The sequence below is a fragment of the Hypanus sabinus genome, unplaced genomic scaffold (assembly GCF_030144855.1).
Source record: "Hypanus sabinus isolate sHypSab1 unplaced genomic scaffold, sHypSab1.hap1 scaffold_883, whole genome shotgun sequence".
In the NCBI taxonomy this organism is placed as follows: Eukaryota; Metazoa; Chordata; class Chondrichthyes; order Myliobatiformes; family Dasyatidae; genus Hypanus; species Hypanus sabinus.
In genome coordinates, this window is record NW_026781736.1 from 36,915 (window position 1) to 108,776 (window position 71,862).

At 46.4% G+C, this 71,862-nt stretch overlaps 2 protein-coding genes and 2 long non-coding RNA genes across 4 annotated transcripts; 1 reads left to right on the forward strand and 3 right to left on the reverse strand.

Moving 5' to 3' along the window:
• Positions 1 to 9,169: 9,169 nt before the first annotated feature.
• On the reverse strand, positions 9,170 to 31,779 carry LOC132390396 (NACHT, LRR and PYD domains-containing protein 3-like). The gene is made up of 4 exons (XM_059963004.1): positions 30,676 to 31,779; positions 25,303 to 25,474; positions 25,130 to 25,195; positions 9,170 to 11,137 (listed from the first exon to the last, which is right to left on the reverse strand). The coding sequence occupies exons 1-4, from the start codon at positions 30,715 to 30,717 to the stop codon at positions 9,396 to 9,398; spliced, it is 2,022 nt and encodes a 673-aa protein (XP_059818987.1). The 5' UTR covers positions 30,718 to 31,779; the 3' UTR covers positions 9,170 to 9,395.
• LOC132390397 (uncharacterized) lies at positions 24,046 to 29,531 on the forward strand. The gene is made up of 3 exons (XR_009510896.1): positions 24,046 to 24,776; positions 25,735 to 25,891; positions 27,263 to 29,531. It is a non-coding gene; the product is annotated as an uncharacterized LOC132390397 (long non-coding RNA).
• Positions 31,780 to 60,959: 29,180 nt separating the features above from the next.
• Positions 60,960 to 62,349, reverse strand: LOC132390400 (uncharacterized). Its single transcript, XR_009510898.1, has 2 exons — positions 62,311 to 62,349; positions 60,960 to 61,541 (listed from the first exon to the last, which is right to left on the reverse strand). It is a non-coding gene; the product is annotated as an uncharacterized LOC132390400 (long non-coding RNA).
• Positions 62,350 to 64,236: 1,887 nt separating this feature from the next.
• On the reverse strand, positions 64,237 to 66,484 carry LOC132390399 (stefin-3-like). Its single transcript, XM_059963007.1, has 3 exons — positions 66,372 to 66,484; positions 65,282 to 65,383; positions 64,237 to 64,511 (listed from the first exon to the last, which is right to left on the reverse strand). The coding sequence occupies exons 1-3, from the start codon at positions 66,423 to 66,425 to the stop codon at positions 64,377 to 64,379; spliced, it is 291 nt and encodes a 96-aa protein (XP_059818990.1). The 5' UTR covers positions 66,426 to 66,484; the 3' UTR covers positions 64,237 to 64,376.
• Positions 66,485 to 71,862: the final 5,378 nt, after the last annotated feature.

Consider the following 71,862-nt stretch of genomic DNA (forward strand, 5'->3'; position numbering starts at 1 on the left):
ATCCCACAGGAGGAAGGGGGACGGGGGAGAGATCCCACAGGAGGAAGGGGGATGGGGGAGGGGAGATCCCACAGGAGGAAGGGGGACGGGGGAGGGAGATACCACAGGAGGAAGGGGGACGGGGGAGGGATATCCCACAGGAGGAAGGGGGACGGGGGAGTGGAGATACCACAACAGGAAGGGGGACGGGGGAGGGAGATCCCACAGGAGGAAGGGGGATGGGCAGAGAGATTCCACAGGAAGAAGGGGGATTGGGAACAGAGGCCCAAAGCAGGAAGCGGGATGCGGAAGAGAGATACCTCAGGATGAATGTGTATGGAAAAGACAGATCCCACTGGAGGAAGGGGGATGCGGCAGAGAGATCCCACAGGAGGAAGGGGGATGGGGGAGAGAGATCCCACAGGAGGAAGGGGATGGGAAGGGAGATTCCACAAGAGGAAAGGGAGAGAGATCCCACAGGATGAATGTGTATGGAAAAGACAGATCCCACTGGAGGAAGGGGGATGCGGCAGAGAGATCCCACAGGAGGAAGGGGGATGGGGGAGAGAGATTCCACAGGAGGAAGGAGCATGGGGAAGTGAGATCCGACAGGAAGAGGGGGCAAGGAGCTGAGGACTCACAGGAGGAAGGGGTTAGGAAAGAGAGATCTCTCGGAAGGAAGGGGGATCGGGAAGAGAGATCCCACTAGAGGAAGGGGGATTGGGAACAGAGGCCCAACAGCAGGAAGCAGGATGCAGAAGAGAGATACCTCAGGATACCTCAGGAAAAGACAGATCCCAAAGGAGGAAGGGGGATGTGGAAGAGAGATCCCACAAGAGGAAGGGGGATTGGGGAGAGAGATCCCACAGGAGGAAGGGGGATGCTGAGGAGAGATCCAACAGCAGAAAGGGGGAGTGGAAACAGAGAGCCCAGAGAATGAATGGGGGATGGGAACGTGAGATCCCACAGGTGGTTTGCTACCCGTGCCACGTGATGGTGAGGCTAGAAATAATGCAGCTAAATACGTGGCTGAGGGGATGGTACATGATGGAGGGGTTCATGTTTCTGGACAATTGGGCTTTTTCCAGGGGAGGTGAGACCAGTTCGAATTGGGCAGTTTGCACCTGAACTGGAGGGGAACTAACATCCTTATCGGTAGGCTAGCAAGTTCTGCTCTGGGGGTTTTAAACAAGGTTGCAGGGGGACGGGGCAGAGTTTTAGAGCAGATAGTGATGTGGAGGAGGATAATGGTCTTGCGAGGACTGCCTGTTTCGATGGTTGGTACGTGATAGAAATGTTCTCAGGTGCATCTATTTCAATGCAAGGAGTATTGTGTGTAAGGCAGATGAGTTTAGGGCGTGGATTGACACATGATGATCTCGACATTATTGCTATTAGTAAGACTTGGTTTGCAGGAGGGGCAGGACTGGCAGCTTCATGTTCCGAGGTTATGTTGTTTCAGACGTGATAGAGGGGGAGGGATGAAAGGGGGAGGAGTGGCATTACTCGTCAGGGGAATCTCACAGCTGTGTGCAGACGGGACAGCCCGGAGGGCTCGTCTACAGAGGCCGTATGGGTGGAGCTGAGGAACGGGAAAGCTGTGACCACACTAATAGGGTATTATTATATAAGGCCCAATCGGAGGAGCAAGTCAGTTGAGAGTTAGCACACCAATGTAAGAAACAGAAATTTGTAATCGTAGGGGATTTTAACTTCCCACATATTGACCTGGACTCCCACTCTGTGAAAGGGTTAGATGGCGTGGAGTTTGTCAAATGTGTTCAGGAAAGTTTTCTAAATCAATATATTGAGTTACCAACAAGAGAGGGTGCAGTACCTGATCTATTAGGGAATCAGACAGGTCAGGTGACAGAAGTATGTGTCAGCGAACATTTTGGGTCCAGTGACCATAATGTCATTAGTTTCAAGATAATTATGGATAAGGATAGGACTGGTCTGCCAGTTAAGGTTTTGAATTGGAGAAGGGTCAATTTGGTGGAAATGAGAGAGGATCTGTGAAGAGTGGATTGGGATAAGTTGTTTTCTGGCAGTGATGTATTCAGTAAGTGGAGTTACTGAACTGCGCTTACATCCTGAGTTTGCATGTTACTGCCAGGATTAAAGGCAAAGTTAACAGGGATAGGGAACCTTGTTTTTCAAGGGATATTGGCGATCTGGTTAAGTAGGTGTTTAGCAGGTACAGGCAACAAGGAACAAATGAGATACTTGAAGAGTATAGTGAATGTAAGGGAATACTAAAGAAGGAAATCAGGAAGGCAAAAAGAAGACATGAGGTTGTGTTGGCAGATAATGTGAAGGTAAACCCGAAGGGTTTCTACAAGTATATTAAGAGTAAAAGGATAGTAAAGGACAAAATTGGTCACCTAGAAGATCAGAGTGGTTGTCTATGTGTGGAGCAACACGAGATGGGGAAGATCTTAAACAGTTTTTTGCATCAGTGTCTACTTAGAAAACTGGCATAGTGGATATGGAATTAAAGGAAACAAACAGTAGTGTCATGGAACGCGGCCAGTGAGTGAGTGGGCCAGTGAAGGAGTGGAAATATGAGGCTTTGACTTGAGAGATTCTGGCAGTTTTGGCAATTGGACTGTGCAAATCAAGACTACCAAGATTTGAAGAGCTCAGACTCAGCAGAAAACAGCTGATTATCCAAGCAGTTTGAAAAGCTCGAACAAATAAATAGAGGGGTAGCTCAAGCTGAGCGGCCCGTAGAAAGTGGCCAGTGAGTGAGTGGAGATTTGAGGCTTTGACAGGTCTTTACAATGCCTCCTGAGACGGTGATGTGCCTCTCCTGTGAGATGAGGCAGTCTTGGGGGAACTCCCCTCTCCCGCAGAGTCACATCTGCCAGAAGTGCTTGCGGCTGGGCGATCTGGAAGACCGTGTGAGGAATCCGGAGCCGCAGCTGGATGACCTTCGACTCATAAGGGAGAATGAGGCTGCCATAGATGAGAGCTACAGGGGGGTAGTCACACCTAGGCTGCCGGAAGCAGGTCGTTGGGTGACAGTCCGAGGCGGGAAAGCGAAGGAGAGTAGACAGGTTGTGCAGAGCACCCATGTAGCCATTCCCCTGAATAATAAGTTTACCGTCCTGGATACTGTTGGTGAGGACGACCGACCAGGTGTGAGCCACGGTGGCAGGGCCTCTGGCACTGAGTCTGACCCTGTGGTGTAGAAGGGTGGGACAGAGTGGAGGAGAGCTGTCGTCATTGGAGACTCTATAGTCAGGGGAGCAGAGAGGAGATTTTGTGGACGTGAGATGGAAACCCGCATGGTTTGTTGCCTCCCGGGTGCCAGGGTCCGGGTTGTCTCTGACCGGGTGCATGACATCCTGGTACGAGAGGGAAAGCAACCAGAAGTCGTGATACATGTTGGGACCAACGACATAGGCAGGAAGAGGGATGAGGTCCTGAAGTGTGAGTTTCGGGAACTCGGCAGAAGGTTGAAGAACAGGACCTCAAGGGTGGTGTTCTCAGGATTGCTGCCGGTAATGCGTGATAGTGATGGTAAGAATTGGAGGAGATGGCAGTTGAGGAGTTGGTGCAGGGGGCAGGGTTTTAGATTTTTGGACAACTGGGATCTCTTCTGGGGAAGGTGGGACCTGTACAGATTGGATGGGTTGCACCGCAACTCAAGGGGGAGCAATATCCTTGCTGGTAGGTTTGCTAGCATGGTTCGGGAGGGTTTAAACTAATTTGCAAGGGGGATGGGACCCAGAGCGATAGAGCAGTGAAGAAACTGCATGGAGTAAAGCCAGATCTGACACATAGAGAGGCTTTGAGGAAAGGGCAGCAGAATAAAGGGTATAAAGGCAGTAAGGTTGAAGGGCTAAAGTGCGTGTACTTCAATGCAAGAAGAATCTGGAACAAAAGTGATGAACTGAGAGCTTGGATACTTATATGGAATTATGATGTAGTGGCCATTACGGAGACTAGGCTGGCACCAGGACAGGAATGGATTCTCAATATTCCTGGATTTCAGTGCTTTCAAAAGGATAGAGAGGGGGGAAAAGGGCAGGACGGGTGGCATTACTGGTCAGGAATACTATTGCAGCTACAGAAAGGGTGGGTAATATAGCAGGATCCTCTTTTGATTCAGTATGGGTGGAAGTCAGGTACAGGAAGCAAGCAGTTACTCTACCGGGGTATTCTACAGGCCCCCAGGTTGCAGCAGAGATACCGAGGAGCAGATTGGGAGGCAGATTTTGGAAAGGTGCAAAAATAACAGGGTTGTTATCATGGGTGACTTTAACTTCCCTAATATTGATTGGCACTTGATTAGTTCCAAGGGTTTAGATGGGGCAGAGTTTGTTAAGTGTGTCCTAGATGGATTCCTGTCTCAGTATGTTGACAAGCCGACGAGGGGGAATGCCATACCAGATCTAGTATTAGGTAACGAACCGGGTCAGGTCAGAGATCTGTCAGTGGGTGAGCATCTGGGGGACAGTGACCACCGCTCCCTGGCCTTTAGCATTATCATGAAAAAGGATAGAATCAGAGAGGACAGGACAATTTTTAATTGGGGAAGGGCAAATTATGAGGCTATAAGACTAGAACTTGCGGGTGTGAATTGGGATGATGGTTTTGCAGGGAAATGTACTCTGAACATGTGGTCGATGTTTAAGGATCTCTTGCAGGATGTTAGGGATTAATTTGTCCAGCTGAGGAAGATAACGAATGGTAGGGTGAAGAAACCATGGGTTACAAGTGAAGTGGAAAATCTAGTCAGGTGGAAGAAGGCAGCGTACTCGAGGTTTAGGATGCAAGGATCAGATGGGTCTATTGAGGAATATAGGGTAGCAAGAAAGGAGTTTAAGAAGGGGCTGATCAGAGCAAGAAGGGGGCATGAGAAGGCCTTGGCGAGTAGGGTAAAGGAAAACCCCGAGGCATTCTTCAATTATGTGAGGAACAATAGGATGACAGGAATGATGGTAGGACCGATTAGAGATAAAAGTGGGAAGATGTGCCTGGAGGCTGTGGAAGTGAGCGAGGCCCTCAATGAATACTTCGCTTCGGTATTCACCAATGAAAGGGAACTTGATGACGGTGAGGACAATATGAGTGAGGTTGATGTTCTGGAGCATGTTGATATTAAAGGAGAGGAGGTGTTGGAGTTGTTAAAATACATTAGGACGGATAAGTCCCCGGGGCCTGCCGGAATATTCCCCAGGCTGCTCCACGAGGCAAGGGAAGAGATTGCTGAACCTCTGGCTAGGATCTTTATGTTCTCGTTGTCCAGGGGAATGGTACGGGAGGATTGGAGGGAGGCGAATGCTGTCCCCTTGTTCAAAAAAGGTAGTATGGATAGTCCAGGTAATTATAGATCAGTGAGCCTTACATCTGTGGTGGGAAAGCTGTTGAAAAAGATTCTTAGAGATAGGATCTATGGGCATTCAGAGAATCATGGTCTGATCAGGGACAGTCAGCATGGCTTTGTGAAGGGCAGATCGTGCCTAACAAGCCTGATAGAGTTTTTTGAGGAGGTGACCAGGCTTATAGATGAGGGTAGTGCAGTGGATGTGATCTATAAGGATTTTAGTAAGCATTTGACAAGGTTCCACACGGTAGGCTTATTCAGAAAGTCAGAAGGCATTGGATCCAAGGAAGTTTGGCCAGGTTGATTCAGAATTGGCTTGCCTGCAGAAGGCAGATGGTCATGGTGGAGGTAGAACAATCAGATTGGAGGGTTGTGGCTAGTGGAGTCCTGCAAGGATCTGTTCTGGGACCTCTTCTTTTTGTGATTTTTATTAACGACATGGATGTGGGGGTAGAAGGGTGGGTTGGCAAGTTTGCAGACAACACAAAGGTTGGTGGTGTTGTAGACAGTGTAGACGATTGTCGAAGATTGCAGAGAGCCATTGATAGGATGCAGAAGTGGGCTGAGAAGTGGCAGATGGAGTTCAACCCAGAGAAGTGTGAGGTGGTACACTTCCGAAGGACAAACTCCAAGGCAAAGTACAAAGTAAATGGCAGGATAGTTGGTAGTGTGGAGGAGCAGAGAGATCAGGGGATACATGTCCACAGATCCCTGAAAGTTGCCTCACAGGTAGATCGGGTAGTTAAAAAAGTTTATGGGGTGTTAGCTTTCATAAGTCAAGGGATAGAGTTTTAGAGACGCAATGTAATGATGCAGCTCTATAAAACTCTAGTTAGGCCACACTTGGAGTACTGTGTCCAGTTCTGGTCACCTCGCTATAGGAAGGATGTGGAAGCATTGGAAAGGGTACAGAGGACATTTATCAGGATGCTGCCTGGTTTAGAGAGTATGGATGATGATCAGAGATTAAGGGAGCCAGGGTTTACTCTTTGTAGAGAAGGAGGATGAGAAGAGACATGATTGAGGTGTGCAAGATATTAAGAGGAATAGACAGAGTGGACAGCCAGCGCTTCTTCTCCAGGGCACCACTGCTCAGTACAAGAGGACATGGCTTTAAGATAAGGGGAGGGAAGTTCAAGGGGGATATTAGAGGAAGGTTTTTCACTCAGAGAGTGGTTGGTGCATGGAATGCACTGCCTGAGTCAGTTGTGGAGGCAGATACACTAGTGAAGATTAAGAGACAACTAGACAGGCATATCGAGGAATTTGAGGTGGGCGGTTATATGGCAGGCAGGTTTTGAGGGTCTGCACAACATTGTGGGCCGAAGGGCCTGTAATGTGCAGTACTATTCTATGTTTTATGGAGCATATAGAGATTAAAGAGGAGGAGGTGCTTACTGCCTTACAGCAAATAAAGGTAAATAAATCCCCCAGGCCTGACATGATATTTTCTCGGACCTTGAGACAGACTCGTGTAGAAATTGCAGGGGTCCTGGCAGAAATAATTAAAATGTCCTTCGCCACAAGAGCGGTGCTGGAGGATTGGAGGGTAGCTCATGTTGTTCCGTTGTTTGAAAAAGTCTCCAAAAGTGCACCAGGTAATTACAGGCCAGTGAGCCTAACATCGGTGTTAGGTAAATTATTGGAAGGTGTTCTGAGAGATCGGATATACAAGGAGTTGGACAACCAAGGGCTGATTAAAGATAGTCAGCATGGCTTTGTTCATGGCAGATCGTGTTTAATGAATCCTGTAGAGTTTTTCGAGGAGGTTACCAAGAATGCACATGAAGGAAAGGCTGTGGATGTTGTCTACATGAACTTTAATAAGGCTTTTGACAAGGTCCCACATGGGAGGTTAGTTCAGAAGGTTCAGACAGTAGGTATCCATGGAAAGGTTGTAGATTGGATTCAAAATTGGCTGTGTGGGAGAAGACAGAGAGTCTTAGTGGATCATTGCTGCTGAGACTGGAGGCCTGTGACTAGTGGTGTGTCTCAGGGATCTGTGCTGGGACCATTGTTGTTTGTTGTCTATATCAATGATCTAGATAATAGTGTGATAAATTGGATCAGCAAGTTTGCTGATGACACTAAGATTGGAGGCGTTGCGGACAGCGAGGAAGGCTTTCAAAGCTTGCAGAGGGATCTGCACCAACTGGCAACATGGGCCAGAAAATGGCAGATGGAAATTAATGCAGACAAGTGTGAGGTGTTCCATTTTGTAAGGACAAATCAAGGTAGGACATAGACAGTAAAGGGTAGGGCACTGAGGAATGCGCAGGAAGAAAGGGATCTGGGAGTTCAGATACATAATTCCCTGAAAGTGGCGTCACTGGGAGACAGGGTTGTAAAGAAGGCTTTTGGCATCCGGGCATTCATAAATCAAAGTTGAGTATAGGAGTTGGAAAGTTATGGTGAGGTTGTACAAGACATTGGTGAGGCCAAATTTGGAGTATTGTGTGCAGTTCTGGTCACTGAACTATAGGACGGATATCAGTAAGACTGAAAGTGTGCAGAAAAGATCTGCGAGGATGTTGCCGGCTCTTCAGGAGTTGAGTTACAAGGAAGGATTGAACAGGTTGAGACTTTATTCCTTGGAGCGCAGAAGAATGAGGGGAGATTTGTTAGAAGTTTAGACAATTACGAGCGGAATAGACAGGGTAGATGCGAATGGGCTCTTTCCACACGGATTAGGAGAGATAAATTACAAAAGGACTTTGCTTCAGGGTGAAAGGGGAAAGGTTTAGGGGGAACGTCCTCACTCAGAGAGTTGTGAGAGTGTGGAACGAGCTGCCATCTGATGTGGAAAATGTGGACACACTGTTAGGTTTTAAGAATAAATCTGATAGATGCATGGATGGGAGAGGTCTGGAGGGCGATGGACTGGGTGCAGGTCAATGGGACTAGCGGAATAAAGTTTTGGCACAGAGCAGAAGGGCCGAATGGCTTGTTTTCTATGCTGTAGTGTTCTATGATTTTACGATTCTATGAAGGAATATGGGGAGGTCAGTTGCCACAGGAAGAAGGGGGATGGGGAAGAGAGATCCCACAGGTGGAAGGGGGATGGAGAAGTGAGATCCCACAAGTGGAAGGCGGATGTGGAAGTGAGATCCCACAGGAGGAAGGGGGATGGGGTAGAGAGATCCGACAGGAGGTCAGGGGATGGGAAAGATAGATCCCACAGGAGGAAAGCGGAATGGGAAGGGATACCACTGGAGGGAAGGGAATGGGGAAGAGAGAACCTTCAGGAGGAAGGGGGATGGGGAAGAGAGATCTGACAGGAGGAAGGGGGATGTGGAAGATAGATCCCACAGGATGAAATAGGAATGGGAAGGGATACCACTGGAGGGAAGGGGATGGGGAAGAGAGAACCTAGAGGTGGAAGGGGGATGGGGAAGAGAGAACCTAGAGGTGGAAAGGGGATGGGGAAGAGAGAACCCATAGGAGGATGGGGGATGGGGAAAAGAGATCTGAGAGGAGGAAGGGGGATGAGGCTGAGAGATCCCACAGGAGGAAGGGGGATTGGAAGAGAGATCCGAAAGGAGGAAGGGGAATTTTTGTACGCGTGTGTTGGGTCTGAACAGAGACCCAGAGGAGATGCGGCCTCGCTCTCTGTGTATCTGGTAGTGAGCAAAGTCACAAACAGGAAAGGGCAGGGGAGGGCAATCTCACAATGGTATTTCTTTCCTTCTCACTGGGACAGTCTGCAGACGGCCTCTTGTCCCTCACCGGGAAGGGGGTGTGAATCTCTGACCCACCTCCTGCAGTCAGTGTCGGTCTGGGTGTCAGTAACAGTGAGAAGGAACATTGTCAATGGTCGTGTCACAGGCAGCAGGAAACACGGCCATTCCTGTGATTTACTACCATTAAACCAATGGCCGTTGTTCACTGATCTGATGAAGTCTCCAACATCCCTTCACAAGGAACCACAGAACCCTCCTGTCCTTGGGGAATTGCTGACCGATCCCCTGGGCATTTGTCACAATTCTTCACAATCTGATTTATCACAGTTTAACCCAAATCTCTTTACATTGAAATGACACAATAGAACAGTTTCACAGTTCCGAGTGAGAGATAAATCAAGTTACCTCAACTCCTGGCACTTGTGCAGCCCGGGTCCCAGCCGCTGGATTCCCTCACACTCAATGCGGCAGTTCCCCAGGTCGAGGTGTTTTATTGTATCACAGAGTCCGATGGCATGAGACAGGACCGCACAGTCAATCGGGGTCAGTGTCATTCCACTGAATGAAAGTGTTTCCACAGATCCCAGTGTTTCCTGAGCCAGTCCACGATTCTGAGACTCAAACAGGTAGTGCAATGTGTTCAGGAGGCTCCTTTTACCAGCTGTTATCCCTGTGTTTCCAATCTGACGTTTAACCTCCTCCTTCACCCAGTCAATCACCCGGCAGGTTGTTTCATGAGGAAATGGACCCAGAAACTCCACCAGGCCCCGAGCTGTCATTGGAGAGGAGAGACCAGCAACAAAACGGAGAAATATCTCAAATCGCCCATCTGTCGTGTTGTGGGCTTCAGTGAGGAATTTCAGGATATCCCCGGGATGTGGATTCAGGAATTGTGCGACTGCAGCTACAAACTCTTGGATGGTGAGGTGTGGGAATGTGTACACCACGCTCTGGGCAGAATCCTCTCTCTCCAAAAGCTCCATCAGGAACCCGGACAGGAACTGGGAAGGCTGAAGATTGTACTTGATCAAATCTCCATCTGTAAACACAATCTTCTTCCCGGACACTCCTCTGAAGGCCATCTGACCAACCCTGAGTAACACATCACGGGGTCCCTCAATCTCACGGCCGTGGTTTTTCAGGATGTTATAAATATAGTAGGAGTACAGTTGGGTGATGGTCTTGGGAACTCGCTGTGGGTCCCTGACTCTTTGTGTGAAGAAGGGGCCCAGTGCCAGAGCGAGGATCCAGCAGTAGGAGGGGTTGTAGCTCATGGTGTACAGGATCTCGTTCTCCTTCACATAATTGAAAACAGCTTCCGCCACCGTCTGATCTTCAAAATGTCTGATGAAATATTCCTTCCGTTCCTCACCAACAAATCCCAGGATTTCAGCCCGGACACTGATATCCGCCTTTTCCAATAAATGTAACGCAGTGGGGCGAGTGGTCACCAGCACTGAACACCCTGGGAGCAGCTTGCCCTGGATTAAACTGTACACAATGTCCGACACTTCACACCACCACTCGGGATCTGGGCACTGGTGCTTTGGTTCTGTATCTCTCCGACTGTCCGCAAAATCGATTTTGTGTTTGAATTCATCTAAACCATCGAATATAAACAGTAATCCCTCTGGGTTCTTCCAGACTTCTCTCAGGATATTCCCAAAGTAAGGATACTGATCCAGAATCAGTTCCTTCAGGTTTATTCGACAGTCAATACTGTTTAAATCTCGGAATTTGAAACTGAAGACAAACTGGAACTGTTGGTATATTTTCCCCATGGCCCAGTCATAAACAATCTTTTGTACCATCGTTGTTTTCCCGATCCCCGGGACTCCGGCCACTGCTGCTGAACTCCCAGATTTGGATTTACTCCGGGAAAAGCTGCTCTGGAATAACTGATCAGTACGGATTTTTTCCAGCTGTCTGCAGAGTTGTTTCTCTCTATATTCCTCATGGTCTCTGCCTCTTACCAGCAGCTCATGTTCCACCAGTGTCCGATCTCGAACAGTAGAAATGACCGTGAGCTCAGCGTATCGATCAGCCAGCTGGAAAACCTTCACCTTCTCCGTCATCAGGATCGTGTTCACTCTCAGTGTTTCAGTTCGAGTCCGCAGAGTCTCCTTGTGTTTCTGTTGGACATCTTCCATGGGAACAGAGAACATATTCAAAACGTTAAACGGCTCATGTGACAAAGAACTTTATAACGGTATTTCAGCATTCAGTGTTTGAGATTACATGAATAAATTCAATGCTTCCTTGGATATTAGAACAGAAAGTAAAATTCTGTTTGCAGGCACAGAATTGACAGCAGTGGATGTCCCTGAAATTGTCCAGTCCTCATGTTCTGGTTCTAGTTATTTGTGAAGGTGAACATTCCCCTGATTGCACTTTCTGAGGAAGCTTAAACAAGCATCACTCCCCACTAACATCTTAACTACATTCTACAGAGGCGTGGTTGAGAGTGTGCTGACCTTTTGCATCACAACCTGGTACTCCAGCTGCAGTGCTGCCGACAAAAAAGCCTTGCAGGGGGTGGTTAGGGGAGCAGAGAAGGTTGTTGGGGTCTCCCTACCTTCTTCCAAGACCTCTTTCAACGTCGATGCCTCCAGAAGACGCGGAGCATCATTAACAACCCCTCACACCCTCTCCATGAACTGTTTGTTCTTCTGCCATCAGGTAAGCGTTACAGGAGCATCAAAACTAAAACCACAAGGCTACTAAACAGCTTCCTCCCACAGGCAGTCAGACTGCTAAATAGCTGCTCTATCTGACTCTGCTTTGGACACTTTTAACTTGCACCGGACACTTATAACTTGATTTAAAGCAACATGTGGCTGTTGTGTTTTATTTTTTATTGTTGTGTTTATTATTTAGTGTTGCGTTTGTTATGTTATGATTGCACTGCTCCTGGGAACCGCTGTCTCATTCTACCCTGTAGAGCTGATGTACGGTTGGAATGACAATAAAGTTTTTGAATCTTGAATATCCTATTGCAATCCTGACTGCACCTCCCATTACAACAACATTTCACTATATTTAAAGCATTGTTTGACTCATTAACAGACGATGTTAATGTTGATCTGGTGTGGAACTATGGAGAGCAGGACACTGTGCATTTTGGCAAGGCTGCACACTGGGGAGTCACAGGTGTCCACTGCTCTTGCATCAAAACAGGAGCAGAATACGCGGGAAATACTCAAGTCGGGCAGCGTCTGTGGGAGAATCACAGTGAAGTTGTGGATCGATAACCCATCGGAATGACAGAGATGAAAATGGGTAGTTTTCAATCGCAGTGATGGAGGATTGGTGGAAAGATGGAATCTCTGTTAATGGAAGAAGCCACAAGGGTCTGTCTCAGTGATGTACATCGTGTCTGTGGGAGAGGGTGGTGAAGTGTTGGCAACTGCTACTCATCAGTCTTGCTGTGGGGGTGTGGGGCGCTGTCTTAGGAGGCCTCTGCCTGTCAGAGTCGACCATGGATGTCCTGCCCCTGCAAGCCGGGACACTCCGATATGGAGAGGAAGCTTCTGCCGATGTAGCAAGCTCCCTCTATCCATGCATCTGATGTACACAAAGGAACGGCAGAGACTGACACAGCTTGGCACCAGAGGTGTCGCAGGAGATGCCAGTCTGCGTTGAACACCATTTAACACTGACTCAGGGACTCCAGCTCCAGGCTTTCCCACTGGGTTTACTCCCAAACTCTTCCCCATGAGGGGTTACAGTTACAAGGCAGTGGAGTTTTGAGATCAGAGTTTTCTTGTTCCTGGGTGAGCTGTCAATCACAGCCAACAAGCCCCATCTGCCCAAAGTGACTGGTTGTAAGGCACCAGTAACCCACCTCTGCCTCTTCGCCTGTCAGAAGAAACTCTTCCACCGGGATTAGTGGCTAAACCGCACGTGAAGGCCAGGAGCTGGACAGAGGCTACTCGCCACTGGGAGCATTTAATAGTTCGTGGCAGCTCATCCGCACTGTCACCCCCCTCCCCCCCGGTTATAACAATCTTAAGCAACCGAGGGGCGATGTATTATTTACAATGAATCGGTAAATTGGTTTATTATTGTGACATGCACCACTGTAAAATGGAAAACTTTTCTGCATGCGATCCAAATAGATCATTACATCACATCGGTGCAATGAGGTTGTACAAGGCAAATTGGAACAGAATAGTTCAGGGAAACAGTGTTTCAGTTGCCGAGAAAATGCAGTGCAGGCAGACGATAAGGTAGAAGGCCAAAGGATCATTGGGAGGTCAGCGTTGAGTTTATTTGGGACTATGTTCCTAAACTGTAGAATTCAACAGCTTAAACTACAGTACTGTGCAGAAGTCTGAGGTGTATATTAGGACTGACACATTCTGTCTTTTGTTTTCTAGTTTGCACTTTATCCCGTTGTGATGCAGTTTGAACGGCATCGTCTGGATGAAAGGTGCTTTATAAATAAGTCATTATTATTATTATTATTATTATTATTATTATTATTATTATTATTATTATTATTATTATTATTATCTTAGCCTAAACTGGTAAAACTTGAGGTACAGGCATAGCCAAGCACACACATGTCTCAATTGATAGGAGATTTCAGACTATTCTCGTGGTGTATAGTGTTATGGGTTTTCGAAGATTTACACAAGTATCGCCGTGTGGGCCTAATTTATTAATACTATTCTGTAAAGCCTTTAGGATGATACCAGTTATCGATATTACCATTGGGATAAATAATACCCTGTTCGTGTTCCATAGTCTTTCATTTTGCCCTTTCAATTCAATATATTTCTGGTATTTTTTTTTACTAATTCATTTCTGTAAGTTATGTGTGTTTGGAATGGCTATATATATTTAAAAGGTTGCTTTTGCTTGTTTATCCTGTAAAATTACATCCGAACACAGATCATATATTATCCTATCTGAAATAATGTTCGGATGCAGTATGATATGAAGGACTCTAACTCCAAAAGTGGAAGAGGCTTGTATATTTAGTAAATTATGGGGTTTTTCATCAGTTGTAGTTTAAGCAATGTTTTTGTGAATGTTGTTCGCCATTTTATTTGCTTGTGCAAGTAATGAGATTCAGTTGAACTTAAAGTCGGATTGTTTGTAGTTTCTCTTATAATTTTCAGCATATATCGTCTTGGACCTATTAGTCGTTTATTCTGTATTATTGATAACTACATGTGTCAACAACCTTGTCCTGTATTGCTACAATGATCCCTTCTGTTTCTGGGAAGAAGTCTCCAACTCTGAGACAGGAGCTCGACACTTCCTTGTCGACATCTATGTCAATGGAGCTATTTGTGGATTTCAGAAAAGGCAAGATGAGGGAGCACGACACACCAGTCCTCACAGAGGGATCTGATGTGGAAAGAGTGAGCAATTCCAAATTCCTGGCTGTCAATATCTCCGAGTATCTAACCTGGACCCAATATATCGATACAGCTACAGAGAAGGCACAACAGTGGCAATATTTCATCAGGAGTTTTCAACATCACTTGAATATTTCTACAGGTGTAACTTGCAGAGCATTGTAACTGTCTGCATCACCGTCTGGTTCACGAGGAACGGAGTAAGGTGCACACTCAACGATTCAGGAGCAACTTCTCCTCTACCATGCAGCTTCCGAATGGACATTGAACCCATCGATACTGCCTCACTAATCTCTTTTTAAATTTCTATTTCTGCACTACTTATTTAGTTTAATATTTCATATAATCACACAGACATGCACAGCTATATATGTTCAACTTCCAGGCCCTGAAGCCACTTCGCTGCTCAGCCAGATCCACCGTCTGACAGGCCACATGTCTCGCATGGACAACTCCAGGTTACCGAAAGCAGTACACTACGGAGAACTCTCTCAGGGCAAGAGAGATCGTGGTGCCCCGCGCAGGAGGTACAAGGGCCAAATTAAGCAGAGGCTCCCTCAGGTAAATATGGAGGTCAACGAGTGACAGCCGCTGATCCACGGAAAAGCCAAGAATTTTGAGGAACCCAGAAGGGCGACTGCTGAAAAGAAGAGGGGATACAAGAAGATTCCAACTACCCAAGCGCCTGCATCCCAGCTGTCCCTCTGGCCCAACTGCTCCCGAGTCCACAGATTCGGAATTGGCCCCTACCGTCACCAACAATCGTGTCGTCATCCAGTACCACCACCACCCCCCGCCCCCTCACACACACAGACACACACACACACACACACACACACACACACACACACACAGACACACACACACACACACACACACACACCCTATTTGGGAAGAGAACAGGATTTAAGGTATGCTTCATGATCAGTAATGCTTGGTGGAACCCCGGAATGTCCATGCCCTCAAACCCTTTTGTTCCCCAGATCTGGAGTACCTGGTGCTGTTGTGTAAACCTTTCTGGCTGCCAAGGGAGTTCCCGGCTGTTATTATCACAGCTGTGTAATAACAACATCCCCCGGTTGTGTGTTATTGTCACAGAGGGGAGATGATTTCCTTCAGAAATCGGTCAGGACTTCCCAAACCACAAAATTTGTATCAACAGTTCCGTGTGAACAGCACTTGCCGTGTGACCGACTGCTTACATTGCCGGTGATCAGCAGGAGCTCACGAAATTCAGCTCCGATCTGTGTAAAGTCATCCAGGCAGCGAAACGACAATACAGAGATCGTATTCAGGCACAGCTCTCCACCAACAACACACACAGCTTATGGCAAGCTCTGCACCCCAATGCAGACTTCAGAGCTAAGTGCAGTGGAGCTGCCAACATCGCTGCCTGTCTCCCAGAGGATCTAAGTCTCTTTACGCTCGGTTCGATATCGCCAACACTGAGACCCCGGGGAGAGCCGACAAAGCGACCTGCACATTGGTCATCTCTGAGGCTGAAGTTCGCAGGTGTTTCCAACGAGTGGGCAGTCGCAAGCCTGCGGGACCGGACGGCGTCCCAGGGCGGGTACTCAGGATGCGCGCGGCACAACTGGCAGGTGTATTTACGGATATTTTTAATCTCACCCTCTCCTAGTGTAGAGTTCCCTCCTGCTTCAAATCATCCACCATTGTTCCTGTACCTAAAACAACTAAGGCAACATGTCTGAACGTCTGGCGTCCTGTCGCACTCACCTCAATAATAAGCAAATGCTTTGAGAGACTGGTCAACGACTGCATCTGCAGCTTGTTACCACCCACACTGGACCCCCTACAATTCACCTACCGACACAACCGATCAACAGATGACACAACAGCCACTGCTCTGCACACCTCCTTAAACATCTGGAGAAGAGGGATGCTTGTGTGAGAATGATGTTATTAGACTACAGTTCAGCATTCAATACCATCATTCCCTCCAGGCTTGACAAGAAGCTCAGAGACCTCGGCCTTCACCCTGCCTTGTGCAGCTGGGTCCTGGACTTCCTGTCAGATCACCGGCAAGTGGTAAGAGTGGGCTCCCTCACCTCTGCCCCTCTGACCCTCAACACAGGAGCCCCTCAGGGCTGTGTCCTAAGCTCCCTCCTTTACTCTCTGTATGCGCATGACTGTGTCGCTACCCACAGCTCCAATCTGCTATTTAAATTTGCTGAGGATACTATATTTATTGGCCAAATCTCAAATAATAACGAGGCAGCCTACACAGAAGAAGTCATCACCCCGACACAGTGTTGACAAGAAAACAACTTCTCCCTCAATGTCGCAAAAACAAAGGAGCTGGATGCAATGTTTCAAAGACAAGAGGAATGAAGACGGGCCAACCCCTATTGACATCAATGGATCTGGGTTTGAGAGAGTGAACAGCTTCAAGTTCCTCGGCATTCACATCACTGAGGACCTCACGTGGTCTGTACACATCAACTGTGTGGTGAAAAAGGGCACAACAGCACCTCTTTCACCTCAGATAGAACCATAGAACATTACAGCACAGAAACAGGCATTTTGGTCCTTCTTGGCTGTGCCGAACCATTTTTCTGCCTAGTCCCACTGACCTGCACCTGGACGATATCTCTCCAGACCCCTCTCATCCATATACCTGTCCAGGTTTTCCTTAAATGTCAAAGTGATCCCGTATTCACCACTCCATCTGACAGCTCATTCCACACTCCCACCACTCTCTGTGTGAAGCAGCTCCCCCCTTAATGTTCCCTTTAAATGTTTCCCCTTTCACCCTTAACCCATGACCTCTGATTTCTTTTCTCCCCTAGCCTCAGTGGAAAAAGTCAGCTTGTATTCTCTCTATCTGTACCCATCATAATTTTATACACCTCTATCAAATCACCTCCCATTCTCCTACATGCCAGGGAATAAAGTCCTAACCTATTCAAACTTTCCCTGTAACTCTGTTTCTCAAGTCCCGGCAACATCTTTGTAAACCTTCTCCGCACTCTTTCAACATTATTAATATCTTTCCTGTAATTAGGTGACCAAAACTGCATACATTACTCCACATTCGGTCTCACCAATGTCTTATACAACCTCACCATTACATTCCAACTCTTATACTCAGTACTTTGATTTATGTTTTATGATTTATAAAGCTCTCTTTATGACCCTATCTACTTGTGACGCCACTTTTAGGGAATTATGTATCTATACTCCCAGATCCCTCTGTTCTACTGCCCTCCTCAGTGTCCTACCATTTATCTTGTATGTTCTAACTTGGTTTGAGCTTCCGAAGTGCAATACCTCACACTTGTCCGCATTAAACTCCATCTGCGGTTTTCCAGTCAATTCCTCCAACTGGTCCAAATCCCTCTGCAAGCTTTGAAAACCTTCCTCATCGTCCACTACACCTCCAATCTTTGTATCATCAGCAAATTTGCTGATCCAATTTGCCACATTCTCATCCAGATCATTGAGATAGATGACAAATAACTGGACCAAGCACTGATCCCCATGGCACATCACTAGTCTCAGGCCTCCACTCAGAGTAGCAATCCACCACTACCACTCTCTGGCTTCTTCCATTGAGCCAATGTTTAATCCAATTTACTACCTCTCCATGTATATCTAGCGACTGAATCTTCCTAACTAACCTCCCATGCGGGACCTTATCAAAGGCTTTACTGAAGTCCATGTATACAACATCCACTGCCTTCCCTTCATCCACTTTCCTGGTAACTTCCTCGAAAAACTCTAATAGATTGGTTAACCATGATCTACCACGCACAAGGCCATACTGACTTTTTCTAATAAGTCCCTGTCTATCCAAATACCTGGAGACCCTATCTCTTAGTATTCCTTCCATTAATTTACCTACTACCGATGTCAAACTTAGCAGCCTATAATTTCACGGCTTACTTTTTGAGCCTTTTTTAAACAACGGAACTACATGAGCTATCCTCCAATCCTCTGGCACTCGATCCGTGGATATCGACATCAGGTCATGCGGATTTATCTACTCTGATTTGCCGCAAGCACCTCCTCTTATTTAATCTGTATAAGTTCCATAACCTCCCTACTTGTTTGCCTTGTTTCCATAGACTCCATTCCATTTTCCTTAGTAAATACAGATGCAAAAAACCCATTTAACATCTCTCCCATTTCTTTTGGTTCCATACATAGCCGACCACTCTGATCTTCAAGAGGATCAATTTTATGTCTTATTATCCTTTTGCTCTTAACATACCTGTAGTTCTTAAAATTATCGTTCACCCTGACTGCCAAAGAAACCTCATGTCCTCTTTTAGCCCTCCTGATTTCTTTTTTAAGTATTTTCTTACTCTTTTTATACTCCTCAAGCATCTTATTTCCTCCTTGTTGCCTATACATGTTATACATCTCTCTTCTTCTTTATCACAGTTCCAATATCCCTCGATAGCCAAGGCTCCTTATTCTTATTCATTTTGTCTTCAACCCTGACAGGAACATACAAACTCTGCACTCTCAAAATTTCTCCTTTGAAGGTCTCCCACTTACCAATCACAATCACAACCTGTCCCAATCTACGATTTTTAGATCCCTTCTCATTTCTTCAAATTTGGCCCTTTTCAGGTTTAGAACGTCAAGCCGAGGACCAGATCTATCTTTATCCATGATCAAGTTGAAACTAATGACGTTATGATCACTGGAACGAATGTGCTCCCCTACGCACACTTCCGTCACCTGCCCTAACCCATTTCCTAATAGGAGATCTAATATTGCATCTTCCCTCGTTGGTACATCTATATATTGTTTTAGAAAACGTTCCTGAACACATTTTACAAACTCTAACCCATCTAGACGTTTAACAGTATGGGAGTCCCAATACTTGTGTGGAAAATTAAAATTTCTGTCTCCTGCAGTTGTCTGTTATCTCTCTGCAGATTTGCTCCTCCAATTCTCTCTGACTATTGGGTAGTCCATAATACAACCCTATTAATGTGGTCATACCTTCCTGTTTCTCAACTCCACCCATATGGCCTCAGTAGACAAGCCATCTAATCTGTCCTGCCGAAGCACTGCTGTAATATTTTCCCACCACCCACCCTTCACCCCTCTGTCTCTATCACGTCTGAAACATCAGAACCCTGGAACACTGAGCTGCCAGTCCTGCCCCTCCTGTAGCCAAGGTTCAGTAATGGCTATGATGTCATAACTCCATGTGTCAATCCAGGCCCTCAGCTCATCTGCCTTTTCCACAACACTCCACGCTTTAAAATATACACACCTCAGAAGATTATTACCAACACACACAACCTTGCTATTTGTGACCTTGCATGAACTACCAACATCATTTATTTTTACCCCCGTTCCACTATCGACTCTGGCACTCTGGTTCCCATCTAGTTTAAACCCTCCCCAATAAAACTAGCAAACCTCCCTGCAAGTATATTGGTGTCCTTGTAGTTCATGTGTAACCCGTCTCTCTTGTACAGGTCCCACCTGCCCCTGAAGAGGTCCCGATGATCTAGAAATCTGAAACCCTGCCCCCTACACCAGTTTCTCAGCCACGTGTTCATCTGCCAGAGCATCGCACTCTTACCCTCACTGGCACGTGGCACAGGCAGCAATCCGAAGATTACTACCCTCTATCTCCTGTTTTTCAATTTCCTACCAAGCTCTCTGTCCTCACTCTTCAGGACATCCTGACTCTTTCTACCTATGTCATTGGTACCGATGTGTACCACGACATCTGGCTGATCACCCTCCCACCTCAGAATGCTATGCACGCGATCAGAGATATCCCTGACCATGGCACCCTGGAGGCAACAAACCATCCGGGAGTCTCTGTCACAACCACAGTATCTCCAGTCTGTACCCCTGACTCTGGAGTCCCCTATCACTACCGCTCTCCTCTTCCTCCTCCCTCCGTTCTGCACTGCAGAACCAGACTCAGTGCCAGAGATCCGGCTGCCGCAGCTTGTCCCAGGTAAGCCATCCTCCCTCCGCCCCCCAACGGTATCCAAATTGGTATACATATTTTGGAGTGGAATGGCCACAAAAGAACCCTGCATTAACTGCCCTTCCCCCTTCACTCAACTGACGGTAATCCAATTACCTGTGCCCTGTTCCTTAGGTGTAACTACCTCCTGGAAGCTACTATCTATAACCTGCTCAGTCTCCCGAATGATCCGGAGGTCATCCAGCTCCTGCTCCAGTTCCCTAAAGCGCTATGTTAGGAGCTGCAGCTGGATGCACTTCTTGCAGGGATCATTGTCAGGAACACTGGAGGTCTCCCTGACTTCCCACATCCTGCAAGAGGAGCATTCCGACATCCTGCCTGGCATATTCTTTCGTATGAACAAAAAAAAAACAGAAAAACAGTTCGGTGAGATGGTTGAGGACGTTGGGATGGGCCCCTAAATGCAAACGATTTTCTATAGGGGCACCATTTTGTGTATCCTGACTGGCTGCATCACTGCCTGATATGGGAACTGTACTTCTCTCAATTGCAGTACTCTGCAGAGAGTGGTGCGGACAGCCCAGTGCATCTGTAGATGTGAACCTCCTACTACTAAGGTCATTTCGGACGGGGTAAAAAGGGCCCGAAGGATCATTCTGGACCCAAGTCTCACCAGGCACAAACTGTTCCAGCTGCTACCATTCGGGAAATGGTACCACAGCTTAATAGCCAGGACCAACAGGCTCCGGGACAGCTTCTTCCACCAGAGCATCAGACTGATTAATTCACGCTGATACAATTCTATTTCCACAATTGTGTACATAAATACAGACTCACTGCACACACTTTACTGTAATCGTGCTGATGGCGCAGAAAAACAACTTTCACGACATGTGTCCATGATATTAACCCTGATCCTGAAAATTTTTATCTGGCTGCTGTCTCATTTTTTTAGATCTGTTATTCATCATCCTCATACTGTCCTCCTTCATATCAATCTGAGTGCGCTCCAGTGCACATGGTGTTTTCCAGAAATTGCTACTTAAGTTCTTATTTTTTTGTATATTTTCCAGATTTGTTTCAGAGCAGGATAATTTACCAAAATTACACATCAATATGGGCACAGTGAGTGTTTACTACCTTCATTATATTTTTACTGTTCAGCTCTGTTTGGCAGATTTTCTTGATCCTTGATGTAAATTCAAAGTTTGTTCAGCCAAGCAGTAAATTCAGATTTTCTTCAGCCTTGAAGTAAATTTTGTTAGAAGGTTTTCCTTTATCACACGATGATCTATTTTCTTTGCTTATTGATATCCTAAATATCCGTTTCATATTCTGTTGCATTGCATCCTGATGCTCTGTTTGATATTCTACCGGCTCTATTGCACCTTTCTTTATGTTTAATCATGTTCTGTACTTTCCTAGTCTAAAGTTCATGCTTATATATTTGGAAATTAGTTCCAGTATTTGAAATGTTTGTTTCAGCTTTACTGATGCAAGAGCAAATAATTTCAAATCCTCAATGTATAGCTGTGTCAAGGTAAAATTTGTATTTTTTTCTGATTAGATACCTGATTTTTGTCTGTTTCAGTAAATTATGAGTGGGCTTAAAACCAGACAAAACCACAGTGGGCTTAGTGAGTCGCTCTGGAAAACCCCTCCATTTATTTTGTTAGTTGTCGTTGTTCCTCTGTGGTTGTTAATAGGACGATTATTTTACGCGAATGCTTCATCAGTTCTAGAAATTTCACAAGCATTGTATGAATTTTATATATATTTGGAACTTCTCTTAAACACACGAGGAACAGAATCAGATGTGTTTTTTTTATTGACAATATAACACTGTAAGTTTTCTGCTTTCCACAGTGTTTGAAATAGAATTACATAATCTGTTCTGTTGTTCAAACCCAAACGGTATTCTGTCTGCTCTCCTGTGAGTATATTGTGATTATCGAAGTTGTTATCTGAGTTGTTATTAGTTATGAGATGTACGATGCTATCATTTTAGATATAAAATTGTCTTATTATTGTTGAGAGCCAATAATAACATAGTAGGTGACCATTTAGCAGTCTTATAAATGCAGAAAAAAGCTGTCTTTGAGGCTGGTGGTATATACCTTCAGCCTTTTATATGTTCTCCCCCATGGGAGTATGACAGAGAGGATGTATGAGGTGGTTTGGGGTTCAGCAGCAAGGCTTTGGTTCGGGTTTGTGTCTTGCCAGCTTGATTGAGTTCCTCCAGGAGGTGACAAAGGTGATGGATGCAGTTACACATAGATTTTGTCTACTTGTATATTGGTAGAGTGTTTGACAAAGTTCCACATGGGAGGCTCATACAGAATATTAACATGCTTGAGAACTGTGGGGAATTGTCCTGGCTGCCGGGGACACAAACTGGGAGAAATTTCTTGGCAGCCGGGTGGTGAATCTGTGAAGTTATTGTCATAGACGGCTGAGTGAGACACTTGATTGAATATATTTAACATGCAGCTCGATATGTTCCTGATTATGAAGAATGTCAACGTTTACTGGGAAAATGGGGTAGAGAGGAATTGAAGAGTAAATTCACTGAGCCGAATGGCTTAGTTCTGCTACTAGGTCTTATGGTTTTAGTGAACATCTGGAGTCTTGTGTTCACTTCTGATTGTCCAGCTCTTGGAAGGATTGGAGAGGGTGAAGAACAGGTTCATCAGGATCTTGCCTGGAGTCGGTGACATGTGCTACAAGAAGAAGTTCGATAAACTTGGTTTGTTTATTCTGGAGTTAAAATAGAGATCTGACAGAGGTGTACAAGTTTGAGAGATGAGAGTTTGGTCGACAGCCTATATTTTGTTGTTTTATTTTTACATATGACTGGTGTCTGGTACCAGAGGGCATTTGGTTAAGGTGAGATGGGGTAAATTTACAGCAATTGTGGGTAGTTTTTTAACATAGTTGTGGTGCCTGGAATTTACTGTCTGAGTCAACATGGCTTTGTGAAGGGAAGGTCGTGCCTCACGAGGCTAATTGAGTTTTTTGAAGAGGTAACAAAAAGCAATTGATGAAGGTACGGTAGTAAATGTGGTCGACATGGAGACACTCACGAGAGACTCATCCAGAAAGTCATGAGGCACGGGATAGGTGGAACCTTGGCTGTTTGGATAAATAATTGGCTTACAGGAAAAAAGCAGAGGGTAGTAGTGGAAGGAAAGTATTCTGCCTGGAGGTCTGTGACTAGTGGAGTGCCGCAGGGATCTGTCCTGGAGCCCCTGCTATTTGTGATTTTTATAAATGACCTGGATGTAGAGGAGGAAGAATGGGTGAGTAAATTTGTGGATGACATGAAGATTGGAGGAGTTGTGGATGGAGCTATAGGTTGTCGAAGGTTACAAGAGGATACAGACGGTGCAGATTTGGGCAGAAAAGTGGCAGATGGGGTTCAATCCGGATAAGTGTGAGGTGATGCATTTTGGAAGGACAAACCAGAATGCTGAGTACAAGTTTAATCGTTGGTTACTTAAGAGTGTGGATGAACAGAGGGAGCTTGGTGTTCAAATCCATACATCCCTTAAGGTCGCTGCACGGATTGATAGGATAGTTAAGAAGGGCGATGGGATGCTAAGCTTCATTAATAGGCAGATTGAGTTCAAGTGTGGAGAGGCAAAGTTGCAGATCTACAACTCTCTGGTGAGACCGCACTTAGAGTATTGTGTTCAATTCCAGTCACCTCATTATAGGAAGGATGTGGAAGCTATGGAGAGGGTGCAGAGGAGATTTACCAGGATGTTGCCTGGTTTGGAGAACAAGTCATGTGAAGCAAGGTTAGCAGAGCTGGGACTTTTCTCTTTGGAGCGCAGAAGGATGAGAGAGCACTTGATAGAGGTCTAAAAAACTAATAAGAGGCATAGATAGGGTGGATTGCTAGTACCTGTTTCCCAGGTCACCAACAGCAAACACTAGAGGGCGTATGTACAAAGTTAATGGAGGGAAGTTTAGGGGAGACATCAGGGGTAAGTTTTTTACAAAGGTTTGTGGGTGCCTGGAACAACTTGCCAGGGATGGTGGTGGAAGCTAAAACATTAAGGGTATTTAAGAACCTCTTGGACAGGCACATGAATGAAAGAAAAATAGAGGGTCACGGGGTAGTGTGGGTTTAGTACTCTTTTTAAAGGAATACGTGGGTCGGCACAACATCCAGGGCGGAAGAGCCTGTACCGTGCTGTAGTATTCTAGTGTCTAGAGTGTAGTGACTAGGGTCATGTCGGAGGTAACTGTGTGATAGATGCTCCTAGTTATACATGAATGTGCAGGAAATGCAAGGAAATGGTCAATAATATAAGAAAGGATACCAATGTATATACTTTTTTCTTTCCCAGATATATAAATAGTGAAAAAAGGGAGAGGGTCGATATCGGACCACTAGAAACTGCTGTTGTAGTTGCAGTAACGGGTGAAAAGGAAATGCCAGACAAACTCTGTGCAAGTCACTGGCAGAATTCCAAAAGGTAAAGAACATCAGCGAACAGAATTGCATGTAGTGCTATTACAGAGGAAAAGGGGCTTGGAAGATGAAAGGTCTGAAGATAGAAAAGTCACCTTGACTGGGTCAAGGAGTCTCCCAAGGGTGTGCGGGGATTCCCAGAGCGTTAGGACTTGGAGTGAAGGCTTCATCAGAACCAACAGCTGGATTAATAGAAAAATACAATGTAGAATATTCAAGTTGCAAGAGAGATTCTTTGAATTGTTACTTGAATCCAGATAGCGCAGAATGATTAATGGCGAATTTTGATTCCCAGGTTTTACCAAGTCACAGACTAACACTTGAGATGTGGTTTAAACTGTGCATTTGATCACTCACCTATCAGCTGAGTGGGTAATTCAGATAAACCTTGGGCGATGTTCATGTATTCCTGTGGATCAGGACCTGTTTAAATATAAAAATGAATCCATTGAAACAGAGCTGAAATAATTAAAATAACTAAATTGTTTATCTCATTGTGCCTTTGTGTTCAGTGCGTGGTTTTAACATACCGAGTTCCTGTATTTCCCTCAGTATTCTGTCCAACTTCGGTAACTCAGTCCTCCACATCAGAAAGGATTCCCACATCGCCCTCCGGGCCCGGGAGCCTTTGCCATTCACCAGACTGAGGAAGAGTCTGGAACTCTCTGCCCGGTTTCCCTTCTCTATCAGCTCAGTGACTTTCTACAAAAGGAAACAATGGACTTACTGTGGAGCAGACAGACAGACATGGAGAATGTGCAGGAAAGTATCTGTTCATGGCCCCAGTAGCTTCAGAACAGATGCAGTCACTGGGCTGCTGCCTCATCCTCTCTGGGTTCAGTCATTAACAGAGAAACAGTAACTGAAGGAAATTCTAAATCAATAGTGTGTAAGAATAAGGATTTACTGACACTCTGCAGTAGATGCGATGTGATTAATTTCCTTGATCTGTCAATGTGCAGCATTACATCAACAAGATGTGACAACAAGAACGGAAGAGAGGGGAGAGAGAGAGAGCAAAATCAAATGGATGGCGGGCATCACTGAATCATGGCTGACAAAAGTTTATAGTTGGATGGTTAAATCCAAGGATAAATATTGAATCGAAAGGATACGCAGGTAGGTGAAAGTGTTGGGTCGAAACTGCTGTCATTAAAAATGAGAAGTCCTGAGAAAGAGGTGAGGTCGGATTAGATGATTTGGATGTTAAGAAACTGCGTGAGTAAAGTGACCCTGAAGGAAATTATATACAGGCATGTTAACAGTAGCCAGGATGTGGGCTACAAATTACAACGGGGGAGAGGAGTGGCATGGAAAAAGGTCAATGCTAAAATTGTCACGGGGAGTTTCAATATCCAGGTAGCTTTGGAAAATCAGGTCGGTACTGAATCCCAAGTGAAGGAATGTATAGAATGCCTATGAGATGGCTTCTGAGAGAAGCTTATGGTTGAGCCCACTACAGGAAAGGCAGATCTGGATTCTGTGTTGTGTATTGAACCAGATTTGATTAGGAAGCTTCAACTGAATAAACCCTTAAGAGGCAGTGATCATAAAATAGAAAAACTCAGCCAGCAGGTTGAAAGGGAGAAGGTAAAGTTAGAGGTATCAGTGCTACAGTAGAATAAATGAATTACCTAGGCATGAGAGCGGAGCTGGGCATTAATAAATTCGAAAATGACACTAACAGGGACAATGGCAGAGCAGGAATGGCTGAAGTTTCTCGGAGGACAAACAATCACAATGATGAAGAATTATTCTAAAGGGAGGATGATCAACCGTGGCTGACGAGGTAGTCAAAGCAGCACAAAAGCAAAGGTGAGGGCACAGAGTATTACAAAATATAGCAGAAAGCTGGAGGACTGGGATGTTTTTACAAATCAACAGAAGGTAATTCAAAAACCGTAAATAGAGAAAATATGAAATAGGAAGGCAGGCGAGAGAATAATGTAAGATAGCTTACCAAAATGTACGTCTGATATATGAAGATTGAAAGAGAGGAGAGTGGATATTGGACCACAGAAAATGACAGTGGAGAGGTACTGTCAGGGGACAAGGAAATGCCGGAAGATATTGGTCAGCATTTTGCGTCAGTCCTCATTGTAAAAACACTAGAACGTGCCAGATATTTGAGAATGTCCGGTGGCAGAAGTGAGTGTATTTGCAATTATTGCGGAGAAGTCGATCGGAAAGCTGAAAGTTCTGAAGATAGATGAGTCCAGATGAACTCACCCGATTGCTTCTGAAAGAGGAGGCTGAAGAGATTGTGGAGACATTAGTAATGATCGCTCAAGAATCACTAGATTTTGGAATGGTTCCGGAGGACAGATCATTTTTAAACTATAGGCCAGTTAGTCTGATCAGCGTTTGGGAAGATGTCAGCAGCTGATAATTGAGGATAAGGTTTTGGGGTATTCGGACGCACATGATAAGAAAAAGGCCAACATCCATGGAAGGGAATCATGCCTGACAGAACTGTTGGAATTTTTTCAGAGAACAGCATGCTGGGTCGACAACAGAGAGTCAGTGCAAGTTGTTTACTTGGACTTCCCGAGGACCTTTGACCAGGTGTCCCACATAGACCGATGAAAAAATGGACATATCAGTGGCAATTGGAATGTGGTATTGTGAGGTACGTGGCCATATACTTTAGCAGAAATAATGAAGAAGTAGACTATTTTTGAATCTGGGAGAAAATTCAGAAATCGGAGTTGTAAAGGGTCTCTGGAGACCTGGTGCAGGATTCCGTGCAGGTTGAGTCTGTGTTAGGAAAGACAAATACAATGCCAGTATTCATTTCGAGAGGATCAGAATATAAGCACAAGCACTGGCCAGACCGCACCTGCATATTTTGATCCCCTGATCAGAGAAAATATGTGATGGCGTTGTGAAAAATCCAGAGAGGAATCTAACCGAACAGAACCTGTGATATTAAACTAGATTTTGATGGGAATGGATCCTGGATGCACCTGTAGTGGCTGGAGTGTGGGAGTATGAGGGGGAATCTAGTTGCAACCTGTGGAATATCAAAAGGCATTGAGAGGACGTGGAGATGATGCTTCTAAGTGGGGGAGTCTAGAACCGGACGGAACAGCCTCAGATTAGAGGGACGTCCATTTAGAGCAGAGATGAGGAGATTATTTAGCTGAGGAGTAGTGAATCTGTAGAATTCATTGGCAGTGACAGCTGCGGAGAATAGGTCATTGAGTATATTTAAAACAGAGGTTGATATCTTCTTGACTAGTGATCAGAAAAGTTCACTGGGCGAAGGCAGGAGAATGGGGTTGAGGGGGATAGTAAATCCCCATGATGTAATGGCGGAGCAGAATCGATGGGCCTAATGGACAATTGTGCTCTTATGGTCTCATGATGTGTAAAGACAAAATAAGATTAAGAAATGTCAGTGCGGCTATCTTATAATGGAGATGGTTACTGCCTGGCACTCATACTGTAAAATGGTAATGACTTCCTGAACGCAGGCATGGGCTTCCTGATTAACTGAAAAATTATGAATTAAACTTTGAATAGTCTTCAAGCAACATACACCTATGCTGGAATTAAGGTAACTGAATATGGATGGGCTTAGGACATTGCTCTGAGAAATAAGAGAGGCAGCGTTTAAGGGTAAGCACAACGTTGTGGGCCGAAGGGCCTGTACCGTGCTGTACTGTTCTATGTTCTATGTTCTCTGTCCCGGATTTGAATGGATGATCTCCTAGAACAGTTACCAGTAGGGAATTGGAAAGGTTTTCCATAACACGATGAATGGACAACAATTATGTAACAAATCTGCATAATTCCCTGATGGTCCACTGCACTGTAAAATAATCCCTCAGTTTCACTACTACCAGGTCTGAGGAGTTACCGTTGTGAAAGAAATTTAACCAGTAAAGCAGACGTCTCCAGATGACGAATTTATAGATCGGCATCATATTTACAGATTACCCATCTTGCCTTTGGATAATGCCTGTGTGATTCATTACAAACAGCGCCAATGAATCCCAACGGGAACAGAGTTCCTCACGGGTGCAACACACTTGATTTTCTAATACCACTCATGGCTGAATAGGTCAGATCTAGGACAAGACAATCACTGTTTGTGAGCTCCAAGGAGCTGAAATGGTGTGTCCCTGTCTCTCATTAGTCAGATATTCAGCAAGTTAGCAGATTTATTTTTTGTTTGCCCCTTCCCTTTCAGGACAACCTGTTGATTTTTTGGGATCATGAGATATCAGCCAGTCAGCAGATTTATGTTTTGTGCTTTCTTCTGCACTTTTAGATCAAACTGTTGATGTTTGTGGTCGTACGATATCAGCTTTGTGCGTGATCTTTCACATCCAATCAATCTCAGAGTTTTTCGTGGAAGTTAACAAGAAAGTTGATGCAGGCAAGCTTGTGGATATTGTCTACATGGACGTCAGCACGGTATTTGTCAAGGTCCCGTATAGGAGGTCGGTCTAGAAGATTCAGTTGCTTAGCATTCAAGATAAAGTAGTAAACTGGATTAGACACTATAGATTGTTGCATTTCTGATTGGTGCCTGTATCTCGTGCAGTGACACGGGGATCGGTGCTGTGCCTGTTGTTGTTTGTCATCTATATCAATGATCTGGTTGAAATTACGGTTAACAGCATCAGCAAATTTGCTGTTGACTCCAACATTTGGAAGGTGCAGTGGACAAAGAGGAAGACTACACGACCTTGCAGTGAGGTCTGGACCAACTGAAGAATGCGCTTAAAAGGGGAAGATGCAACTTAATGCAGGCTGATGGACCAATCAGTGTAGATCTTACTGAGAGACCGGTAGAACAAAGTGATCTGGGAATACAGGAACATAAGTCATTAAAAGTGGCAGCAAATGTTGCTAGGCTCTGAAAGAAAGTTTCTTAGCGCATTAACCTTGGTAAATGAAAATATCGTGTACGATATGATGTTGTATAAGACGTTGGAGAGGCCTATGGAGAGACAGATGGAAATAAGTTTGAAAGAGTTCAGAAAAAAACATTACAAGGATCTTACCTGGACTGGAAAACCTAAGTTATAAGAAAAGAGTGAACTGATTAGGACTTTATTCGTTGGAACATGCAAGATTGAGCGGAGATTTGATAGAAGTGTACACAATTACATTGGGATATAGATCGGATAAATGCAAGCAGGCATTTTGTACTGAGGTAAAGAGGTACTACAACAAGAGGTGATCGCTAAAGGGTGAAAGGTGAAAAGTTCAAAGGGTACAAAGGTGAAACCGGTTTACTCAGAGGGTGGTGAGAGTGCAAAACTGGCTAGCAGGGCAAGTAGTGCAAGTGGTGAAGAGAATTCTGAATAGATACTTGCATAATGAGCGTATAGAGCGCCATGGCCCGGTACAGGTCAATGGGAATAAGTAGATTCTGTAGTCTGCCATGCAATAGATGGGCCAAAGGCCTGTTTCTGCACTGTAATTTGCTGTGACTATGACAAGTCAGCCACACATTGTTTGGGAACTCACGGAACCAAGACAAGCTGTGGTTAGCTGGTTTCCCTCCCTCAGGTACCGCAGTGAAGCCGGTTGGCCCAATTGACAGATTAATACTCATCCTGGATTAATGAGATGAGGTGAAGCTACCCGACGGTTCAGCCAAGTTTTGAAATTAGTTTCAGACTGAATGACTTTTGGAAGTCCAGATATGCAGCCACTGCTCTTACTTCACACTGATAAATACAGCAGGTGATACAGGAAAAGGTGATGCTAAACCTGCAGTTCCCAGTGCTCCCCACCTTAAAAACTGAAACCAGATCTGCGAGAGACAAGACAGAGCTCAATGTCTCCATTCCCAGGTCGATCTCCTAAAACGTGCAGGAGATTAATGTTGATCACAATTCCCCCTGATACCAGCAGATCAGTGACAATACACGAACTGCACTCACCTCATTTTCTTCTCTACTGAAATGTCCCTCCTTTGTCAACATCAAACCGAGTCTCTCAACCTTTTCTTCAATTGCTTGTTTGAGTCTGTCCCTGTAGAACTTTGTCAGTTGGTACAGTCGATATTCCTCCCCCTCTGCCAGGAGGTCGGAGATTGTAAACTCTGGCTCTGTGAATATAAAAAGGTAAATGTAGGCGTGAACTCAGATATCCCTCGTCTCCACCGTTCTCACCCAACTCAACAAAAAACCATGTCTTGAACCTGCCTACAGATACAAAATTGGATTAATTCTCCATCTCCAACACCATCACACTGAGCACGGAGTCTCCCTCTGGCTGTGTGCACAGACCACTGCTGTTCACTCTGCTGACCCACGACTGTGCTGCAACACACAGCAAGAACGACAAGTCAGCTTACAGAGAGGAGGTGCAGCAGCTAACGGACTGGTGCAGAGCCAGCAGCCTGTCTCTGACTGTGAACAAAACTAATTTCTTGGTGTACATCTAGCTGAGAATCTCAACTGGTCCCACAACACCAGCTCCACAGAAAAGAAAGCCCAGCAGCGTCTCCACTTTCTGCGAATGCTGAGGAAAGTCCATCTCCCACCCCCCATCCTCATCACATTCTACAGGGGTTGTATTGAGAGCATCCTGAGCAGCTGCACCACTGCCTGGTTCGGAAATTGCACCATCTCAGACCGCAAGACCCTGTAGCATATAGTGAAGCCAGCTGAGAAGACCATCGAGGTCTCTCTTCCCGCCATCACGGACACTTACGCCACACGCTGCATCCGTAAAGCCAGCAGCATTATAAAGGATCCATGCACCCCTCATACAATCTCTTCTCCCTCCTGCCAGCTGGGAACATGCACCGAAGCATTCGGGCTCTCCCGGCCAGACTACGTAACAGTTTCTTCCCCCAAGCTATCAGAATCCACAATACCCAGCGCCTGGACTGACACCTTATTGCCCTATTGTCACGTATATAATGTCTGCACTGTTTTGTGCACTTTATGTAGTCCTAGATTGGTGTGTAGTTTAGTGTAGTTGTTGTGTGTGTGTTTCTTTTCCTCTGTGTTGTTTTTTACGTAGTTCAGTCTAATTTGTGTAATGTGTCATGTAACACCATGGTCCTGAAAAACGACTCATTTTTACTATGTACTGTATCAGCAGTAATGGTCGAAATGGCAATAAAAAAGTGACTTGACTTGACTTGAATCTAACACTTGCCTTAAAGCCTAACCAACAATGTTCTAGGCATTACGTAATAGAAGAACCACATTTAATATAAACCAGTCCATCCCCCATCCGACCCATTCACCTATTTAAATTTGGATGGGCATAAATGTTGGGACTGTTGGTAATATTCGCTTCCCAGAGATACTCTCTCCATCCTGGCGAATACATTTCCCCTGATACACATCCCGGAAACACTCTCCTCATCTGGACAGCTGCATTTCCTCCAATTCACATCCTGGAAATCCTCAGAGCAGGTAGTACATTTCCTGTAGTGGGGTAATGGCTGCCCAGTGCACCACATGTACCACACCCACACATTTTCCCTCTCCTCCGACCAACCCTCCAACAAGACCTCACCTTTGCCCTCCACCCTGCCGCATTCTGTGAGCACATCACCCTCATATTTCACTCACCCGCTCGTTCTTGGGGACTTGACAGTTCTGTGTTCAATGAGCTTCCGAGCTGACAGGCAGTCGCCTCACTTTTGCCGGTTCCAGGGTCCGGATCTGTGTCTCTGACGTCACTGTCTCTGGGCTGAATTTGCTCCTCCTCCTCTGCGGCCGTACCGCATTCCATTGGGACACCGCTCTCAATCTGACTCTGCTTTGGTACCTTGCTTCCCGTGTCCAGATCATCTTCCCTCGATGATCTGCCTGTTAAAATCCTCTTCAGTCTTTTCCCTGCTCGTTTCCATTTCGCACCTGAAATAAGTGATGAATTGCAGGTTATACAAGTATGATTTAGATCTGAGCAAAACTGATTCAGTTTGCAATGGAGCCGAGACTCTGGCTGACCAGATTTGGAGTGGAACTCTGCTGGTTAATGTGACCCGTACATCCTGTCAGGTGACCATCACGATAAGCCGGTGACTGGACACATTTACTCCCAGTAAAATAGCACGGCAAGCGCAGTAATACTAATCACAGCAGTTGAACACACGGGTGACCACGGGATCATAATGCACCGGTGTCCGGTGATACTGGGAAATATCACTGTGATTATCTTCCACAAGCTAAAATCTCCCTCGGTCACTAACTGTCCAGTAGTCTGTGTCACACAAAGACCAGCAACGGGATTACACATGGTCCAGTCTGCTGGATCACACATTCTCCAGTTGCTTTGTCACACGAGGAGCTGGAGACTGGACAAGGGGACTGGAGTCCCCTTGGTCACCGACTGACCATTCCCTTGAGACACACGTCCTCTGGTCCCCTGGGTCGCAGGCTGTATATTCCCTTGCGATCTATGCTGTCCTCTCCCCTGGTTCCCATGTTATCCCCCACCTGCTGATCATCATGTAACAACTATGCATGTCACTGGTAAAGTCTTGGTTATAGAGCTTTGTGTGTAGTTGCAGTTGCTAATCTATAGGATGGAGGTGATGAAGCTGGAAAGTGTGAAGTGAAGAATGAACACTACGGTACTGGGCTAGGGTGTTGTTTTTTGTGTTATATGGTTGGGCTGGGACAGCTTGCCCTGGAGCTCAGGAGCTTGAAGGGTGATCTTACACACACACACACACACACACACACACACACACACACACACACACACACACACACACACACACACACACACACACACACACACACACACACACACACACACACACACACACACACACCACACACACACACACACACACACACACACACACACATACAGTAATCAGGGGTGCAGATAGGGTAGATGGTCACAGTCTTTTTGCCCGGGTAAGGAAGTCTGAGGCTCGAGGGCAGAGATTTAAAAGGGACCAAAGGGGCATTTTTTCACGTGGTAGCTGATGGGTATAAATTACATGCATCCGGAAGAGGCCGCAAACACAAACAAAATTACAAAATTGAGAGAATGTGGGCAGGAAAAAGGGGAGAAGAAGTTTACGAGGGAAGTTTGGGAAAACTGCAGGAAAATGGGACATTTAGATCAGCATGAATTATATGGGCCGAAGGACCCGTTTCCAGGCTGGAGCATCGTTTTCATTCCAGCTGGAATCTCAGATTTGAGCACAATCACAATGTCTACAGGTGACACAGACATTTGGTCATTGGTTATGCCGGATTTCCCAGCCAAGATCCTGGGAATTTAAATTCAGGTAGAAGATCATATCAAGAGGGAAATATTTAGAAACTCAGGTTCACCATTTCTCCACAGCCCAGACATTCACTGGGGTGTTAAAACTCCGAAGCAGATCACAAATGTATCTACAATGAGCTGCCTCCTGATCCTCAGCCATTCCCAGCACCGGCAATGATCTCCGCTCCGCTACAGAAAACAGATTTCGGTGACACCCCTCCTCCTTTGCGGAGCAGGAAAGAAAAACCACGGGGGAGTTGGTAGCTTTCCTTCCAAAACCTGAAATGCTGTGTCATCATAGAATCTCTGAAATCCCGGAAATGCTCCTATCATCTGCTTCTGAATTTTATGTGAAAGTTAAGGATGTCTTACATATCAGGGCCTGTCTGGAGGTGAAATGGACCCTGACCCTGAACATGGACATAAATCACAAGATCACTGTCACATTCCTGTCTCTGTTTCACTCACGACCACCTGATTCAGGAGTCCCTGCTCCTTTCACTCAGCTGAAGCTTTGTATGATGAGCGGAGTGATTCGACCATCACTGGTGTCAGGTCCCTGCGCTGGAACTGTTGGGTTGATCAATTACTCAAGGCCGCTTTACCAGTGGGATAAATGACACTGCTGGATGAAACTCTTCTATGCACTGTTAACACCTTTGTCAGTTTTTTCATCTGAATTATTGTGTACAAACGCGATAAAAGTTTAATTCAAAGATCCCGGTAATCATACCTTTGTCCATTCTGAGTCTGACTGGCGATTGTTGATTGTCGTCGTCTTGTTCACACTTTGGTCGCTCTGCAGGACAGCTCCACCTGCTGGTGAGGTTCTAAATTTCACAACAAGCAGACAGTGAGTCAGAGAGTACGACTACTTTGCAAATATGACAGTATTTCCATCCCCTGTAGCATTTGGCATGGAGACCAAACATTCCCTGTTGGTAACCACTTCCACACCATACCTGTTCACTGATACCTGGCGCATCTACTGACAGAGTCACAGAGCAATAAAATGCAAATTCAGAATGTTCAGCCCAATGAGACAATGACAACCACAGTGCCCACTGAGATGGTCACAATTTCCTGTGATGGGGCCATCTCCCTTCTGGCCTTTTCACTCCATCTACACACCCCAAATGCTTTTTGAATTATGGAACTGCACCTGCCTCATCCACTTCCTCTGGTTGTTTCCTCCACATGATCCCCAACATCAGCATGAATCCACTGCTGATCAGATTGGGTTTGCAATCTCTTTACCAGACCCTGTCCATTTAGATCCCCGAGATGCTACGATAATCTTCTCTGTGAACAGCAACTACTAACGTTGTGCATTCTGCGAACTTACCCGTCAAGTAATCCTTGTGCAACCGCATCCAAATTATTGCTACAAAATAACGAATATCAAAGGTCCCAACTTGTAGCCCCACGGCACACCGCTAATTACTCGCCTCCATGGCGAGGAGAAATTTTCAACCACCACTCTTTGCTTGCTACCTTGAAGCTAATTTAGAATACATCCAATTTGCTCTCTCCGGACAGCATGGGACCTGATCATCGAGACCAAGCTGCCATGTGACACCTTGTCAAAGGCTTTACTGAAGTCCCATGCACAACATCCATGGGAACATAACTTTGAATTTCCACCTCTGCTTAATGTCACCTTCACAGGTTCTGACAATGTAATTACCAGAAATGTACTTGATGAGGCCAAGGTATGTCAAGGGAAATTATGGTTTGCCATGTGCTAGTTAGGACTGAATAAAAGTCAGTGTTGGGATATTTTGCTTTATAAATGGTCTGTTCTCAGCAGAGGCCTACGCGACGATGTATTCGAGGGTCGGTATATCACTGCAGATTGCAATAGCCAATGGGATCAAAGGCATGTTGCTGCAGTTCATGGTAATTCCACATTTCTACAATCACTACAACTCGACACACGTGGGACTTCTTATCAAGGGAGGAAATTGTCAACGCATTTTAAGATGATTATAATGTAACAAGGAAACATCAGAACTAACCAAAAGCTTCTTCAGAAGATGCAGCACCTTCAAATGAGCAAACACTCAGAGAATGTGAGTGACTGTAAAGAGCTGGGCTTCTGAAAGCACATTACCAGACCTGGAGTGATTGCAACTTGGTCTGACCAAGGCATTCCACCTATTTCGTACCTTCCTTTGTAAAGATATGTAATATTTACAGGACCAGTGTTCGAGTGAATGAGACTCACCAGACTTTCTCCTGACTGAATCAATGAAAACTCTTTTTCTCTTCAGTTGGTACTCTCAGTCCTCGGGCTGGTTCACTTGTCGCTGTTCCCTCGTTCTCAGTCGTGGCTTCTTTCCAGCTGTGGGCTTTTCTTCCAATAAATCTCTCACCGCAGGTCTAACTTTAACCAGAGAATGAAGCACATTAACAATACAAAGGAGAAACGATATTTCTGCTCATTTTTTTCAAAAGCGAATCTCACAGAAATTTAAACGCTGAAGACAAATAAAAAGATCTCATTGAACAAATCATTAATTGTCCCTCACACGTCACAAATCCTGATACGGGATACGAAGGACTCATCATTCAGTCATGATAAGATATCAGAGCAGAATGAAGTGATTCAGTCCATCGAGTCTCCTCCATCATTCAATCATGGTTGATTTTTTTTCGCCCCAATGCCATATTCCTGCGTCCTCTTATAAAGTGCTGGAAACTCGGTACAGCAGATTGCATCTGTGGAAGACCCAGTATCAGAACTGGGATTATCCAGGATGATGCGTGATATGTTGAAAGCTTAATTGCGCAATTTGGCCCAGATCTCATCCTTGCTCATACCTATAATGGGGGTTGTACTACACACAGTGTTCTGAAAATGTAGTAAAAGTGATTATCGGGGCATTAATAGTCATATTTCGAGAGACGAAAACGAAAAGCTCTTGAATTTATAGTAAATTGACCGTCTAGTTGTTCGCTGCTCAGAATTAGTTCTATATTGTTAAGCAGCTGAGCAACATTGCCTCACAGTACGCTCCCACGGGCAAGGCGAAATGATTAATAATTTTTCTTGCGTTATTCATTATTATTTCCTGGATACCAGAGAGGTTCCCGGTGAAACTGTTTTGTCCACTCTATTGACTTTTAACATCTCCTCTATAACAGAAAGCACGATAATGTACAATATTCAATAGTGATTAATATGCATAGAATGCAACATGCTTCGTCTCCAATGTTCCCTCTAATTACTATTTTTGCAGCTGCGTGGATTAACCATTGCTCTGAGCCGGGAATTTTCACACAGCCTGAAAAAAGCACAGCATCGTTGTTGTGTCCTCTTTTGTAAAATTCATCTATGAATATTTTAGGATGAAGACAGACGAGAAAAAAACAAACATTCTTTTGATTTTAATTACTAAATAAAGTATAGGATAAAAATGCAGTACAAAAAGAAAAAAAAAATCAGGTTTCATAAACGTTTATCCGACAGTGTTTAATTCCATCTGCGCTACAACAAAGGCTCCGTTCGCGGGAGCATTTTGGTTATGCAGACGCGCAGTTTAGAGGGAACAGTGACGGGTCTCTCTCTCTCCAGATTATCCCCACCTTATAATTGTGTTTTGTCCACTGCCTTGCCTGAGACAGCCTGTTGTTAGAAACATGCAAATCGTCAACCATCAGGCCCTGATCTCATCCGTGTTCATATTCGAGATGGGTGAGGGTTTGCCTAAATGGGAAATGCACTAAATGGCCTCTTCGGTAGGTACAAGAGTATACCAGCTCATTAATGCGAATCTCTTAATCATCTGCTTGCAACTCAAAGCACAAACACATGCAGATACGGTCAACGGGTTCAGTTGTTATTCAGGCCAAACATCTGAAGAGGAAATAAATGTGATGTAAGTGACGTTGACCGGGGAATGATCGCTGGTGCCAGACCGGGAGGTCTGAGTGTTACGGAAACTGATCAGCAGCTTAGATTCTCAAGTATAAATCTCTTGGTTTACTGAGAATGGTCCGGAATCAAACCAAAGGAAACTCCAGTGAACAGCGGTTCTAAAGGCCGTGTTAATGGGAGAACTCAGTGAGATTGGGAAGACTGATTAAATCCGACAGGAAAGCGGCAAGAACTCAAATAACCACGCACTCCAACAGCGGAGTGCAAGAGAGCGTCACTGAGCACCGAACATAGAATGTGGACGGGGTGCAGCCGCAGTAAACCCGAGCATTCACTCAGTGTCACATCATTAGGAACAGGGGTACATAAAAGCTGGCCCCCTGAGTGTAGACTTCCATACTTTTATCAACTGTCAGTGAGATTTATTATAGGAATTTATATCCTAAATATCACTGCCAGATATATAAAGTATTTGTAAAAACAAAAAACACACAAACAGAATAAAACACACATATTCGTTAATCCACGCAACCCTAAGGACAATATTGAACTGACAGAAACAATAGCATTGCGAGGGCGACCAGTGGGCGTAATAAAGCACCATAGCATTTCCACTATGACCCTGTCCAGACCTGGTGCTGGACTCCAGGTCTGAACATCTGAATTTTGGGACAGGTTTAAATCACTGATTCTGACTCAGTCAGAGGGTTAGTTTTGCTGCAAGGAAGCAACATTAATCGATGAAGGCAAAGGAACGTCGTCAATTGCCAGTTGTTTAGCAGACGTGTCCAATCTGTATGTTACCTTGACAGAAACAGATATTCGCAGTGGTGACAAAGGGATTCAGTCTGGTTTATTTCACGTTGGAGAGGTGTGTGGAGTTTTGAAATCAATGCCTTGTGGTGCCACCATCTTTAATTCAGCGTGTTCGGAGTGGGGGGTCACACAGCACGGGAACAGCCTTTGGCCGGCCTTACCTGTTCTGACCATCCACTCACTGTCTACACTGGTCCCATTGATCAGTACTTGGCTCATATCCGACTGTATCTCGGCAGTTTCAATGTTCATCAGGATTATTCCCTGGATCACGTCTTGAATGACGGATCAATATGAAGTACTAGCCAGTTCTCCCGGAGTTTGCTTGTGGCTAGGCTGGTCACAAGTATATTGGTCAAGGCCCCAGCAATCTCTTCACTTGCCTCTCTCTGTAACGAGTGGTATATCCCATCAGGGCCTGCAGACTTTTACGTCTTAATGCACTCTAAGAGACCCAAGACTGTCTCCTCCCTTACGTTAAAATGCCTGTGTATACTTGTACTCTCCGCACTGGTCTCCCTATCCTCCTTGTCTGGGCGACCAGTGGGCGTAATAAAGCACCATAGCATTTCCCATCTGAACCTGTCCTTACCTGGTGCTGGACTCCTGATTCTGTTTCCAGCGAATCCGAACATCTGAGGTTTATGTCCCTGCAAGTACGTGAACACACCCTGAGCAATGTTCAGTTGATAACACGCTCATAAACCTGAACTTCAGTCTATTCAGCATGTAACGCCACACCTTGTTCCACAATGGTTGTGTTAAACCACATAAAAGCTTTATTTCCATGAACAATGTCACTTTTAACCAGAATTAATACTACAGTGCAAGCGGGGCAGTAATTTCCTCTCTCCAGAACACTTGATCTGCTCTGGAGAGGAATCACAACCCGCATCCTGGTCCGGTTGGGTTGGCGTCGTCACTTCAATTTATTGTACCAGTTAGGACCAGTTTATTGTCAGATTATAAACTCCAGCGACAGCTCAGGGCAAAGATCACTGTGGGTTTATTGCACTGAGACAGCAGAAGGAAGGGCGCTCTCAACTCTGATGGAATATTATGTATTTGGAATAATGTTCCCTCATGAACAGTAGGCATTCCTTTTCTCCAGATTTAACTGTGCCCCCTCTGCCTGGAGCAGACTTCAAGGTCACCCCGTTTATAACGAGCCATCTTTAACAGTTGTCCGCAGTTGGACCATTGCAGTAATGGGCCGACTGGAGAGCAGCTGTCCCGAGATAACCATCTCCCAGAGATAACTACCGGTCAAAGTCAACAGCGAGATATGGACGGCCTTCTCCTTCAGCTTATTGCTCACTTACTGGGAACAAGTTACCACATCAGAGTAGCAATCAAATGAAATTATCATCATATCTCGCTGGCGAATTTGTCTGGCAACCCGTTTACTTCGCACATACATCCACCAGCTTCGCGTTTATTTTACAAGAGCTTGTACCGTTCCTCGTCAGAGGACGATGGGTAAAAACATTAATTTCACTGCGTTTCTTCTCTGTCAGAGTGTGCTGCTGGTATGTTGAATTAGTGACAGGGCATTCGCCCCCTCAGTCCTGTTCCGTCATTCTCTATGATCACAGGGGACTGTGATCTCAGCGACTCATCCCTGCGACAGTCTGCAACATCACTCTCCCTTGCCTGTCAAGAATCTCTCTGCTGCGGAATTAAGCTCACTGAAAATAATCCCTGCTTCTCGTTTCCTTTGAGGAAGAGAATTCCAAACACACACAAGTTACACCACATAGAGTGTGGAATTAGTAAAAGGACATTCACTCCCTCATCCTGTTCCGCCATTCTCTATGATCACAGCTGGACTAAGAACTCAGAGACACGTCCCTGCGACCGCCTGTAACACTTCACTCCCTTGCCTGTCCAGAATCTCTGCCCTGCGGAAGTTAAAACATGGAAAAAACAAAACTCTGCTCCTCATTTCCATTGAAAATTGTTCCACCTCATAAAAATAACCTCATCTGTCTTCACCTGTTTCAGCTTCCCCTGGAACAACAACTGATGGTATTGATACGGTAGAAAAACTAGAAATACTTGCCGTGACAAGTGGGCTTATTGAAACACCATAACACAGCCCAGTACAGTCCCTGTTCTCACCTGGTGCTGGACTCCTGAGTCTGGTTTCTGTGAATCCGAGCATCTGAATTTTCTGTCCCTAACAGTAAGTGAACACACCCTGAGCAATGTTCAGTCGATAACACGCTCATAAACCTGAACTTCAGTCTATTCAGCATGTAACACCGCACCTCGCTCCACAACGCTTGCCGTGAAAAACGCAAAAACTCGTTTCTAACATGTGGCTCGAGCCAAAAGTACGACTTCACTGCCCGATGCAATGATTACATTCCTCTCAAAAATTTGATCTGCTCCAGGCACTACCCGTATCCTGGTTCGGTTCTGTTGGTGTCGTCCCTTTGATTTATTGTTCGCCTTGGGAGCAGTTTATTGTCGGGTTATAAACTCCAGGTACAGCTCAGGACAAAGATCGCTGTGGGTTTATTGCACAGAGAGAGCAGAAGGAAGGGGGATTGTAAAATATTATGCGTTTGGAGTCATTTTTATATTTGGTTTATTTTTGAACACAGGACATTCCCTAAGTCTGCCCCAGCTGCCTGGAGCTGACTTGAAGGTCAGCCTGTTCAGAAAGAACCAGTTTTAACAGAAGTCCACAGTTGGTCCATTACAGTAATGGGCCGATTGTGGAGCAACTGTACCGAGATAACCATCTCCCAGAGATAACAACCGGTCAAAGTCAACAGCGAGATAAGAACGCCCTTCTCCTTCAGATTATTGCTCACTTACTGGAAACAAGTTACCATGGCAAAGTAGAATTATATGAAATTATGATCATATCCCGCCGGCCAATTTGGCAGGCATTGGACTTATTTTACAAATACATCTACCGTTCCTCGTCTGAGATCGAAGGAAAAACATCAATTGTTAAATACACTGGGTCTCTTATTTGTCAGAATGTGCTACTGGTCTATTGATGTAGTAACAGGACATTCGTCCCCTCAGTCCTGTTCCGCCATTCTCTATGATCACACTGGACCATGATCTCAGTGACACATCCCTGCGACCGGCTGCAACACTTCACTCCGTTGCCTGTCAAGGATCTGTGAGCTGCCGAATTAACCACATTGACAGAAAACTCTTCTTCTCTTTTCCTTTGAGGAAAAGTGACACTAGTTCCACCTCAGTGGGAAAAGAAACAGTTTCCCCTTACAGCAGCAAACATGTTCCCCACATTCCTGTTCGGAATCCAGGTGATGTTCGACGTCTCCAGCATCAGCTTAATTCATTTATGTAACCACCAGCGGATGAAATCTCCTCACATTCATCTAAATGACAGCGAATGCAATCAACTCCCCGTCTTTATCGTGTTCCAGAGAACACAGAGTAGAGGTCAGCATTGAAGAGAACGGGTGACAGCAGCAGATGCTCCAGGACATGCACTCAGTGGCCACATTATTAGGTACAGGAGGTACATGGTAAAGCGCCCACTGAGTGTAGTATTTGCTATTTTGGTCTACGGCCAGTAAGAATTATCACATTATTTTTTATATAAATATTACCGTCAGATCTACCTCGTCTTCGCTGAAAAAACACATGCAGAATAATCGAGATCGCAGATCCGTAAAGCCGCGCGATTTCAATGGTAATATCGATATGGTAGAAATATTAGAAGTACTGCCGTTACAAGTAGGATTATTAAAACACCTTAACATTCCCGAATACAGTCCCTGTTCCTACCTGCTGCTGGACTCCTGGGTCTGGTTTCAGTGAATCCGAGTATCTGAATTTTATGTCACTAACAGTAAGTGAACACACCCTGAGCAATGTTCAGTTGATAACACGCTCATAAACCTGAACTTCAGTCTATTCAGCATGTAACGCTACACCTTGTTCCACAACGCTTGTGTTAAACCACACAAAGACTCACCTTGCTTGAATGAGTCTTTCAAACTTGTGGTCCGAACTAGAATTAATACTTCAGTGCGCGACATTTTACCACCTCCAGAGAGGAATCATAACCCGCATCCTGGTTCCGTTCGGCTGGTGCCGTCGCTTTGAGTTATTGTTCACCTTGGGAGCAGTTTATTGTCAGATTATAAACTCCAGCGACAGCTCAGGGCAAAGATCGCTGTGGGTTTATTGCACAGAGTGAGCAGAAGCAAGGGCGCTCTTCACTTTGATGGAATATTATGCATTTGGAATAATGTTCTCTTTTGATCAGCGGACATTCCCTTTCTACAGATTTAATTGTGCCCCCTTAGCCTGGGCTTGCACTGATTTTAAGTTGGCCAATTTAAAATCCATCTTTAACAGTTGCCCGCAGTTGTAAACTTCGGGTAATGAGCAATGGGGAGAGACTGTGGCGAGATTGCTATCTCCCAGAGATAACTACGGGTCAAAGTCGACAGCAAGATATGGATGCCCTTCTCCTTCAGTGTATTTTTCACTTACTGGAAGCAAATTGCAGGATCGCAGCGCCATCATTTGCATTTGAGACCATTTCCCGCTGCTGAATTTGCCTGACATCGCATTTACTTTGCACATACATCAATCAGTGAACGATGGAAAAACTCGAAACATTAAATTCACGGGGTCTCTTATTTGTCGGAGGTTGTTGCTGGCTTATTGAATTAGTAGCAGGATGTTCGGCTATTTTTATTTGAAGAAAGAACAAGCAGGACAGAGAGAGGTGACTACGTTGATGTTGTGTACTTGGATTTTCGAAAGGCCTGTGACAAGGTGCCACACTTGAGGCTGCTAAGCAAGCTAGGAGCCCATGGTATCACAGGAAAGATTCCAGCATTGATGAATCAGTGCCTGATTGGAAGGAGGTCTTCTGGTCTTACGGAAATGCAGCTTCCCTGGAGGTGGAGGAAAGAGGTGGAAGAGGCTTTGGGAAGACACGGTTTGTCAGCTCTGAGAACGAGTTGAATGTACCATAACCTTCAGGGTGAATCGGAAAACCATCTGAGGGAATTGGAAATGACAGAAGCAGGGTAGATGTGATCTCATGTGTTGAGGGCAGGGGTTGTGTCTCCATCAGACCCTCAGTGAGATGGTTCAAGTTACAATTTGCAAGTAATATGCAGGTGAAATCATAGTGTTTGGGACAGGTTTAATCACTGATTCTGACCCAGCGAGAGGGTTAGTTTTGCTGTAAGGAAGCAACATTAATCGAAGTAGACACAGGAACTTCATCAATTGCCAGTTGTTTAGCTGAAGTGTCCGAACTGTATATTACCTTGACAGAAACAGATATTCGCAGTGGTGACAAAGGGATTCAGTTCAGTCTGGTTTATTTCAAATTGGAATGGGATGTGGAGTTTTGAAATCAATGCCTTGTGGTGCCACCATCTTTAATTCAGCGTGTTCGGAGCGGTGGATCACACAGCATGGGAACAGCCTTTGGCTGTCCTTAACTGTTCTGACCATCCACTCACTGTCTACACTGGTCCCATTTATCAGCACTTGGTTCATAGCCGACTGTCTCTCGGCAGTTTCAATGTTCATCAGGATTATTCCCTGTATCACGTCTTGAATGACGGATCAAGATGAGGTACTAGCCAGTTCTCCCGGAGTTTGCTTGTGGCTAGGCTGGTCACAAGTATATTGCTCAAGGGCCCAGCAATCTCTTCACTTGCCACTCTTTGTAACTTGGGGTATATCCCATCAGGGCCTGGAGACGTATACGCCTTAATGCGCTCTAAGAGACCCAACACTGTCTCCTCCCTTACTTCAAAATGCCTGTGTATACTTGTACTCTCCGCACTGATCTCCCTATCCTCCTTGTCTTTCTCCTTGGTAAATACTGATGTGAGTTACTCATTAAGGACCTCACACACATTCTCGACGGCTCTGTTTGATTTGACCTTCCTGAGCTTTACATACTTTTCCTTTTCCTGATTGACTAAATTCATCACTTCTCACGATATTTTAGGTTCTCTGACGCTGCCAATCTTGTCATTTCGTCATACTGGAATATACCCGTCCTATACTCGGTGCAGATGGATTATAAACACACTCCCTATGTCAGATGTGGACGCCAGAGTTACGAAGAATGAACAGCTCTGATGGGCAGAAGGGTGCAGAGTTGCCCATGACCCCACCCCCTTGGAGAATCACAAACCGTTACTGTTGCTATCCTGCTAATGAGAGAGAGAGAGATGTAAGAGAAAACATGCTAAAATTGGAACATCTGCTACAGATAAGAGAGATAAAGCAGGGGAGTGAACTTGTTGATCTACCATATTATGACTTCTGAAAAACTTACGGGTTCTGAGAGTGTTGTTCACCTTGTACCATCCTGTTCATTAAAATTCCTCAGTGGACTGCCGCAGTGGGCTGGTTTGATGGACACAGTCATTCAAAATTGATGGACAACTGAGACCACGTGAGTAAGGATAAAAGTGAGTTCTGGGGAGACACCCCTCAGGCACACCAGGAGAAAAACTATTGAGCGCTGCTTGAGTGTTGGAATCCACGTGAAGGTGTGGGGCATCGGAGACCGAACAAAGGATCGGTCAGTTTAACCCACAGCTTTATAGCAGGGCCGGTGGGGGCTTGTGTGTGTGTCCACTCATGCCAGAGTGACGAGTCCACCACAGGAGAACGATCTAGCTGAAGGACAGAGGGGTGATACCTGAATGGCCACAACACATCGACGGATCAAGAACGTAAAGGAAGGTTTGCCTGCCTGTAGTTGTTACATCTTGCTCTCTCTCTCTCTCCAACAATTACAACACAACGACCAACATCTACCTCAGCATGTGTGAACTGAACTGAACCTTATATTGACATTTGACAATTCATTATCCACTAGACATTGACAGAGCTTGTTTATTATTGATTATTATTATACCCACAATTTTAGGTTTAGTTTTGCTAACGTGTATTATCAATATATTTGCATTATTGATATTGATTTGTGTATCTTACTAATAAACACTATTTGAAAATAGTACCAGCAGATTCCAACGGATACTTCCTTCTCTGCTGGTTAGACACCCAGTTAAGGGGCACGTAACAAATTGGGGGCTCGTCCGGGATTTATTTAACAAATAGGGAGCCAGTGATTCGGGGTATATGTCCATTATCTGATCTGGTTGCGTAGGTAACCAGACGGGAAACCAGAAGAGATGGAAATAGACAAATTTATAAAGAACCCGACTTTGGGGGCATTGGAGAATGCCGGGAAGGTTGTTTTGGAGAGTGTTGCGAGACGATTAAATCTCTCGGCGGTGGTCTCATTTTCTCAGCCGCCTTTCTCGACATGCTGCGAGTGATTGCGCATGCGGGAGAGATCTTAGAATTTAGGGCCGGGTCTAAAAGTTAATACACTTTTTGAGGATGTTGGTTTATTTGATATATGGAGGGACCTTTTCCCCGTCAGAAGGGATTACATTCATTATTCTGCTCCTTATTCTGTATATACCAGAATAGATTTTCATAACATTTGGAAAAGATAAAGACAAAATAATCACCTGTGTAATTTGAACAATAGATGTAAGTGACAATGCACCTATATATTTATCTGTTGATTTTGACCTACAACCAAAGAATGCTATTTAGAAACTAAATTCAAGTCTACTCAATGATCCGTACTTTGAGAAACAAATTAAAAGAGAAATTGGTCTCTACTTAGAGTTCAATGATAATGGAGAGGTTACACCTCTAAATTGATGGGATATTCTAAAGGCTGTCTTAAGACGGAAAATTACAGCGATATCCCCATATAAGAGAAAAAAATAAGGAATAAAACATCGGAGGAATTACAAAATAGGCTGAAGGAATTAGAGAAAAAGCACAGATTGAATTTGGCACAGGATACATTAGTGGAAATTCTTTAAAAATAGGAATGAAATTAATAGTTTGGCTGTGCAAGAAATCAAGAAAAGAATAATGTTTCTGAAACAGACAATACATGAAATTCGATCTAAGTCTACTGGCGTGGAAACTGAAAAAAAAAAAGATAGCAGAAAATACAATTCATAGAATTAGAGATCCAAGAACAAAAATGTTTAAAAAAAGCTAAGTGAAATTCAAGAAGCTTTTGAAGGGTATTACAAACCGCTATATTCCAGAGTTCCAGAGGGAAGCATAACCCAAATGGACACCTTCCTGAATTCTATAGAGTTACCCACTTTAAGCGAAGAACAAAATAGAACGATGACGGCTGACATAACTGAAGTTGAATTTAAAAACTGCAATTAGTAGGCTTAAGTTAAGCCAGTCGCCAGGATCAGATGGGTATACGGCAGAGTGGTACAACGGATTTAAAAATGAGTTAATTCCTGTTTTACTCCCCACACTGAACTGGGCTATAAAAAAGGCACAAATGCCACCCAGTTGGAATGAAGCGATAATCTCAGCTATACCGAAAAAAGGCAAGAATAAAATGGAATGCAGGTCATTTAGTCCAATATCTACTTTAATGCGGATTACAGATTATTTACCTCCATCATGGCCAAACGATTAGAGGAGTTTCTAACCGTACTGATACGTGACGATCAGACAAGCTTTATCCGACAACGTCAAACACAAGACAGTATACGAAGGACACTTCATTTTATGGATGACATACAAAAAAAATCGAAGCAATAGTGATAAGCGTGGACGCTGAAAAGCATTTGATTCGGTTAATTAGAATTTTCTTTACAGAGTTTTACATAGATTTGTTTTCCAAGACACAATTGTTAAAACTATACAGACACTCCATGATAACCCTACTGCTAGGATTAAAATCAATGGATATTTATCAAATAGTCTTACCCTAGAAAACAGCACGAGACAGGGTTGTGCATCGTCACCGCTACTCTTCGCGTTATATCTGGAACCATTAGCTCAATACATCAGACAAAATGAAGATATCGGGGAATTACTATTAAAGGGACAGAGCATAAATTGGCTTGTTACACGGATGACATTTTGATCTATCTAGGGCAACCAACATACTCTTTACCTAATTGTTGCAGTCCTTTGTACAATATGGTCAATTATCAAGATACAAGATCAACATAGATAAAACCTAATTACTTTCATATTACTATAGCCCAGCAAGAGAAATTGAAAGTAGATATCCCTGGGCATGGCAAACAGAGTCTTTCAAATACTTTGGCATCATTTCGCCAAAAGATTTGGCAAAATTATCAGAATGCAATTATCAGCCTTTATATAAAAAATAAGGAAGAAATGGCTTGATTGAACCTGATTCCTTTTTTCAGTCTCAGTTCAAGAACTGAGTCTATTAAAATGAATATACTGCCCAGACTGTTATATCTCTTTCAGACCCCACCAATAGAGAGTAATTAAAATCAATTCAATGAATGCTATCTGGCAGGGCAAAAAGCCTCGGGTTCGTCTCAAAACTTTGCAATTAGCAACGGAAAAGGTGGGATGGAGCCTACCTTCTCTTAGAGATTATTATTTTGCAGCACAGTTGAGAGCTGTAATATGTTGGTGCAACCCGTCATGTGACGCTCAATGCAAAAAGATTGAGGAGCGAGTACTGCCATCCCCATACAAGCAATTTTGTCTGATAACAACCTGCAGAAGTATATAAATACTATTGAAAACCTATGGGTGAAATTGAATCTTAAAATCTGGAAAACTACTATAAAAGAATATAATCTAGATGGAGATATTGCAATTCTTAAATGGTGTGCGTATGACTCGGATTTTACGCCAAATAAACTGGATGCTGGATTTAATGACTGGTCAGATAAAGGAATAACAGTTCTTTGCAACATAATGAAAGAAGGAACACTGTTCAGTTTTGAAATGCTTAAAGAGAAAGATTTATTAGAAAACAAGGTTTTTATCGGTATTTACAGATGCGACAATATGTTAATAGGAAGTTTAAAAATGTAACCAAGGCTTGTACATGCTTGATAGAGCTACTTAGAAGAGCATATAATTCAGATAACGGTAGTAGAATCATTTCAAGTATGTATAAGGGTTTGTCAAATGTTAACACACATTCTACTTCATACATTAAAACAAAATGGGAGAAGGAAGGAGGGATAATTATATCTGATGATGAATGGACAATAACATGGAGATATAAATGGAAGTGTACCAGTTCACAGAAATGGAGGGAGTTCGGATGGAAAAACTTAATAATGTGTAATCCCATTATGATAGTAACCTCCCTGTTTGCTATAGAAATTGTGGAAATCAAAATGCAAATCAGTATCATATTTTTTGGGACAGCCCTGTTATCAAAGACTATCGGAGGGGGATACACAATGCCCTACAAGACATCTTTAAATGTGAAATACCCTTAGAGAGTAAGAGCATATATTTTGGGTATATACCTCAAGAATAGTTGAAAAGAGATAAATATTTAATGAATATACTGTTGGTGGCTGGTAAGAAGACTCTTACTAGGAAATGGTTATCACAGGAGAGCCCAGCTTTAAATACATGAATGGAAATTACAATGGACATTTACAAAATGTAGAAGATAACAGCATCTGTTAATCATAAGCTGGAACAATTTGATTTATACTGGGAAAAGTAGTTTAACTACATAATGCCTCATTTTATTCTCACACAGTAATGAATATATTGTACAAAAAAGATTACTCCTTACTTGTACATAGTTTTCTGTTTTTTCCTTTTGCATGTTTTTTATTTCCACTCGTTTCTATGAGTGTAAACCTCAGATAAATACTTTGTGGAGATCTGTGACATATATGATTATATGATATATATGTACAATGTGTGAAATGCATCTTATGGAAATGTTTGCTTGATGATGAAACTCAATTTTAAAAAATTACAAAAAATTAGAAAGAGCCTTGGATTAAAAGCATCATATGCCATTGGAATGCACTTTGGCATGGTCCAGTAAGGGAGACTGTGAAAATTTAAGGACTTGAAAGAATCACAGATAGTGTGGAATATTTCCCCGCCTAAACTATACGGGCGGTAATAATTGCCTTCCTCATTTGAAATAACCTGTGAGCATCCGTGGTTTTCACAGCTTCTTTACTACACAACCAACGCGGCTTCAACTCCTACCGCTAACTGCAAGGAGTACGTACATTCCCCGGCGGCTGCGCCGCTTTCCTCCCACCGGTTGGTGGGTCAATTGGTCGCTGTAAGTTGTCCCGCGATTGGGCAGCGCAGCTCGAAGGGCCGCCCGGCCCTATGCTTAAATAAATAACTCGACAAGCTGTGGGTCCAGAGCACAATTGGATAGTACTGGCGGTTGTCTCAGCTCCGAGTCCAGTGATACGATCAGTTGTCCGAAACTGTGGTCATCCTTGCTTGCAGTGGATGACCATCAGGTCTGGGACCCGGCATGCCCTGCGCTCTCCAGGGACTGCTGCAACTCCACCTTCCTGGCCGATGGATCTCACTATAGATCTCACACGTACATGTGATGGGGCAGAACACGTGGAAACCCGCGAGGAATCTCTGGGTTGCAGGACAAGTTATTTAAACTTCGGTTGCAAGCTATTAACATTACGAGATCGCGGTAAACGTAATAAAAGTAGTTAAAAATACGATCCAATTAAAACAATAACCAAATCTGTGAAACGTACTAAGAGCTCCCACCTGAATAAATCATTTTCATTTTTAGAATCTTTTCATTGGTACATGATCTTCTACAGCTGTATAATGTTACAAAACATCAACAGATTAATATGTAGACAATTAATAAAGCTGAAGAAAAATAAAAGCTGATCGTAGTACATACAAATGGAATATATATTTTTCGGAAAAAGATTGAAAAAAAGAACCCCGTCTAACCATCGTCTCAGTTTTATAAAAATTAATGAAAGCAGAAGACAGAAATGCCGCCATTGTAAGGTTATTAAGAATAGGCTGAAATCCAGAGAATTCCTGAGGGTGAGTGAGAACCGGGAATATGTAATTTGGAGATAAGACCGTGAGGTCAGTTTCATCAACAGTGGGCAGATGAAGAGGCGAGTGAAGAGACTGATCGGTTGGGAAAGAAGCGCAAAAGCCCACGACGCGCTGCAGAACCAGCAGCATTGAGCCAGTACAGAGCCCAGAGAGCAGGTCGCTGCATTCACCGAACGAGCGAAAGACAAACATTATGATTACAATTCAATCGAAGTGAACTGTGCGGAGCTCCGAAGCAAACTGAATGACTATGAAAAGAAAACTAAGCAGGGACTTCAAAGGGGCGGGGTCCTGCCGGTGACGCTTATAGTGACACCACTTTGAAGCTCTAGCCTGAGAATACACCCGACCCCGCACCCCCCCCCCCCCCGGACCCCACCGTCGCCGGACCAGACCGAAATTCCGAATTATTTCAGCCCGCACTTGGGCAGTCTCCCGAGACAGTGACACCATCCGAACTCAGAGGAATTGCAGTCCAGACATGACGTGGGCACTACAGCGACCCCTAGCGCGTCAGGTGAGGAGGACAGCGATAATACAGTAAGACTGACAAACGTGTCATAGCTTGCTTCAATACAGACCAAGAGAGAGAACACGCCCAGGATTGAAGGTGAAACTGTTGTCAATCAATGTATTAACAAGCTAACACCAGTGGTGGCAGTTCTAACAGCAATTGGCTAGATGATTGGCAATCTCCTGAGAGACTTTCAGTGCTCAGCCGAATCTGTGGCTATTGATGAAGAAGAACTGAAAGTGTTTCAAACATTTAAACCGTCATTGTCCGCACCTGAATTAAGATTCACTGCTACATATAAACCATTTATCCGAGATGTTAACGATAAACACATGATGGAAGTCACACAGAAAAATATAGTCTGAGACCCTGTGTCCATGGATGTTGCAGAAATCTGCTGTCTAACACAATATAGCTTGACATCTCACTAGGCGGCAACATCGTCCGTTTGCTTCTCATTTGGCGGGTATTTTCTCTCCATTTATAGTCAACCCGTTCAATTCGTCTACATTTTATGACCCTGTATTCTAGATGCCATTTCTTTGCCAATTCTCATAATCTGTCTGAGTAGTGGTGCAGTCTCTCTAATTCCCCAAAACAAAACATCAGCCGATTCACTTCTGACTCTTCCGCTTGTTGTTTCATCAAAGAACCCCAACAGATTTGACAGGCAAGATTTTCCCCTGAAGAAATCATGCTGACTAAAGCATATTTCACCATGTGTCTCCAGGTAACCTGAGATCTCATCCTTAATAATGGACGCCAACAACTTCCCCACCACTGAGTTTAGACTATCTGGCCAAGAAGTTGCTTTCTTCTGCCTCTCTCCCTTCCTGAAGTCTGGAGAGCTGACCCAGAGATTCTTGATAAGAATGCCTCCACAATCTCTCCGGCCACCTCTTTCAGAAACCTGCGGTGTCACCATCTGGTCCAGGTGGCGAGCCTCCCTTCAGACCTTCAGGTTTCTAGGAACCTCTCACTTCTAAAGGTGACCACTCATTTCATGATCCCAGACACCTGGAACTTCCACCAAACCGCCGGTGTCTTCCACAATGTAAAACATCGCAAAACAATTTCTCACTTCTCACTTCCGCTATTTCCTTGTCCCCCATTGCTACCGCTTCAGCATCTTTTTCCTGCGGTCCGATATCCTCTCTCACCGCTCTTTTACACTTTATGCATCTGAAGAAACTTTTAGCATCCTGGTTAATTTTATTGACTGACGTAATTTCGCATTCCACCTTTACCATAAGTAATGACCTTTTCAGTTGCCTTCTGTTAAGTTTTAAAAGTTTTCCGAATAATCTGACGGCCCATTAATTTGGCTCTATTATATGCCCGCTGTTTCTTTTGTGTGCTGCCTTTGACGTCTCTTGTTGTCTACGTTTCTGTCACCTTTCCTTTAGAATAATTCTTCCTCTTTGGCATGTATATACCCTGTGCCTTCCGAGTTGCTCCCGGATAATCCTGCCATTGCTGCTCTGCCGTCACCCCTGCCAGTGTTCTTTTCCGATCAATTCTGGCCCAATACTTCTCATGGCTTTGTAATTCCCCCTAACTCCACTGTAGTACTGACTCATCTCACTTCAGGTTCTCCTTCTCAAATTTCTGAATGAATCCGAATTGTGATCACTCACCCCTAAGGTTGCTTTAACCTTAAGCTCTCTAAACAATTCTGGTTCGTTGGCGGGCAGCATTGCGTAAAACACCAAGACATTCTACAGGTATGTGAAGAGCAAGAGGATGAGATGTAAAAGAATAGGACCTATCAATTGTGACATTGGGAAAGTGTGTATGGGACTGGAAGAAATAACAGACGTACTTAATGAATTCTTTGTTTCAGTATTCACTATGGGAAAGGATCATGTTGATTATAGTGATGACTTGCAGCAGACTGAAAAACTTCTGCGTGCAGATATTATGAAAGAGGATGTGCTGGAGCTTTTGGAAGGCATTAAGTCGGATAAGTCGCCGGGAGAGAATGAGATGTACCCCAGGCTACAGTGGGAGGCGAGGAGGGAGATTGCTGAGCCTCTGGCGATGATCTTTGTCTCATCAATGAGGACGGGAGAGGTTCCGGAGGATTGGAGGGTTGCAGATGTTGTTCCTCTATTCAAGAAAGAGTTCAGAGAAAGCCCAGGAAATTATAGACCAGTGAGTCTTACCTCTGTGGTTGGTAGGTTGATGGAGAATATCCTGAGAGTCAGGATTTATGAACATTTGGATAAGTATAATATGATTAGGAATAGTCAGCATGGCTTTCTCAAGGGCAGGTCGTGCCTTACAAGACTGATTAATTTTTTTGAGGATGTGACTAAACACGTTGATGAAAGTAGAGCAGTAGATCCTGTGTATATGGATTTCAGCAAGACATTTGATAACGTACCCCATGCAAGGCTTATTGAGAAAGTAAGAAGGCACGGGATCCAAGGGGACATTGCTTTGTTGATACAGAACTGCCTTGCCCACAGAAGGCAAACATTGGTTTTAGAGGGGTCATATCCTGCATGGAGGTCGGTCACCACTGGAGTGCCTCAGAGATCTGTTCTGGGAACCACACTCTTCGTGATTATTATACATGACCTGCATGAGGAAGTGGAGAGATTGGTCATTAATTTTGCTGATGACACAAAGGTTGGAGGTGTTATGGATAGTATGGAGGGCTGTCAGAGGTTGCAGCGGGACAATGATTGGACGCAAAACAGGGCAGGAAGTGGCAGATTGAGTTCAACTAAGGTCAGTGTGAAGTGGTTCGTTTTGGTAGGTCAAATATGAATATAGCATTACTGGTAAGGCTCTTGGCAGTGTGGAGGATTAGCGGGATCTTGGGGTCAGCGTCCACTGGACGCTCAAAGCAACTGCGCAGGTTGCCTCCGTGGTTAAGAAAGCGTACCGTCTGTTGCATAAATCGTATGATTGAATTTAGGAGCTGAGGGGTAATGTTGCGGCTATACAGGACCCTGGTCAGACCCCACTTGGAGTACTGTGCTCAGTTCTGGTCGCCTCACTACAGGAAGAACGTGGAAACCATAGAGAGGGTGCAGCGGAGATTTATGAGGATGTTGCCTGGATTGGGGAGCATGCCTTATGAGAATAGGTTGAGTGAACTCGGTCCTTTCTCCTTGGAGCGACGGAAGGTGAGAGGTGACCTGATAGAGGTGTACAAGATAATGAGAGGCATTGATCGTGGGGACAGTCAGAGGCATTTCCCTGGGCTGAAATGGCTGCCACAAGTGGGCACAGGTTTAAGGTTTTAGGGAGGAGGTACAGAGGGGATGTCAGGGTAATTTTTTTAGTCAGAGAGTAGTGAGTGCGTAGAATGGGCAGCCGGTAACGGTGTTGGACGCGGATAAAATCGGGACTTTTATGACACTTTTTGATAGGTACGTGGAGCTTAGAAAAATAGAAATATAGGTAAGGCTAATAATTTCTAAGGTAGTGACCGTTGTGGGCCGAAGGCCCTGTATTCTGCTGTCGGTTTTCTGTGTAGCTTTGTCTCTATCACGTGATCATGGCAATCCAACTCCGTGGACCAGAGCGCCGCCCGCTGGCAGAACAACAGCGGTGCATCACAGCAGAAGACCTCCGCTCCTTTCAATGCTTGACCTGCCGCTGCCCACGAGGGCAATTAGCGGACTGGTGTTCACTGCAAGACCGTTGAAGTTCAGGAAGCGGGATGTAATGATAGACTTGCAGAGGGTGAGGCCACGCCTGGAGCACTCAGCACAGTTCTGGGCCCACTGTTTGGAAATGATGGGCAGTCTTCAATTGAGATGAGGTTATTGCGGCTGCTCTTCAGGCTGAGAGGCAGCGCTATCACAAGAGTGCAGAGGGTTCCCACAATATTCTCCGGAGTTTAAAAGAATGAAAGGGGAAGGAACTAAAATAAACCACGTCCCCAGGAGACAACGGCCCTGGGTCGCTCAGCCATGATCGTGTTGAAAGATTGATGGGCCGAGCGGCCCGCTGCTGCTCTCTGATCTGATAGTGCGTGCATTCAGTGGTGTGGGTCAGTGCACGGAGAGCGGGGGTGGGGGGAGTGAACGGCACTGGGCGATGGGCCGAGCTGCCTGCTACTGCTCTCTGATCTGATAGTGCGTGCATTCAGTGGTGTGGGTCAGTGCACGGAGAGCGGGGGTGGGGGGGAGTGAACGGCACTGGGTGATGGGCCGAGCGGCCTGCTACTGCTCTCTGATCTGATAGTGCGTGCATTCAGTGGTGTGGGTCAGTGCACGGAGAGCGGGGGTGGGGGGGAGTGAACGGCACTGGGCGATGGGCCGAGCTGCCTGCTACTGCTCTCTGATCTGATAGTGCGTGCATTCAGTGGTGTGGGTCAGTGCACGGAGAGCGGGGGTGGGGGGGAGTGAAACAGAGTCTGTGAAGGACGTTGTTGCGGAGAGGAGAGAGAAAGCGGAGCGGAGAGAGAATATCAGACGCAGAAGTGAGGGTGGGGGACACATGCTGCGATTTCAGAGCGAGGAGCATAAATCACAGGCAGAGTATGCAAATGGAATAAAGGGAATTACAGAGGCATGAGAGAGGAGCTTGCCCAGGTGGGTTGGAGGGGGATGCTGACGGGGGTGACGGCGGAACAGAGGGAGGTGCAGTCTGTGGCAATAGTTCACAAGTGGCAGCACAGAAGCGTCCACTGAATATGCAGGGGAGGCAGCCGTGGCTGACAAGGAAAGCCTGGGACGACTTAAAAGCCCAAGGAAAGGACGTACATGGAAACAAAGGGGAGTGGACATTTGAACGACTGGGAAGCCGTGGAAGTCCAACAAGAGGCAATTTTTATTAAAACGGCCTGCTCCTCTCACTGAGCATGCTCCCTTCTCCTTCACATATCGACCCTCCTGCCATCGATGCCGCCACCTTCTTTCACTAACCCTGCCCCTAATCTACGAGTAGATCCCACAGTCCACTGTCCCCTCTTGTAACATATCGCCCTGCTGCCGGGAGCAGGCCTGGCCTCTTCCCAGCTGTCCCCGCGCGGGGCGGTGGAAATCGCGTCGCCCGAAGGCCCTGGTTCTCCTTTTGTAGATACACTGTTCTTCCGTCAAAAAGTCCTAGGGATCTCCGAAAAGTGAAGATATTTTTATTCCGAATAGTTAAGATTTTCCGAATATGTAATAGTTCACAAAGCGCAGGACAGATACGTCCCACTGAAGAACTTCTCAAAACGCAGTGTAGGCCACCGTGGCTGACAAGGGAAGGTGAGAACGGCAGGAGAGCCCAAGGAAAGGACGGAAATGGCAACAAAGGGGAGTGGACAGTTCAATGATTGGGACGCTGTGCAAGTCCAGCAAGAGGCAATTGCTATGAAAGGCGGTAAGTGATGAAACAGTGAAATGTGAAGGCTAACTCGGCAATAAGATAAAGTGGCATATCAGAAGTTTATTTTTCAGTTCTATAAAGAATAAAAAGGCGTTGAGAATTGATATTGGACCATTCCAGAATGATGCTGCTGAGGTAGTAATGGACGACAACGAAATGGCGGATGAACTGAATGGGAAATCCGCATCAGTCTCCACGGTGCGAGTCACTATCAGTGTGCCCGAGCCCCCGGAGTGCGATCACTACTGCAAAGGAAAAGGTGCGAGTCAAACACGAAGGCCTTACGTCACCGGAACCAGATGGACTACATCACAGAGTCCGGAGAGAGGTTGCTCATAGTTACTGAATGCATGGGTCATGATCTTTCCAGAATCACTCGATCCCGGCATGGCCCAGGAGGACGGGAAATTTCCAGCTGTCACACCGCTGTTTAAGGAGGCAGGAGGGCAAAAGAGAGGACATAGCAGCCGGACCTCAGTGGCTGGGGAAGTGTTGGGAGTCTATTATTTAGTGCGAGGTTTTGGAGACGAATGATAAAATAAGCCAAAGTCAGGATGTCATCTGTGAAGGGAAATCTCACCTGACACAAAAAGTGCAAAACTTTAAAGGGCAAAACGTTTCGGATTGAATACGGCGTTGGGAAACGCATGATAATGCATTTTGGTAAAAAGGAACAATTGTGCGGACTGTTATGTAAATGGGGAGGGACTTCAAACATCAGAGGGGCAGAGCTTGGGTCTTGGCGCAAGACTGCCAGCAGGCTGATTCTCTGAAAAAGAGGGCAGGTGCAATGTTGGCGTTTCTCTGAAGTGGAATAGGATGTAAAATGGAAGAGATGTTCTGGAGCTTTATCAGAAACTCGTCAGGCCACACCGTCTGTCAAAAGCTTTTCGGGCCTCCTGTCTCAGAAAGGATGTATTGCCATGCGACAGAGTCCAGAGGAGGCTCGCGAGGATGGCTCCGGGAACGAAGCGGTTAACATGGGAGGAGCGTTTGGCAGCTTCGGGCCTGGACTCACTGGAATTTCGAAGAAAGCCGGGGGTCTCACTGAGGGGCCAGTCTTTGGGAACAGAAGTAAGAAGGATGTTTCTGGTCAAACAACGGTGACCCTGTGGGATGCTCTGCCACAGTCTGCGGTGGAGGGCAAGTCCGTGGGAATACTGGAGCGGAGGTTAATAGATGCGTGATGGCACGGGGCATCACGGGATATGTTGAGAGGGCGGGTGTATGGAGGTGAATGGGATCCGGTATCAGCCGTGATGAAATGGCGGTGAGACTGGATGGCCTGAATGACTAACTCTACCCCTATGTCTTATCGTCTTTTCGTCTTACCACACTGTGCCCAGTGACGCGGAGAGGGGTAGGGAGCTCCAGCTAAGAGGGGCTCAAAAAGAGAGTTAGATTCTGGAGGAGGGAGTGAGGAAGGCGGAGTGTGAGAGGCGGTGCAAGGTGGGAGGAGGAGGAGAGGGAGATGGACGCGAAGAGGGAAGGAGCGAGGGAGAGTGAAGTTAAAAGGATAGTAGAGGGAGGGTTAGGAGGGGGAGGAAACATTAGGGTCTCTGACACGATTGCAAACGTTCTGAAAGATTCCGAACTCCGGGATCTCTTGTGGCGAGGTTGGGGAGAGAATGGCCGGAAATTGTCCTACCGTCCAACTCTACTGCTTAATTTCTCGTCTCCCTGGCGACCCTCCCACCGCAGTCTCACGCCCTCGGTCCCGCGCACCCTTTCTGTGTATCCCACCCGCCTGACTCTGTGTCTGTCACTAACCTTTTCCAAGATGAAACCCGATAAATAACTAAATAGCCGTTTGTATGTCGCGATGAGAGGGTTAAGGACAGATTGCTGCCTCCCATTCAAGACACCGCCTCCTCCCACCGGCTCCTCCCAGTGACAGAGCCGCGAGCCCCAGCGACCCTGCCACCACCTTCCACTGAACCCACCATACCCCCATGGTTTCCGCCCCGCTTCCCACTGGCTGGCGTCCCCTATTCTCAGTGACCCTGACCCTGCCTCACACTGATCCCGTCCCCGACAACTTACTGACCTCGCCCTTCGTTCCATTCACCGCCCCACCTCCCGCTTGCCCAGTCACTTCCTTGCACTGACTACGCCCCGCCCATACTGACTCCGTCCTCTCTTCCCGCTGGCTCCGCCCACTCATCTCAATGGCCCCGCCCCCTCCTCACACTGAGCATGCTCCCTTCTCCGCTGCGCATCGACCCTCCTCCCATCGATGCCACCACCTCCCTTCACTAACCCTGCCCCTGGTAGATCACCGAATCTACTATCCCCTCCTGTGACATATCGCTGGGAGCAGGCCTGGCATCTTCTCAGCTGTCCCCGCGCAGGGCTGTATTTGCGAATGTAAACACTCCAAATACCGATGACTCCTTGTTCTTTGAACGTCTTTTCTCGTTTCTGCCTGATTTGAATCGGTATTCCTTAGTGATCGGTGGAGATTTTAATTTTTGGCTTGACCCTATATTAGACCGCTCTTCAAGTAAAACCCCTGTCAGTAATAAATCACTTACTTTTTAAATATTTTTATCTCAATGTGGTATTCTTGACGTGCGGCCGGTTTCCTGCTAAAAAAAAGTCCCCAGTTATTGCATCTGCGAAAATTTAAATTATTTTTTTTGAATACTTTGGAAGTCCGGAAGCCAGAACGAAATCACCAAAGAGGTGTTCTGAAACCCGAAGCTTCCGATCGCAAACAGTGACGCGAGAATGTATCTGCCAGATGGATAACTTTCAGCCAAAGGAATCAAATCAAGCTGAGAAACAGTTTAAGTATGTCTTCGGCATGGCTGATAGGAATTCAATCCTACCTGCTGGAAGGAGCACCTGTTAGTCTGGACAGAGTTTGGGTAAGCGCCGAAGACAGGAGGGTAAATAATGACTGACCAACTTCAATACGTTCAGTGACTTGTTCAACCTCCCTCGTGTAACTGTGCTGCAAATTCGCTGCTCTCGCGATAATTCACAGTAAAATAACGATCTGTAATTCTCTGTTCTATCAGACCATTTCAAAGAACGTTATTAACAAGCGAAAGGACTGACTGTCAGCTAGTCTATGATAAATATGCCTCACCGACAGGTGTTATTTTATATCTAGAGCAGCTTCAGGTTTGCCTCCACTTCAGAGATTCAGTGCGCGCGTGTTGTGGTCACCAGGCAAACAGATTGTCCGGCACAAGATCATTGCTCACACTGGCCATGACAGTTTAGAGGGGTCATCGATCAGCCTCGACCCGTCTCGCTAGCAGCGTGTTCCGCGCACCCACCGGTCTCTGCGTGACACAAAAACAAACAAAATCTACCCCTGGCAACACCCCAGCCCCTCAGTTCCCTCCAGTCCCCGTAATCAAAGGTCACGTCTTACCCTCCTTCCCCCAAAGTGAAAAGCGCTGGCTCACTCAAACACTCCTCATACACAGAACTGCCGCTCCCTGGATTTACGTGCAATGTGTGTTTACTCTCGCCTTCCTCTCAGCTTGAACTGGTCTGGCAATTCTCCTCGGACCTCACCCATTGAAAAGGTGTCCCCCCCCCCCACAGAACTGCCGCTCCCTGGATTTACGTGCAATGTGTGTTTACTCTCCCCTTCCTCTCAGCTTGAACTAGTCTGGCCATTCTCCTCGGACATCTCCCATTGAAAAGGTGTTCCCCCCTCCAACAGAACTGCCGCTCCCTGCATTTACGTGCAATGTGTGTTTACTCTCCCCTTCCTCTCAGCTTTAACTAGTCTGGCCATTCTCCTCGGACCTCTCCCATTGAAAACGTGTCCCCCCCCCCCACAGAACTGCCGCTCCCTGGATTTACGTGCAATGTGTGTTTACTCTCCCCTTCCTCTCAGCTTGAACTATTCTGGCCATTCTCCTCGGACCTCTCCCATTGAAAAGGTGTCTCCCCGCCCCCACAGAACTGCCGACCACTGGAATTAACTTTTGTTTCGAAGCAAAATTAATCCCACGGTCAAAGTCCGTTAAAACCGATTTCATCCTTTTTCCGAATTATGACTTGTTAAGCGTCTGGTCATCTCTCATTCTTCTCGGTGTTAACCTGGCAAGATTACGTGGGGAGCGCCAGTACTAATGGGACTCGTTCCGACAACAATCAGTCTATACCGGTGAGAGGGAAATCACTACACAGAGCCCTCTAGGCTCAGGACAGGGAGCTGGGGCTGACTCCACGGCCAGATCTGCCAGGATATGATTGTCCTGACTGACCAGGTGGCCGACCCCTGCTCCTGTACTCTCCGTTGTTGTGTAAGGGGAGCGGGGGGTGGGACATAGAAAGGGAGGGAGGGGGCTTCAGAAGGGACGGACCAGGAGGCGAAGCAGAGAAATGATCAGCCGATCAGATCTTGGGCCGGCAGGTGGAGACCTCCGCCAAAACCGTCACCATTAAACCCTTCCCCACTTCCCCAGGCATCCCACGAATCCCCTCCGCACATGCAACTCCGCCCTCCCCGTGGGATGATCACCAGCCCCAGAAAGAGGCAAAACACAGAGTCAATTGAATCAATGCAATTTTATTTATGCGAAATGTCTGCAGTCGAACATCCACCGCGCTCGGGGCTCCGGCGAGCTGAAAGAATGCGGGTGGGGGCGAGGTATCGGGACCACTGGGACCCCATTGACCTTTGGGTGGGGGTGATCAGGGAGAGGGGAGTGGATGCTTGGAGGGGCCACTGATCTGTAATCTACCCATCAGCCCTCCGATGGGGGGGGTCGGTCGGGGAGTGGGCTTTCGGCCGGAGCACAGGAAGATCCAAGTGAGCTGATATTGAACCACCTGGCGGGAGTGGGGTCCTGGTATTCCCCGGTGTTACCGGCCGACAGCACGGTCGAGCGGTGTGGCCGGGATGTGGGAGAAGGGGGCGGTGGTGGAGGGGTTGCCGCTGGTGGGCGATCCGTGGCGGTTAGAAGCAGAGCGAGGTCGGTGCGAGTGCGGTGTCCTCACTCCCTCCAGACGAGGGGAACCAGGTGATCGTTCCTCATGTTGTTTTCCGCCTGCGCGACCAGAAACGGACCACCACAAGGCGAGTCGTAGATTTCAACGTGGAGATAATTGTGGGTGAATCCAGTATCGACCTGTTCAGGGGAAAGGGGAGGAAAGGTGATGAGAGATGGTGGTACTGTCGCCCATCCACACCACCCTCCCCCACGTCCTCCACCCTCCCTCGTCCCCACAGTCACCCATTCCGCCAGGACACCTCGCTCCATCTTTGTCAACCCCTTCCTCCCGTATACATTTCGGCACCTTCGTTATCTCCTCCTATCCTATTTCTCCGTAGCGTGTCCGTCGCAACCTCCCTCCCCTACACGCATCCCCGTCTCCATTGCTCCAAACTCCCCGACGCCCTCACACTGCGACAACCACTCCGTTCGGGATACGGTTCCCGGTCTCCGTCAACTCGTCCCCTCATTACACACGATACACGTTCGTCACTCACTCCCATGTACCCGTCTCCCTCTACGTCAGCCCCTCTTTCCCCTGTACCGCTCCACATTTTCATCAAGCCCTCCCTCCTCTACACACGTTGGCGTGTGCGTCACTCACTCCCATGCACCCCTCCAAATCTACGTCACCCCGCACCCCGATACCATTTCCGTCTTCGTTCACCCCTCCCGTACACCCCATCGCAACTTGGTCACAATCCCCCCCTCCCCATAGCCCTTCTCGAATCCGAGATTTCTTCCTCCCCCTACTCACCACCCTGTCTTCGTCACTCTTTCCCCCTCTACGCACCTCCACGCCTCCATCGCGCGCGTCCTACCACTACAACACTCCCCGTCTCCGTCAGTTCCTCCTCCCCCTACACTCTCCCAAGAGTGTGACGCTCCGCTCCGGAGACATTACCTTGACCAGATACATGGTGCCAATCACCTCCGACACACGAAATTCTATCGGCTCAAAGCTAGTCACTTTCTGACTGCAATTCTTCTCCACTGCAGGCCTCACCTGGGCAGGGCAGAAAATCTCTCAGAGCCTCCGAAAAGGATTGCTAAACCACCGGAGTGGGACAAGGCAGAAGCCCCGTATTATCTGACCGTCTCCGCCTAACTCCTCCACTATACTTTGTCCAATACATCTCTCCTCTCCACTCCACCCCCTCTGTCCTGCGCTCTCTTGTCCTTTCTCACCCTCGCTTTCCAGATCTTTCGTTCCCCATCTCCCTTTTCTCCCCTCCTCTCCCCATCTGACGCCTCTCCTCTCTACCCTCACTCTTTCAACTCTACAAGACTCATTTTGTTCTTCACACCATGATCTCTCTCTCCTTCATCAGCTCTACCATCTTTCTCGCCCCTTTTCTCTCGTCATTCTCCGCCCTTCATTCTGTCGCGCTGTCCTTCCCTCCCTCTTGCTGTCTCTCCCGGACTCACTCACTCTCTCCCGTCGCTCTCCCTCCCTCTCTACCCTCTCCACCACATCGCCCTCTCCGCCATCCTTCCTTCCCTCCATACTGTCTCCATACCTCCATTCTTTTTCTCTCGCACTTTTCTCTCTTCTCTCCTCCCTTAGCCGTAGTCGCTCACTTCGTCCTCACTCACCGCTTCTCCCCTCTCCCCGAGTCCTGTCTCTACTCCATTATTTCTGGCAATCTCTTTCACCCTTCGTATCCACCGTTTATCTTGCCCCGTCTCAGACCTGTGTCTCTCCCCCTTCACTCCCACTTCCTCTCTCTCTCTCTCTCTCTCTCTCTCTCGTCCCCCCCCCCTCGGACCTCTCCCATTGAAAAGGTGTTTCCCCCCTCCCCACAGAACTGCCGCTCCCTGGATTTACGTGCAATGTGTGTTTACTCTCCCCTTCCTCTCAGCTTGAACTGGTCTGGCCATTCTCCTCGGACCTCTCCCATTGAAAAGGTGTTTCCCCCCCCCCGCCCACAGAACTGCCGACCACTGGAATTAACTTTTGTTTCGAAGCAAAATTAATCCCACGGTCAAAGTCCGTTAAAACCGATTTCATCCTTTTTCCGAATTATGACTTGTTAAGCGTCTGGTCATCTCTCATTCTTCTCGGTGTTAACCTGGCAAGATTACGTGGGGAGCGCCAGTACTAATGGGACTCGTTCCGACAACAATCAGTCTATACCGGTGAGAGGGAAATCACTACACAGAGCCCTCTAGGCTCAGGACAGGGAGCTGGGGCTGACTCCACGGCCAGATCTGCCAGGATATGATTGTCCTGACTGACCAGGTGGCCGACCCCTGCTCCTGTACTCTCCGTTGTTGTGTAAGGGGAGCGGGGGGTGGGACATAGAAAGGGAGGGAGGGGGCTTCAGAAGGGACGGACCAGGAGGCGAAGCAGAGAAATGATCAGCCGATCAGATCTTGGGCCGGCAGGTGGAGACCTCCGCCAAAACCGTCACCATTAAACCCTTCCCCACTTCCCCAGGCATCCCACGAATCCCCTCCGCACATGCAACTCCGCCCTCCCCGTGGGATGATCACCAGCCCCAGAAAGAGGCAAAACACAGAGTCAATTGAATCAATGCAATTTTATTTATGCGAAATGTCTGCAGTCGAACATCCACCGCGCTCGGGGCTCCGGCGAGCTGAAAGAATGCGGGTGGGGGCGAGGTATCGGGACCAATGGGACCCCATTGACCTTTGGGTGGGGGTGATCAGGGAGAGGGGAGTGGATGCTTGGAGGGGCCACTGATGTGTAATCTACCCCTCAGCCCTCCGATGGGGGGTCGGTCGGGGAGTGGGCTTTCGGCCGGAGCACAGGAAGATCCAAGTGAGCTGATATTGAACCACCTGGCGGGAGTGGGGGTCCTGGTATTCCCCGGTGTTACAGGCCGACAGCACGGTCGAGCGGTGTGGCCGGGATGTGGGAGAAGGGGGCGGTGGTGGAGGGGTTGCCGCTGGTGGGCGATCCGTGGCGGTTAGAAGCAGAGCGAGGTCGGTGCGAGTGCGGTGTCCTCACTCCCTCCAGACGAGGGGAACCAGGTGATCGTTCCTCATGTTGTTTTCCGCCTGCGCGACCAGAAACGGACCACCACAAGGCGAGTCGTAGATTTCAACGTGGAGATAATTGTGGGTGAATCCAGTATCGACCTGTTCAGGGGAAAGGGGAGGAAAGACGGTGACAGACGGAGCTACTGTCGCCCATCCACACCACCCTCCCCCACGTCCTCCACCCTCCCTCGTCCCCACAGTCACCCATTCCGCCAGGACACCTCGCTCCATCTTTGTCAACCCCTTCCTCCCGTATACATTTCGGCACCTTCGTTATCTCCTCCTATCCTATTTCTCCGTAGCGTGTCCGTCGCAACCTCCCTCCCCTACACGCATCCCCGTCTCCATTGCTCCAATCTCACCGACGCCCTCACACTGCGACAACCACTCCTTTCGGGATACGGCTCCCGGTCTTCGTCAACTCGTCCCCTCATTACACACGATACACGTTCGTCACTCACTCCCATGTACCCGTCTCCCTCTACGTCAGCCCCTCTTTCCCCTGTACCGCTCCACATTTTCATCAAGCCCTCCCTCCTCTACACACGTTGGCGTGTGCGTCACTCACTCCCATGCACCCCTCCAAATCTACGTCACCCCGCACCCCGATACCATTTCCCGTCTTCGTTCACCCGTCCCGTACACCCCATCGCAACTTGATCTCAATCCCACCCCCCGAATAGCCCTTCTCGAATCCGAGATTTCTTCCTCCCCCTACTCACCTCCCTGTCTTCGTCACTCTTTCCCCCTCTACGCATCTCCACGCCTCCATCGCGCGCGTCCTACCCCTACAACACTCCCCGTCTCCGTCAGTTCCTCCTCCCCCTACACTCTCCCAAGAGTGTGACGCTCCGCTCCGGAGACATTACCTTGACCAGATACATGGTGCCAATCACCTCCGACACACGATACTCTATCGGCTCAAAGCTAGTCGCTTTCTGACTGCATTTCTTCTCCACTGCAGGCCTCACCTGGGCAGGGCAGAAAATCTCTCAGAGCCTCCGAAAAGGATTGCTAAACCACCGGAGTGGGACAAGGCAGAAGCCCCGTACTATCTGACCGTCTCCGCCTAACTCCTCCAATATACTTTGTCCAATACATCTCTCCTCTCCACTCCACCCCCTCTGTCCTGCGCTCTCTTGTCCTTTCTCACCCTCGCTTTCCAGAGCTTTCGTTCCCCATCTCCCTTTTCTCCCCTCCTCTCCCCATCTGTCGCCTCTCCTCTCTACCCTCACTCTTTCAACTCTACCTCAAGACTCATTTTGTTCTTCACACCATGACCTCTCTCTCTCTCTCTCCCTCTCTCTCTCTCCTTCATCAGTACCATCTTTCTCGCCCCTTTTCTCTCGTCATTCTCCTCCCTTCTTTCTGTCGCGCAGTCCTCCCCTCCCTCCTGCTGTCTCCCCCGGACTCTCTCACTCTCTCCCTGCATCTCATGTCGCCGCACTCTCTCCCGTCGCTCTCACTCCCTCTCTACCCCTCCTCTGTCCACCACATCGCCCTCGCCGCCATCTTTCCTTCCCTCCATACTGTCTCCATACCTCCATTCTCTTTCTCTCGCACTTTTCTCTCTTCTCTCCTCCCTTCCAGCCGTAGTCGCTCACTTCGTCCTCTGACTTTCTATTCCTCTCTCTCTCTCTCTCTCTCTCTCTCTCTCTCTCTCTCGCTCTCTCTCTCTCTCTCTCTCTCTCTCTCTCTCTCTCTCTCTCTCTCTCTCTCTCTCTCTCTCTCTCTCTCTCTCTCTCTCTCTCTCTCTCTCTCTCTCTCTCTCTCTCCATGCCCCTGACTAACCCACCAGTCTTTCCCTTGTCTCTCCCGTGACTCTCTCTGGCCCTACCCTCTCCCCACACTCTCAACCTCCTCTATCCCCATCCGCCAGACCCTTTGCCCATCACCCCCGTCTCTTCCGCGCACCCCCACTCCTCAATAACAGCGAGTGCAGGAGGTCTGACAAATCACCTTTGTGAGGATATCCTTCACTTTATCATCAGCCTTCAGCACTGTGCTGGACATCTTCAGCTGCTCTGTGTCTTTCTGCAACCCTTCCGTCAGCGGCTCTCTCTCTCTCTCTCCTTCTCTGTCTGTCTTCCAATGCTCCCGTCTCTGCTTTTATAGACCCTCCCCTTCCTGCCTCCCCACGCCTCATGCCTTCCCTCCACGCCTCTGCACTATCTGTCCCTCCCCATCCTCTTAGCCAATCCCCTTCGCCCTTCCTGTCCCATTTTCCCCCTGCGCTAACCAGTCTCATAGGTATAATTCTAACATCCGCCTCACACTCTCTGCCACTCTTTCCTCTCGGTTATGTCGCCCTTTTCGGAGTAAGGTAGATGGACTTGTCACGCCGTTCCAGTTTGGCAGGTGTGATGTCGTAGGCATCACGGAATCACAGCTGAAAGGAAATTATATCTGGGAGCTTTATGTCCAAGGGTGCACATTGCATCGGAAGGACGGGCGGGAAGGCAGAGTGGGCGGCGTCCTTCTGTCCGTAAAACATGAAATGAAATTATTAGAAAGCGGTGACATATGGTCTTTGTTTCAATCAGATCCCCTCTCATCCTTCTAAATTCCAGTGTGTACAAGCCCAGTCGCTCCAATCTTTCAACGTATGACAGTCCCGCCATCCCGGGAATTAACCTTGTGAACCTACGCTCCACTCCCTCAATAGCAAGAATGTCCTTCCTCACATTTGGAGACCAGAACCGCACACAATATACCAGGTGTGGTCTCACCAGGGCCCTGTACAGCTGCAGAAGGACCTCTTTACTCCTATACTCAACTCCCATTGTTATGAAGGCCTGCATGCCAGTAGCTTTCTTCACTGCCAGCTATACCTGCATGCTTACATTCAGTGACTGATGAACAAGAACACCTAGATTTCGATGTACTTCTTCTTGTCCGAACTTCACACCATTCAGATAGTAATCTGCCTTCCTGTTTTTGCTACCAAAGGTCCTCAATGAATACTTCTCCGATATTCGCCACTGAGAGGGAACCTGTTGACGGTGAGGGCGATATGAGTGAGGGTGATGTTCTGTAGCTAATTGATATTAAGGGAGAGGAGGTGTTGGAGTTGTTAAAATACATTAGGACGGATAAGTCCCCGGGGCCTGGCGGAATATTCCCCAGGCTGCTCCACGAGGCAACGGAAGAGATTGCTGAGCCTCTGGCTAGGATCTTTATGTCCTCGTTGTCCAGGGGAATGGTACGGGAGGATTGGAGGGAGGAGAATGTTGTCCCCTTGTTCAATAAAGGTAGTAGGGATAGTCCAGGTAATTATAAACAAGTGAGCCTTACGTCTGTGGTGGGAAAGTTGTTGGATAAGACTCTTAGAGACAGGATCTATGGGCATTTTGAAAATCACGGTCTGATCAGGGACCGGCAGCATGGCTCTGTGAAGGGAAGATCGTGTCTAACAGGCCTGTGGGAATTCTTTTAGGGAGTGACCAGGCATACAGATGAGGGAAGATCAGTGGATGTGATCTACATGGATAGTAGTGAGACATTTGAGAAGGTTCCACACGGTAGGCTTATTCAGCAAGTCAGAAGGCGTGAGATCCAGGGAAGTTTGGCCAGGTGGATTCAGAATTGGCTTGCCTGCAGGGGGCAGAGTGTCGTGGTGGAGGGAGTACATTCAGATTAGAGGTTTGTAACTAGTGGTGTCCCACAAGGATCTGTTCTGGTACCTCTATTTTTCGTGATTTTTATTAACGACCTGGTTGTGGGGGTAGAAGGGAGGGTTGGCAAGTTCGCAGACGACACAAAGGTTGTTGGTGTTGTAGATAGTGTAGAGGATTGTCGAAGATTGCAGAGAGTCATTGATAGGATGCAGAAGTGGGCTGAGAAGTGGCAGATGGAGTTCAACCCAGAGAAGTGTGTGGTGGTACAGAGGAGATTTACCAGGATAATGCCTGGTTTAGAGAGTATGGGATTATGATCTCGAGATTAATGGAGGTAGTGTTTTACACTTTGCAGAGAAGGATGATGAGAGGAGACATAGAACCACAGAACCGTAGAACATAACAGCAGAGAAACAGGCCTTTCGGCCCTACTTGGCTGTGCCGAACCATTTTTCCGCCTAGTTCCACTGACCTGCACCTGGGCCATATCCCTCCAAACCCCTCTCATCCATATACCTGTCCAAGTTCTTCTTAAATGTCAAAAGTGAGCCCGCATTCACCACTTCATCTGGCAGCTCATTCCACACTCCCACTACTCTCTGAGTGAAGAAGCCCTCCCGCCCATGTTCCCTTTAAACTTTTCTCCCTTCACCCTTAACCCACGAACCTCTGGTATTTTTCTCCCCTGATAGAGGTATACAAGATATTATGAGGAAGAGACAGAGTGGACAGCCAGCGCCTCTTCCGCAGGGCACCACTGCTCAGTACAAGAGGACATGGCTTTGAGTTAAGGGATGGGATTACTCAGAGAGTGGTTGGTGCGTGGAATGCACTGCCTGAGTCAGTGATGGAGACAGATACACCAGTGAACTTTAAGAGACTACTGGGCAGATATATGGAGGAAATGAAGGTGGGGGGTTATGCTGCAGGCAGGGTTTAAGGGTCGGTACAAACCTGTACTGTGCTGTACTGTTCTATGTTCCATGTTCAAACTTAATGGGCACTGTGTCATTCTTCACTGGGGAGGCCACTAGCTGGCGGTGGTCGGTGAGGATCAGGGGACAGAGGAGGAAGTGCCATTGCTATTACGAAGGAAAACCTGTGAGAGAAACGAAAGGTCTTCCGGCGTGTACGGCACATGGACCAGCCTACCCTCAGTCGCTGGGAACGTGTTGGAGTGCATTATTGAGGACGATGTTTCGGGATTCCAGAAGACCATAGATCAATGGAGTCAAAGTCAGCATGGTTTCTGAATACGGAAATCTGCGAGAGTTCTTCGAGAAAATGACAAGGGTGGGCAATGGAGAGGCAGAGGATAACACGCTGTGTGGAGCTTCTTCACTCAGATAGTGTTGAAGCGTGTCTGCCAGCGGAGGTGCGGGATGTGGGTTCGAGTGTAACTTCTGTGAAAGAATTCAATCATCTCACGGTCGCGAAGCCTGAATACGAAGTCGCCCCAAAATGGAATTTTGAGAGCCAGAAGCGGCCCTGGGCAGGCACTACGAGTCTGATGGCGAACTCCTGTTAATATTGCTTATGTTCTTATGTTCCTCTGGCAGAAACGTGCCAAAGCCGTCTGAGGGGCCAAGGACCAGTGAACGCAGATAGAGTGGATGTGGAGAGGATGTTTCCTATAGTGGAGGAGTCTAGGACCAGAGGACACAGATAGAGTGGATGTGGAGAGGATGCTTCCTATAGTAGGGGAGTCTAGGACCAGAGGACACAGATAGATTGGATGTGGGGAGGATGTTTCCTATAGTGGGAGAATCTAGGAACAGAGATCACAGATAGAATAGATGTGGAGAGGATGTGTCCTATAGTGGGGGAGTCTAGGACCAGAGGACACTGATAGAGTGGATGTGGAGAGAATGTTTCCTATAGTGGGGGAGCCTAAGGCCAGAGGCCACAGATAGAGTGGACGTGGAGAGGATGTTTCCTATAGTGGGGGAGTCTAGGGCCGGAGGATACATATAGAGTGGATGTGGAAGGACACTGAATGAACATGGTGTTTAGAAGGGAGACTGTCTCCGACTGATTTATTTGAAGAAATGGTGTAAGACTCGCAGAAAGCAACTGCAAGAATTGCCTTGCATCATACTTTATATTCCATTGTGTCATGGAGTCTGCTGAAAACAGAAAGGGTTAAACATAACATCATGCTATCTTTGCTCACATCTGCATGTGGGCGGCGACTGTCCAACCGTTTGAACCTGATTTCAGCAGAAAGGCCGCACCCTGTTCTGAGAAATGCGCACGTGGGGGAACCTGGCCAACATACAGGGCCGCAGCTTGCACAGAGACAAGGAGCTCTGAGTTTCACAGAAACGCAACCGCCGACGTCCTGCACTTAGGAAGATCTTCTGATTCGGAAACCCTGAGCAACACACACAAAACTCTGAAGAAACACAGAACAGCACAAAACAGTAAACAGTCGACATTTTGGGTCGAGACCTTTCATCAGGAACTAACCTTATCCCTAACCCACAACTTCTGAACCAGCCAAATATTGCTCAGCTCATTGTTTGAAATGAAGGGCGAAGGCCATTACTTGGAAATATTCCCACAAGGAAATAGAATATTGTTACCATATTTTTCTGGCTTTTCATTTCCAACCAGACTATGGTCTGCGGTTTTATCAGTGTTCAAGAAATCAGTAGCTCAGTTAAAAAGTTCTTCTCGCCATGCTGGTGTTTGAATCACTGAGGTTATGTTTACATGTTGGGATTTTCCCACACCTTATATCAAGATTAAGAACTGTTCCCGATCAGCAAATAACGTTTCATGCGGGGGCTGTACAGCCCTATTCTGCACGATTTTCAAAATACCTTTCTTCAGGTGAATACTTCGATATATATCTGTTTCATTTATTCTGTTCGGGTAGATTGTAATTGTTTGGATCCCTTCTCGGTGGCCGGTGGAAGTAAAGATTTTTTTTGATTATATTGAAGGTCTGGGTGCCTGATAAACACCGGGGTGGAAAGCTATAAAACCCAAAGATGTAGTTGCAGAATGAGGCTGTTTGGTCCATTGAGTCTGCTCCGCCAGTTCATCATGACTGATTCAACGTTTTATCTGTGGCCCAAACTCATCCCTACTGCTCGTATCCCGTCAGTAAATTAGGATTAGTAAGTACTGGTACTAAGATAGGTGGCGCTGTGGAGAATGAAGTAGGTTTTCAAAGCATGCAGCGAGATTTAGGCCAGTTAGACGAGTGGGCTAAAAGATGGCAGACGGAGCTTAATGCTGATAGGGTGAGATGCTGCATTTTGGTAGGTATAATCCAAACAGGACATATAAGGTAAATGGTAGGGCATTGAGGAATACTGTAGAACAGTGATCTAGGAATAATAGGGCAGAGTTCCCTGAAGGTAGAAACTCAGGTGGTGAGGAAAGCTTTCGGTATGCTGGCCTTATAAATCACAGTACTGAGTATAGGAATTGGGATGTAACGTTAAAATTGTACAAGGCATTGGTGTGAGATGGAATTTGGAGTAAGTTAGGTCTTTATTCTTTGGCGTGTAGAAGGTTGAGGGGGTATTGATAAATGTATTTAAAATTATGGGGGGTATAGATAGAGTTGACGTGGATAGGCTTTTTGCCACTGAGAATCGGGGAGATTCAAAGAAGACCACATGAGTTGAAAAATAAGGGGCAAAAGTTTAGGGGTAACACGAGGGGCAACATCTTTACTCAGAGGGTGGTAACTGTGTGTAACGTGCATCCAGTAGAAGAGTTAGAGGCAGGTTCTATATTGCACTTGAAGTACAATTGCATAGGTATATGGACAGGGAAGGAATGGTATGTTACTGGCTGAATGCAGGTCGGTGGGAATA

Bases quoted from the DNA above. Each gene is read 5' to 3' on its own strand.
- LOC132390396 (XM_059963004.1), bottom strand. From the start codon at position 30,717: ATGTTGACAAAGGAGGGACATTTCAGTAGAGAAGAAAATGAG. The intron at 25,475-30,675 runs GTGAGTGCAGTT...TTCCTTTTGTAG, and splicing joins TCAGTAGAGAAGAAAATGAG to AAAGTCACTGAGCTGATAGA. The intron at 11,138-25,129 runs GTGAGTGATCAA...TTCCCATGGAAG, and splicing joins ATTACCCACTCAGCTGATAG to ATGTCCAACAGAAACACAAG.
- LOC132390399 (XM_059963007.1), bottom strand. From the start codon at position 66,425: ATGTCCAGCACAGTGCTGAAGGCTGATGATAAAGTGAAGGATATCCTC. The intron at 65,384-66,371 runs GTGATTTGTCAG...TGCCCTGCCCAG, and splicing joins TGAAGGATATCCTCACAAAG to GTGAGGCCTGCAGTGGAGAA. The intron at 64,512-65,281 runs GTAATGTCTCCG...TCCCCTGAACAG, and splicing joins GCACCATGTATCTGGTCAAG to GTCGATACTGGATTCACCCA.